Raw genomic sequence first — 72,089 nt, forward strand, 5'->3', positions numbered from 1 at the left:
CTTCCCTTCTCAAGGTCCGCAAAATATCCTCAGGTTACTGGGACTGTCAGGAATTGTTCTTCCTTACTATACTATAAGGCTGTGAAGCCTGTAAGACAGGTAACAGGCCATTTTTTCCCCAAGTGACTTTATTGGCTCCAGGAAGTAAGCTATAGTTTCTCAAAATAATCTGGTTGTATCTGACTCAATGCATGTTCTCAAATATGACATTCCAGTCAAGGTCTTAATAAAATGGACATTTCCAATTGTGTTCCTATTGTAAGGAGAACAGATTCTTATTAAATTTATGCAAATAATGACATTTATATGAAAATAAGAGTGCTAAATAAGAGTTTCTGCATTCTAAAGGGATCAGGTGGGAAGAAAAAAATTTCAGTTCTCTTTACAAAGTTATCATTTACCAAATATTTGTAAGTTATAGATAGCTTAAGAAAAAAGAGAAAAAGAGTTTCTTTAAATTTAGAAATCAAAACATTAGTCAATAATGTTTCAAACAAAAAGTCATAAAAATTATAATTATCCTCATTGATCCATTGAATCCAATTTAATTAATTTCTGTTTTGCTTGATCTTGAGTCAGTCGTTTTATGAATCAGTTTCTTCATTAGAGTATTGGACGTTCTTACCCAGTTCAGTGGTATGGTGTTAATGCTATCCAAATCCTCTACTTGTCAGAGCCTTTCCCATCCATTCTTTTTGAGGATGAGCACTTTTGTCTGTAGTTGATGGCAATAGCTTTCAGGAAAGCATCAGAATAAAACAGTAACTGTTTGTGGATGACAAAAGAGTTAAAAATGGCCATGGATAAAGATCTGGTGAGAGTTAATTATAACTTAACAAGGAAATTTGGTTATTTCCATGATATACAACATTTAAAGGTAATATTTGAAATTATGACTGATTATATGAATAAGGACAAATTTATACAAATTTTATACTATTCCTGGAGCACATATTAATACACTTAGAATCATACAAATATAACCTAAAGAAGGTTTAGCATCACTTTTTATTTTGAAAACATTCCTGTGCATTTAACATATCAAATAAGCTTAACTAGTGTAATAACTCTCTTTTCATAAGGAGAGAGAACAAATTCTTTTGAGATTACCCAGGAACCTTCTGGAAAATCCCAAAGTTAGTTCAAGATCAAAAAGACTTCATTTATAATTTGGTTTTGGGACGTTGTCTAAAATGTAACAAGGTTTAAAACACTTGATTCAATATGACCACAGGTTACGGTGCAAAAATACTAAGTTATCCATTTAATCAAAGTGATGATTAAAAGATTTCAAAGGCAAATACAAGGTTACATAGTTGTAAGAGGAACTTAATTTTTTTTAATAGAGAAGACTCAGTTTCTTAAGTAATCAAAGACCTGATAATGACATGAAATACAGGAAATTATTTTGGTTAGAACAAAATCTTTGTTTCCTAAATGAATTACTCAACAAATGAAGAAAAATTGTGTAAGCAAGTGCCAATTTTTGGTTGGTACATACATACACATACCAAAAATCTACAGATATGTACAAACAGAGGTCTTGTATCTTTCATTTAAAACTTTTAGCCATGTGTCAGGTATAATAATACAAAACTCCCTAGTTTATAAGAGAATAGCTGGAATACAAATTGTGTTTCTGGAAGATGGAATAAGTTAAGGTTACCCACCAAGATGGCTAAAACGTTTTACTAAAATTTGTGGAGAAAACTTTTAAGATTTTTCATTTGCCCAGTTTGTTTCCAAATCACTCCATTTTCCCCCTTCTAGTGAGTCATCTCCTTTAAGTTTGCATTTCAAAGAGATGACTCTTGGGTCCCAGAGAAGACAGGGTCGAAATTATACATCTCAAAGGCAACAGAAAGGATGTAACTCTTCTCCAAGAAGGAGTGTTGGGGCACATTTGTGTATTATCAGCAATCTAGGGTAATTTAGTTTATCCCTTTTTCCTTAAGTACAGGCCAGTTCTTTTTCAAATGTGCAGATCTTTTACAATATCTGTGAGCATTCTGAGATTAATAGAGGAGGTTTGGGGATTGGTAAGAAAGACAGGTAGGCTTTGAATTGTTTCTAGAGGCACATTTCTGTTCCTGTAAAGACTCTATTTGTAAACAAGGAAAGTTGTTTTTAGTTCCTGAAAGAATTGGATCTACAACCAGAATGGTATCAAAGGGCTGACCCACCCATCCAACTATATTATCTTCAGTTTGCTTCTTTATATCAGGAGATTTCCAGCTAAGATGGAAATCAAAAGATCTCTATGCTCTAGATTTAGAGCTGTGTGTCTTGCTTGGTAATGTTTTAAAAAATTGTTCCACAAATTATTGAAGACGTTTCTTTCCCTTTGAGTACATAGTTCCATTTTAGCTTATGAGAAAATACCTTTTAGAAAATAGTTCCAGAGCGATTTCAACAGGATGGTAGAGTAGGAGATCCTGGCACTCACTCCCCCACAGAAAACAACTGGACAGTTATCCATTGGGCTAAGTGATTAGAGAAACATGGGCTTGAATCAAGCTCTGCAATTCACTAACTGTATAACTTTGGGTAAATCACTAATTCATTGTGAGTGTCAAATTCAATATTTTTAAAAGGGACATGATGATACCTGTCTGGTAGGGTCACTCCAGTGATTAAATGGGATTATGTATGTAGTGTTCCTAATAAATGCTTCAACATTATGAGTAATAAATGGTGATTATACCTATTGTTGTTTGTCCCAGACTTGAAGAGTCTACATTCAAAACCATTTCTGTTGTTTTTAAACAATTTCTCTCGTATCACATAGTACAGGGTTTACATATAGTTTGCCAGATGACTGAATCAATCCCCGAATCAATGTCCTTACCCTGTAACTTTTGGTTGAGCACTTCTATAATATTTTGAGGGCATTTTAAATACAGCCACAGTCTCTCACTCAGAAATAACAGTTACAGGGCTTCCCTGGTGGCGCAGTGGTTGAGAGTCCGCCTGCCGATGCAGGGTACACGGGTTCGTGCCACGGTCCGGGAAGATCCCACATGCCACGGAGCGGCTGAGCCCGTGAGCCATAGCCGCTGAGCCTGCACGTCCGGAGCCTGTGCTCCACAACGGGAGAGGCCACAACAGTGAGAGGCCCGCGTACCACAAAAAAAAAAAAAAAAGAAAAACAGTTACAAATGAAGGACTCCATGACTCTAACATTTACCTCCAGGATTTGCCTCTTTCCAACAATATCGTAGCTAGTAGTTCCGGGGGAACACAAAGGATTTACTTCTGTGAACTTAAGTTATCGTGAGAAAAATATGAATTGCAGGTGAATGAGGCCCTACCAAAATGAGGAGAAAACTTGTACTTCCTCTTTTATTTATTTATTTTTTTAAATTGAAGTATAGTTGATTTACACTGTTGTGTTAATACTTCCCCTTTTAAAATACTAGTCCTTTCTATGCTTCAGCCATAGATACTGAGGTAATTTTCACTTGAAGAAGGGAAGTTATGGAGCATATCCATATTTTCAGACTGTCAGCAGATGGCAAGAGCATGTGCTGGGATTCCCTAGGCTGGCAGTTTGCACTTTCCGGACCCTGCCAGAGAACAACCATCCAATACTTAATATTCAACCATCAAAGGTATTTCTTAGTTTCTGTTTATGAAACTCAATAGCTGCAAAGATTCCTCTTTTAATGCCTCTGACTCATTTTCATCTTTCCTGATATCTGACCACACCTGAGCTTTTAAGCCGACTTGCCACAAAATGAGTGTTACCAACTTGACAAAGTTTTATTCCGGCTTTGTTACTAGGGCCCTTTAGGCTGTGAAGGACTCTTTAAAGCGTGGATTTGTTTGTAACAGATGTAGACACTTGACTTGTTTATAGAAAGGAATCTGTGTAAGCTTGCCAGGGAGCACATGAGGTTGTCTCTGAATGTATGAGCAGTGTCATCATTGTCCTTGAAGGAGAACACCTGCTGTGGTGCCATCACCAATTAGCTCTTCTCTCCCCCCCCCCCACCCCCCGCCTTCTCCCTCTCCAGGAGGCTTACTCTTCAGTTCCTTGTGTTCTGAAGCTTCACAGGATTCTTTTCTGTGGGGAATTATGTGAATCAGAATACTACGTGGCTTTTCTAAAATGTCTGTGGCTCCTTGGTTACACAGAATATGTGGTTTTCTCTGGCACACTCTATTCAACCAAAGGATGTGATTTTAAAAGAAGTTTGACTGAGGATTTTACAAGTCACTTGTTAAATAGTAAAATGATGTGACTGATTAGATCGTTTTTATCATTGAACATTGAAATTCACCATCCCCATCTTTAATCTACTGAAAAAAATTGATTGCAAAGTGGTGATAGACAGAATAGTTTGTTTCCCCAAAGCAGGCCTTGTTAAGTATCGTGATCTTTTCCTGACCCAGAGTTCCCAAGGCCTAATATGGAGATTGCAGACAAACAAAACAGCTGGTCACATATGCGTTTTGCTTCGTCCATACTGTGTTAGTCTATATAGTGTTTTAATTTTTATTTATTTATACACATTTAAAAACAGGAAATTTCACATAACAGTCCACATAAATGGCTTTTTTGAACAAGAAAAATATAAGATCTGGTACGTTGGGCCTGCATTCGTGCATACCAATATTTGGCTGGGACTGAGTAATAGCCTTTAAGAGGCATGCACTCTCCATTCTTCCACCATCTTCATCACTTTTTGTTGTATCACCAAATCTAAAGCTTAGTGTTGATTGCCATTTATCATATTAAATATGGCCTTTAAATGTGCAACCCTTGGTATGTCTTGAGGTGCCTTTTTATGTATCCTGTATCTAACTTTCAAACGATAAATTTATAGATTTGTGGATCTTTGAATGAAGAAAATATATGGCATCAGTATAGCCATATGTATTAGTTTCCTATTGTGGCTGTAAGAAATTAGTACAAAAAAAAAGAAATTAGTACAAACTTAATGATTTTAAACAGCACACATTTATTCTCATAGTTCTGGAGGTCATATACCTTAAATGAATCTTACAGGTAAAAACCAAGGTGTGGATAGAGCTGATTCATTCTCCCAACCAAGATCATAGCCTTCAAGGCTCTGAAGGGAGAATCTATTTCCTTGCCTTTTGCATCTTCTATAGTGTGTTCCTTGGCTTATGGTATATCCCTCATGTCACTCCAATCTCTAGATTCTGTTATCACATCTTCTACTCTGACTTTAATCCTCTTACCTCCCTTTTATAAAGATCCTTGTGATCACATTGAGACCATCAGGATAATTCAGGATAACTTCTCCATGTCAAGATACTTAATCATATCTGTAAAGTTTCTTTTGCCATGTAAGGTAACTTATTCGCAGGTTCTGGGGATTAGGATATGGACACCTTTGGGGAGCCATCATTCAGCAAACGACACCGTGTCATCACTCAGGCCAACCATTCATGGAGATAAAGTTATTAGTGGGGGGCGTTTACTTCAGCAAAGCCTTTTCAACTTAAAAGTAAGTCCTTAATGAAGAAATAGTCAGAATTCAGGCAGAGATAGGCAGCTATCTGTAGACATCCAGCCAAAAAATCTTAGAAGCTTATTGTGTTCAGAGAATTTGCAACTTAAAAATTATTCAAAATGATAAATTTATTAGAATCTTTACCTTATCGATCATGAGAAAATTATAAGCTTTGTCAATATTTTGGGCACACAGATGTCTCTAGTAATTTTCATTCAGCAAGATATTTTCAGGACAATCATAGATCCTCTAATCTGTAAATGCAGCAATGAAAGATGATTTTTTAAACAAAAATTATGCTTAAAAACAAGCCAACCATTCCTGTGGATCAGAAATTGAAAATAAATACACAATTGTAAGCTAAGGCTAAAATTATGGTCTACTGAGCTTTGCAACTGGAAGCAGGTAGAGGTGGCCCAGAGATCAATTACTGTGGAGGACAAAAATATTGCTGGTAGGACTACAGAAAGTTTCATTGAGTGAAATCAGGGACCTGAAGTGGTATTCTCCCTATGATGAAAAGAACCCGAAAAAAAGTCTGTTACTGTTGTTCCATTACTGTTATAAAAGCCACTGGGTAGTAGCTTTTATAAAGTTTAATAACTGGAGTGGTGGGTGTAAGTAGGAAAAGTCACAGAAAAAAGGACCTGAACTAGACAACTACAAGCTTAGTGACTGTGTCTTACCTGGATTCCACAGAAGACATCAACAGGCAGAGTGCTGATTTTTTTAAAATTAGGGAGTACAATCTTAGGAGCAGAAGTAAAAGAAAAATAAGACTAGAAGGTAAAAAAAAAAGTAAAATTTAATGCAGCATAATTGGAGATGTTGCAGGTTGGGTTCCATACCACTGCAAGAAAATATTGCAAAAAAGTGAGTCATTCAAATTTTTTGGTTTCCCAGTGCATATAAAAGTTAAATTTACACTACATTATAGTCTATCAAGTGTGTAATAGCATTATGTCTAATAAACAGTGTACATACCTTAATTTTAAAAGTATTTTATTGCTAAAAACTGCTAACCATTATCTGAGCCTTCAGCAAGTCATAGTAGGAACATTAAAGATTACTGATCACAGATCACCATAACAAATACAATAATCATAAAAAAATTGATATATTGTGAGAATTCCAAAATGTGACATGGAGATACCACAAAGTGAGCAAATACTGTTGGAAAAATGGTGCCAATAGACTTGCTTGACACAGGGTAGCCACAAACCTTCAATTTGTAAAAAACACAATAACTGTAAAGTGCAATAAAGTGAAGCACAATAAAAAGATGTATGTCTGTGTCAGGATGAGGTACCAAGCCTGCCACCACTTGATACTAAATTCAACTAGTTTCTCAATCATACAGAACCTTCTTGCAAGAGACCAAATAATTGCTCCTTAGGAAAATCTATCTTGGGAAGAAACTGAAAAGAATTACATGCCAGCTTCTGTCTCCTATTGGTTAAAGTTTTACCCCTGAGGTTTTAATTCCAACACTTTGGTGGAGCATGTGCTAATATGTTTCTGTGTCAAGAATCCTAAGCAAAGAAAATGAAGGATCTAGTGCATAATGAGGTGAGGAATATTCAGGCAGTTCTCACTTGAATTTGGTTACTCACTGGCAGCTTGGACTAGAATGAATGGCCAAAGACCCTGAAGACAAATGAGGCTAAGAGAATCTGAAAAGTCAGATGAAAACTGTTCGACACATATTGGAATTGTTATACCTTGTGTATCACCATAGCTTCATGAGTCCCAAGTCATTACTGTAAGATGTCACTCTGAGGGAGGGAAAAAGCAAAAAAATATTCCACTCAAGTTGACCCTTCTAAATAAAATGTCAAAATATAGGAGAACAGATAACACTAAGAAAGAAATACAACTACTCAAAAGTTGAGAAATAAATTTATAGAAAACAAAGTTCAAATAATTGAGCAAATTCAAATTATACCAAGTAATATGTTTAATATCATCTAAGATGGGTTAAACTATAACTCACTATATGTTTTATACAGCCAGCGAACTAAAGATGATTTATACGTTTTTAAATGTTTGAAAAAAATCAAAATAAAAATAATATTTTGTGACACTTATATGAATTTCAAATTTTAGTGCCTTCAAATAAAGTTTTAATTGAGACATAACCAAAATTTTTTACCTATTATATATAATTGCTTTCACATTATAAAGGTAGAGTTAAATATTTGCAGTAGAGAACATATCCCTTTAAGCCTCACATATTTATTATTTGGTCCTTTACAAAAAAAAAAAAGTTTGCTAACTCCCAGATCTAAGACATAAAGGAAGAAATAAAATACAAAAACAAAAAATTAAGTTATTAAATAAAAGCATGCAATTATGAATCATAAACAATGTACATAAAAAATAATTGGAACCTCAATAAAGGAAATATATAGTAATTTCTTTTTAATGTTAATTTAAAATTTTTTAAATTTGATTTGTTTTTTAATTGAAATATAGTTGATTTACACTATTATATTAGTTTCACGTGTGCAGCATTGTGATTCAGAATTTTTGCAGATTATACTCCATTAAAATTTATTATAAGATAATGGCTATAATTCACTGTGCTATACAATATATACTTGTTGTTTATCTAGTTTGTACATTACTAGTTTATATCTCTTAAGCCCATACCCCTAATTGGCCCCTCCCCCATTCCCTCTCCCCTTTGGTAACCACTTGTTTGTTTTCTATATTTGTGAGTCTGTTTCTGTTTTGCATATTAAGTCTTTTGTATTATTTTTTTAGATTCCACATATATGTGATATCAAACAGTATTTGTCTTTCTCCATCTGACCTACTTGACTAAGCATAGTATTCTCTAGGTCTACCCACCTTGCTGCAAATGGCAGAGTTTTATTCCTTTTTATGACTGAGTAATATTCCATTGTATATATACCACATCTTCTTTATATATTCATCTATTGATAGGCACTTTGGTTGCTTCCATTATATTGCTATTGTACATAGTGCTGTTAGGATCATTGTGGTGCGTTATCTTTTTGAGTTAGTGTTTTTGTATTTTCTGGATATATATCCAGGAGCAGAATTGCTGGATTATATGGTAGTACTACTTTTCATTTTTTGAGGACTTTCCATACTGTTTTCCATAGCAGCTGCACCAATTTAAATTCCCACCAACAATGTACAAGGTTTCCCATTTCTCCACATCCTCACCAACATTTCTTATTTGTAGACTTTTTAATGTTAGCTATCCTGACAGGTGTGAGATGATACATCTCATTGTTTTGGTGTGCATTTCTCTGAAAATTAGGGATGTTGAGCATCATTTCACGTGCCTATTAGCTATCTGTATGTTTTCTTTGGAGAAGTGTCTATTTAGGTCTTCTGCCCACTTTTTGATTGGGTTGTTTGATTTTTTGTTATTGAGCTTTATGAGCTGTTTGTATATTTTGGAAATTAATCCCTTGTTGGTTGCATCATTTGCGAATATTTTCTCTCATTCTGTAGGTTGTCTTTTCATTTTGATGGTGTTTTCCTTCGCTGTGAAAAAGCTTATAAGTTTAATTAGGTCCCATTTATTTATTTTTGCTTTTATTTCTTTTGTCTTGGGTGACTGATCCAAGAAAATATTGTTACAGTTTATGTCAAAGAGTGTTCTGCCTATGTTCTCTCCTAGGAGTTTTATGGTTTCAGGTCTTAACATTTAGGTCTTTAAACAATTCTGAATTTATTTTTGTGTATGGTGTGAGGGAGTGTTCTCATTTCATTCTTTTACATGTGACTGTCCAGTTTTCCCAGCACCACTTGTTGAAGAGACTATCTTTTCTCCATTGTATATTCTTGCCTCCTTTGTTGCAGATTAAGTGACCATAGGTATGTGGGTTTATTTCTGGACTCTATTCTGTTCCATTGATCTAGGTGTCTGTTTTTGTGCTAATAACAAGCTGTTTTGATTACTATAGCTTTGTAGTATAGTCTGAAGTCTGGGCAGGTGATACCTTCAGCTTTGTTCTTTTTTCTCAAAATGCCTTGGGCAATTCAGCATCTTTTTTGAATCCATATGAATTTTACAATTATTTGTCCTAGTTCTGTGAAAAACATCATGGGTGTTTTGATAGGGATTGCATTAAATCTATGGATTGCATTAAATCTATGGATTGCTTTGGGTAGTATGGCCTTTTTTTTTTCCTTAGATTCCATATATATGTGTTAGCATACGGTATTTGTTTTTCTCTTTCTGACTTACTTCACTCTGTATGACAGACTCTAGGTCCAGCCACCTCACTACAAATAACTCAATTTCTACAAATAACTACAAATGTATCAATTTACATTCCCACCAACAGTGCAAGAGGGTTCCCTTTTCTCCACACCCCCTCCAGCCATTTTAACTACATTATTTTTTCCAATCCAAGATCATGGGATATATTTTCTTCCTTTGTATCATCTTCAGTTTCCTTCATCAGTGTTCTATAGTTTTCAGAGTATAGTTCTTTCACTTCCTTGGTTTACTTTATTCCTGTATATTTTATTTTGTTATAAGATTTTAAATGGGATTTTTTAAACTTTCTGTTTCTGATAGTGATTAACTATTATAGAAAACAACAGATTTCTGTATATTAATGTTGTATCCTGTAACTTTGCTTAATTCATGTATTACTTCTAATAGTTTCTGGGTGGAGAGTTTTGTTTTTTCTCTATAAAGTATATGTAATCTGCAAATAGTGACAGTTTTACTTTTTTCCTTCCAATTTGGATTCCTTTTATTTATTTTTCTTTTCTAATTGTTGTGGCTAGGACTTCAAATACTGTGCTAAATGGAAGTGACAAGAATAGGCATTTTTGTCTTGTTCCTAAATTTAGAGGAAAGGCTTTCAGCTTTTCACCATTGAGAATGATGTTAGCTGTGGGTATGTCATGAAAGGCCTTTATTTTGTTGAGATATTTTCTCTCTATACCCACTTTGATGAGAGGTTTTTATCATGAATAGATTTTGAATTTTGTCACATGCTTTTTCTGCATCTATTGAGATGATCAAGTGAATTTATCATTCCTTTTGTTAATATGGTTTATCATATTAATTTGTGAATGTTGAACCATCCTTGTGTCCCTGGAATAAATCCCACTTGATCAGGGTGTATGATCCTTTTATATATTGTTGGATTTGGTTTGCTAATATTTTGTTGAGGATTTTTACATATATATTCATCAAAGCTATTGGCCTGTAATTTCCTTTTTTGTGGTGTCTGTGTCTGGTTTTGGTATTAAGGTAATGGTGGCCTAGTAGAATGAATTTGGCAGTATTCTGTCCTCTTCAGTTTTTTAGAATAGTTTGAGAAGGATAGATATTCGTTCTTTTCAAAATATTTTGCAGAATTCCTATGTGAAGCTGTCCAGTCCTGGAATTTTGTTTGCTGGTAGTTTTTCTTTTTAAGTTGCAAATTCAGTTTCATTGTTACTAGCGATCAGTCTGTTCAAATTGTCTGTTTCTTCTTGATCTGGGCTTTGCAGGTTGTATGTTTCTTGAAATTTGTCCATTTTTTCTATGTTGTCAGATTTGTTGGCGTGTAACTGTTCATAGTATTCTCTTATTATTTTTCTGTATATCTGTGTTATGGATTGTTATTTCTCCTTTTTTCTTTCTTTCTTTTTTTAAAATTTGTGTCCTGTCTACTTCTTGGTGAGCCTGGCTAAAGGATTTTCAATTTTGTTTATCTTTTTAAAAAAACCCAATCTTGGTTTCTTTGATCTTTTCTGTTGTGTGTTTTTTTTAAATCTCTATTTTATTTATTTCCTCTCTGATCTTTATTATTTCTTTCCTTTTGCTGACTTTGGGCTTTATTTGTTCTTTCTAATTCCTTCAGATTGTAGGTTAGGTTGTTTATTTGAGATTTTTCTTATTTCTTAGTTTTCTTTTGCAGCCTTTAGAATTCTCTATTTTTACTTTTTCCTTTTAATTATGATATGTCTTGGTGTGGGTCTGTTTGGGTTCGTTCAGCTTGTTTGGGACCCTCTGTGCTTCCTGTACCTACATATCTGTTTCCTTATTTAGGTTTGGAAAGTAGTCAGCCATGATTTCTTCAAAAGCATTTTCAATCCCCTTCTCTCTCTTCTTCTGGAACCCCTATAATGTGAATGTTGGAACACTTAATGTTATATCAGAGATCTTTTAAATTGCTTTCATTTTTTAAAACTTGTTTTTCTTTCTGCTGTTCTAATTGGATTGTTTCTACTGTTCTGTCTTCCAAATCACTTATGCATTTTTCTGTATTACTTAGTCTGCTGCTCATTTCTTCTAGTGTGCTTCTCATTTCAGCTATTGATTTCTCCATTTCTGATTGGGTCTTTTTCATACTTTCTAGTTCCTTGTTAAAATGTTCGCTGTGTACATCAATGCTGTTTCCTCATTCAGTTAACATTTCTATTACCAATGTTTTGAACACTTTATGTGGCAGATTGTTTTTATTTATTCATTTATTTTTTAACATCTTTATTGGAGTATAATTGCTTTATATTGTTGTGTTAGCTTCTGCTGTATAACAAAGTGAATCAGCTATACGTATACATATATCCCCATATACCCTCCCTCTTACATCTCCCTCACCCTCCCTATCCCACCCCTCTAGGTGGTCACAAAGCACCAAACTGATCTCCCTGTGCTATGTGGCTGCTTCCCACTAGCTATATATTTTACATTTGGTAGTGTATATATGTCCATGCCACTCTCTCACTTCGTCCCAGCTTACCATTGCCCCTCCCCGTGTCCTCAAGTCCATTCTCTACCTCTGTGTCTTTATTCCTGTCCTGCTGCTAGGTTCTTCAGAACAATGTTTTTAGATTCCATATATATGTGTTAGCATATGGTATTTGTTTTTCTCTTTCTGACTTACTTCACTCTGTATGACAGACTCTAGGTCCAGCCATCTCACTACAAATAACTCAATTTCACTTCTTTTTATGGCTGAGTAATATTCCATTGTATATATGTGCCACATCTTCTTTATCCATTCATCTGTTGATGGACACTTAGGTTGCTTCCGTGTCCTGGCTATTGTAAATAGAGCTGCAATGAACATTGTGGTACGTGACTCTTTTTGAGTTATGGTTTTCTCAGGGTATATGCCCAGTAGTGGGATTGCTGGGTCGTATGGTAGTTCTATTTGTAGTTTTTTAAGGAACCTCCATACTGTTCTCCATAGTGGCTGTATCCATTTACATTCCCACCAACAGTGCAAGAGGATTTCCCTTTTCTCCACACCCTCTCCAGCATTTCCTGTTTGTAGATTTTCTGATGATGCCCATTCTGACTGGTGTGAGGTGATACCTCATTGTAGTTTTGATTTCTCTAATGATTAATGATGTTGAGCATCTTTTCATGTGTTTGTTGGCAATCTGTATATCTTTGGAGAAATGTCTATTTAGGTCTTCTGCCCATTTTTGGTTTGGGTTGTTTGTTTTTTTGATATCGAGCTGCATGAGCTGCTTGTAAATTCTGGAGATTAATCCTTTGTCAGTTGCTTCATTTGAAAATATTTTCTCCTGTTCTGAGGGTTGTCTTTTTGTCTTGTTTATGGTTTCCTTTGCTGTGCAAAAGCTTTCAAGTTTCATTTGTCTCTCACAGCTGATCACTGTCCTCAGCCTCTGTTGCTTCTGCCCTGTTGTGGATTCACTCCACAGGACAGGCGGGGCCCTTGTGGTTTCTCTTCATGTATTGAGGGGTGAGCTGTGGTGGACTGGCCACTGTCAGAGGTCTGAGCAGTTTCTGAAGTCCTGCTTGATTAAGCACCAACAATGGCCACTGCCACCCCACTTGGACTCTAACTCGGAACCAGTCACCTTTGCATTCCTTGGTGACTCTTTTTCCAGGTTATGGCTGACCCAGATCCAGTGCTGTATTGTGGTGTGGAATGAGTGGGGGCTGGAGCATTCACTCAGCTTGGGCTAGGGCACGTGGTGAGATGCTTGGGGGGAACCTGGCAGCTGCTCTCTCAACCTTGCCACATGGTGAGCCAGGGTGTGTGGGCTCCTCAGGAGCAGAGCCCTGGCTTTCCCAGCCTTCTATTTGTCCCAGAAGTTTTCCAACCAGCCACAGGGCTTGTCGGCCCCATTAGGAGCCCAGGACTGGGATGCTGAGTCTGTGGCTTCACTCGCTCACTCCCCATGGCAGCTGTCCACCCATGTAGCCTCTCTTTTCCTCTGAGTCCCATCCCAGGAGCACAGGTCCCAACCTGATCGCTTTTCTTCCCTTCCTACACAATTACATATGGATTTTTCCAACAGTCTTGACTGTATAGGAGTCTTTCTGCCAGTTTCCAGTTATTTTTCAGTGAGACTTGTTCCACCTGTAAATGTATTTTTGATGTGTTTGTGGGAGGAGGTGAGCTCCATGTGTTCTTACTCTGCCATCTTGAGTGGCCAGCCTTCTACGGTCATTAAAAAAACAATAAATGGAACTAGCTGTATACTTGACAAAGGTGAAAAAATAATTTATGAATTGGAAACTAGTACTCGGGAATTAGAACACATGGCAGAGAAAAAAATGAAAATATGGGAGAAGATCACTTTGAAAGAAATCATGAGCTTGTAGAAAATTCAGAAGAATCAACAAAAAACTCCTGGAATTAATTAGCAATTATAGCAAGGTTGCAGGATATCTGGTTAATAATCCAAAGTAACTAGTTTTCATATATTCCAGCAATGAAAAATGGAATTTGAAATTAAAAACACAATACGAGTTACATTAGCACCCCAAAAGGAAATACTTAAGTATAAATCTAACAGAAATGTATACAATACCTATATGAGGAAAACTACCAGTCTCTGATGAACAGAATCAAAGAACTAAAATAATGGGGAGAGACTGCATTTTAATGGATAGGAAGATTCAATAAGGTAAAGATGTCAGGTCTTCCCAACTTGATGTATGCAACGTAATCCCAAAGTCAAGTTATTTTGTGGATACATACAAACTCATTCTAATGTTTATATGGAAAAGCAAAAGACCCACCATAGTAAACACAATATTGAAGGAGAATAACAAAGGTGGAAGACTGACACTACCTGACCTCAAGTCTTACTATAAAGCTACAGGAATCAAGACAGTGTGGTATTGGTGAAATAATAGAAAAATGGTTCAATGGAACAGAATAGAGAGCCCAGACATAGACACATTTGATGAAATAACAAAGGCAATGCAGTGGAGCAAAGATATCCTTTTCAACAAATGGTGCTGGAACAGCTGTACATCCACATGTAATATAAGGAATCCAGACAGAGACCTTACACCCTTCATAAACATTAGATCAAAATGGATCATACACTTAAATTGAAAACAAAATATCAAACTCCTGAAAAAAACATAGGATAAAACCTATATAAGTATGTTGATGACTTTTCTAGGTACAACACCGAAGGCATGATCTATGAAAGAAATGATTGATAAGCTGGACATCATTAAAATTAAAAACTTTTGCTCTGTGAAAGACAAGTCAAAAGAATGAGAAAGAAAGCCACAGACTAGGAGAAAATAATTGCAAATGATACATCTGATAAAGGACTGTCACTTAAACAAAAAAACCTCTAAAAGCTCAATGATAAGATAACAAACAACCCATTTTTAAAAATGGGCCAGGGCTTCCCTGGTGGTGCAGTGGTTGAGTGTCTGCCTGCTGATGCAGGGGACACGGGTTCCTGCCCCGGTTCAGGAAGATCCCACATGCTGCGGAGCGGCTGGGCCCATGAGCCATGGCTGCTGAGCCTGCACGTCCGGAGCCTGTGCTCCGCAATGGGAGAGGCCACAAACAGCGAGAGGCCCGAGTACCGCAAAAAAAAAAAAAAAAAAAGGGCCAAATATCTTAAAAGACACCTCACCAGACAAGATATACAGATGGCAAATAAGCATATGTGGAGATGTTCCACATCATAGGTCATCACAAAAATACAAATTAAAACAACCATTACACACCTATGAGAATGGACAAAATCCAGATGGCCAACACCAAATTCTGGCAAGGATGTGGACTGACAGGAATTCTCATTCATTGCTGCTAGGAATGCAAAATGATAGAGTCACTTTGAAGACAGTTTTGTAGTTTCTTACAAAACTAAACATACTTTTACCATAAAATCCAGCAATCATGTTATTGGTATTTACCCATAGGAGTTGAAAACATATGTCTACACAGAAACCTTCACATGGATATTTACAGCAGCTTTGTTGATGATTGTCAAAACATGGAAGCAACCAAGATGTCCTTCAGTAGGTGAATGAATAATAAACTCTCACACATCTAGACAATGGAATATTATTCAGCCCTAAAGAGAAATGAGGTTTTAAGCCATGAAAAGATACAGGAACCTTTATTGTGTATTACTACATGAAACAAACAAATTTGAAAAGTTTACATACTATATCATTCCAACTATATGACATTCTGGAAAAGGCAGAAATATGGAGACAGTAAAAAGATCCATTATTGCCATGGGTTAAGAGGTTGTGATGGATAAACAGGTGGAGCACAGAAGGTTCTTAGAGCAGTGAAGCTACCTTGTATGATACTATAATGGCCGATACATGCCATTATACATTTGTCTGAACCCATAGAATTTACAACACCAATAGAGGTTCCTAAGGTTAACTTTGGGTGATTATCAGGTTTCAATGTATGTTCATCAGTTGTAACAAATATACCACTCTGTCAGACCTGTGGGACACCATCAAATTTACTAATATTCAAATTATGGGAGTCCAAGAAGGAGAGGAGAAGAGACCAAGGGGCAGAAAGAATTTTTGAAAAAATCTTTTAAAAGTTTGATAAATTTGATAAAATACAGAAATCTACAAATTTGGCAAAATGCCTAAACTTATACATCCTAAACCTCACCCTTATCCTGGTTTCTCTTCCTTTTCTTATAAAGACATCAGTCAGGTTGGATTAGGACCCCACCCTTCTGACCTCATTTAACCTTAATTACATTTTTAAAGTCACAGTGCCCAAATACAGTCGTATGGGGTGGGAGTTAGGGCTTGAATATATGAGTTTTGAGGGAACACAATTCAGTCCATAATAGTTGTGTAGCCCAAGAACACAATTACAAAATTATAGATTGTTATATCTGATCTATTCTCTTATTACATTTGTGTCACTTATTTCTTTTCTTGAATAATTAGCCAAAGTTCCGGAAAACATTTAAGTATAGTCAGCCCTCTGTATCTGTAGGTTCCACATCTGTGGATTCAACCAACCATGGATCAGAAATATTAAAAAAAAATTCCAGAAAGTTTCAAGAAGCAAAACTTGAATTTGCCCCATACTGGCATCTATTTACATAGCGTTTACATTGTATTTACAACTATTTACATAGCATTCAATTCATTAAATTTATGTGTGACTTAATGTACACAAGAGGATGTGCTTAGGTTATATGCAAATATTATGCCAATTTATATAAGGGACTTGCGCATCCATGGGTTTTGGTGTCTGCAGGAGTCCTGGAGCTAATCCCTCCTGGATACTGAGGGATGAGTGTAATAATAATGTTAATAGTCCTCCTGCCTAATTCTGGTCTTTAGTACAAAGCAATTCTAGTCCTTCACCATTAAGTATGATATATACATATGTATATAACTATGTATTATTTACGTCTGCATATATATGTGTGTATATAAGTACAAATATATAATCAAAATATATATCTATTACTATTTTACTATTTACTAGACATATTCTTCCTTTTATCTGCTTGCCTGCCTCCTTCCTGCCTGCCTTCCTTCCTCTCTTTCTCTTTTTTTTCATTCTACTCATGAATGAAGTTTAGCTCTTATTGAATGACTCTTTAGAATTTACTGAAATAAGTGTGCTTTTCCATTCTTTATCCTTAACATGGTGAATTAATCTATTTTCCAACATTGAGCCATTTTTATATCACTATAATGCAAAGAAAATCAGTTGGTTTTGGTGAATTATTACTTCACTACAATTTTTGAATTATATTTGCTTTTATTCATGATTTCTGCATCAATATGCATATTGCAGATTAGTCTCTCCTTTTAATTCTATATTTTATAGATATGGATAAAAATGAAAATATAATTTGGACGCTTTTCTTATTTTTCTCTGTTCTCTTAAAGTTTAATTGCATTGGGATTTTCTGCCTCTTAAAACTTTGACAGAATTCACTCATGGAATCTATTGGCACTTAAAATGTTGCAAGGGCAATGTGTTAGCTCTTAGAAAACCATAGCAGACTGGTTAATATAGATACAATTGAAAGGTGTGAAAACCTTCTTCAGTTGATAATTTTTAATAGAATACACTTTCCAACAAAAGCCATCCGTTTTACTCTGGTTTCCAAATTTCCACGTGTTGTGTTTGTGGTATGATGGTCATCATAGTTAGTTATTTATTGTTGATTTTAATTTCATATTTTATTTACTCAAGTCATTTATTCATTCAAAAAGTAAATATTGAGGAGTGACTAAAATGGGATGATTTCTGTCAATTTATTTTGTTCCTTTAATTGAACCATATTTTCTTATTTCTCTGTATGGCTTATGATTTTTCTTGAAAATTGGATATTTGATTATTTTAATGGATAACTCTGGAAATCAAATCCCCCCCTTCCCCAGCGTTTACTCTTTTGTTTTGATTGTTGAAAGCAGTAGTTCATTTGTTTTGTGACTTTTCCAAACTATTTTGCAAAACTATTTCTTGTTGTATGTGAACTCTGAAGTCTCTTCCTTTAGCTCCTATTCAGCTAATCTTCTGACAGAAATTTCCTTGAATGGCAGGAGATTAAACAAATAATACATCACAATTTAAAACAAAAAAGTAAGGAGACAAAAAGAAGAAGAAACAACCTCTTCCAGTCTTTGTGCTGTGTGCACTCTTTTAGCACTTACCTAGGCTTGCTCTGGGCCTATGGATCCGCACAAGATGAAAGCTTAAGGCCTTCTCAGGTCTTTTCTGAGTGTGCGTAGTATCTGAGCATGTATGTGGCTTTCTCAATTTCCTGTTGTACACTGCTGCTTTTGATTGTTCTAATTTCCCAAAGAGTCTCACCCCATCTTCTCCTCCATGCCTTGAATGGTCTGTATTATGTATTCACCAATAATCCCTTGTTCCAAGCATCCGGAGGCCTATAGTTCACCTTGAAGTTTTCGTGGGCAGTGCTCACTGCTTTTCCTGTCTGAGTTCTGAGGTTGGCAAAACAGAGTCAAGCACTTCACATCAATCTTTCAGGTATCCCTCAGATAGGTTAGAATAGATACACAGAATAATTTGCAAGTTAAGTCTGCTTTGCTGGCTCAATTCTAGGGAGGGAATGGAGAACCAGGCTGGTGGAGCTTCAAGACCAAAATCACTGCCATGCCAGGGAAGGGGTGGGGAAAGGGCAAGTGAAAATTTCACAAAATTTCTTTCCATTTTAAAGATGGCTTTTTCTTGATTGGGCATTTACCTGGTGGCAGTAAAACTTTGTTTTCCAGAACTCTGGCAAAGTTGCTTCAGATAGTTTATATTTTACTCCATGTGGTCCACCTTTAAATCTCATATGTCATACAAACCAAAATGTTCACTATTACTGGGCTTCCCTGGTGGTGCAGTGGTTGAGAATCTGCCTGCTGATGCAGGGGACACAGGTTCGTGCCCCAGTCCAGGAAGATCCCACATGCCGCGGAGCGGCTGGGCCCATGAGCCATGGCCGCTGAGCCTGCGCGTCCAGAGCCTGTGCTCCGCAATGGGAGAGGCCACGGCAGTGAGAGGCCCACGTACCACAAAAAAAAATATATATATATATTGTTCACTATTACTAATACTTCCACTGCGCTCTATACACTTTACTGTTTCAGGCTTTTAAAAACTTTCCTCTGGCTGTGTTCTCTGCAATACCATACCCAAGGTCTCTTCTCCACATGTTCAGATCCTCTTCAACCCTTAATTTATGTACATCGGAAAGGGAGAATAAGACTAGAGTAAAAGGTAGAAAATGATAAGTCCTATCTTATCTTACCTGATAAATGGTATGCTCTGTAAAAATTTGTCTTCTCAAATTTCCCCCTGAAACTGGTACAGAATAGCATCCAGAAGTTGCTTATTGAGTGGATTAACAAATGCCTCAGTTTAGACCACTGAAACGTAATTTAGAGTGAAATCACCTCTCTCCCCTTTTCCTCATATCATGTTTAAAACTGAGAGGATCACTCCTACATGCTGGCGTAAATATAAAACTTCTCCCTGTCATCTTATGCAGTGTGATGTAGTGTTTAAGAACACAGACTTGGAAGTCAAACAACATTATTATAATAGTTACTAGCTGTAAGACCTTGGATTTAACCTGTTTTTCATTTTAGTTTTCTCATCTATAAAACTGGGGTACAGATATTCTGCATGTCATGGGGTAGTTATAAGGCCTCACAAAATGTTGAAATGTGTCAGCTTTATTTCTGAAGTTTGCCCCGTTCTAGAACCTTAGATACAAAGAATATCCAGACTGGAATGGTCCTTTGAAGGGATAGAGATTTTTTTGTGGCATTCCAATAGAGACCATGACAACCTTTCTATCACACCTAGGAATTCCATTTCTCTCCCAGCTTGAAGTTGATTGCTCTGCTTTGCTATAACCATCCTCCCATGAACTGAGTCTCCCCCAAGGCTGCTGTTCACAATTTTTTCTATACTCAGCATTTTCACTGTTTGTTTTAGAAATGCCACTAATTAACAAGCACTACTAATTTAAGCTCATAATCATGACTTGTCCTTTAGTGATACAAAGAGGCTCCGTAAGTTTTCACTGAGCAGTGAACAGTGCATATGTTTTGTCACATATTAAGCCCACACTTAATACTATAAAATATTCTATTTTTTGAAAAAATTTACCTGAAGCTGCATCGGTAGCACTAATGGTATCTTTACTAGGGAAGGAGCTAATATTATTAAACATATTTTAATATATTTATATATAATGTATATTTCTTCATGCTTCTTCATGCTTCCCTCCACTTATGCTTCCATGAGAGATGTAATTATTCCAAGAATAAAACAGGAAATTAAGTGAGTGCTAATAGGCAGGATGGTGAAAGGGCCGTTTTCTAACAAATTATTAACACATCCTTCTGATCCCAAATTTCTTAATTATATATGGAGGTGGGAAAGGGGGTAGCCTTGAGCATCAAATCTCAAAATATTGGAAAAATTAATCCTCCTAAAAACTAAAGTAAATTCCAGACAAATAAAAATCAGACCAAATAAGCAGATGCCTATAATACACCAAAATGGAAGAGGTTATATTGTACAACGTCCAAAAGGGAAACAATCTCAATTTACCTGAACCTATTTATGAATGTTATTTAATTGGTCAGTAAAGGAAGATGGGCGTTTTCCCTACATTAAGATTGACATTTGCATGACTCCCAAGTGTGCCCTGTTCAAAGAAATAATCTTGGATTAGATGTGATATAGGACTAGCTCAGGGTAAAATTTCTGAAGTCCACATGTCAGAAACTAACAAGTCACTCCCAAATTCTGTGCATCCAATTAATTAAAATCCTTTAATTCTGCCTCCTGAATATTTTTTTCCTTTTTTATCCCTTTATATACATTCCCAGAGCCAATTCTTTAGACCAGGTCAACACCATCTCTTTTTTGAAGCTTTGCAATACCCATTCCTGCCTGTAGTATAACCCTCACCAATTAATACCCCATAGTGCTAATGGAGTGATCTTCCTGAAACACAAATATTATTTTCTTTTACATAAAACTCCTCATCATATCCCTATTACCTCCTCTAGAAAACCTCCCCTTCTTTCTCATGACCCCCACCTACTGTCCCCATAGCATAATGTTTGACCCTAGTATTGTTCTTAGAAAAGTGAATGGGAGATTATAATAGACTGATTTCCTTGAATGGACAAATTATATCATTATTTCTTCCCCAGTGCCCAGTTCATTTTCTAGCACATATGAGAAGTTTCTTTTGAATGATTAAATGGAGTCTTTCTAAGATCTGGACTGGAGACTAGGATAAATGAAGCTTTGGGATTTATACAGATAGCTGCCATAAATCTCTTAAATGTCACTTTATTAATAACAATAGCTATAATTTGTTGACTACATACCATATATTAGGCTCTGGTGTTAGAAAACAAACAAAACACTTCCATTGAGGCTATGTCTTTACAATGTCAATACACTCAATGAAAAGGCTAAAAAAGCAATCGTTCTGCTTCATCTTTGGTCCACACAGTTCCATATAACTATTTGTAATCATATGATTTGGGGAACAAATTGATTTACTCTGGTCTGCCTTGTTATCCAGCTTACTTTGCACTAAAATAATATTCTTTATTTAGCTTGTTTTTAAAATCATGTTTAGTGTTTGAGGCATGGAGGAGGGGTGTGGGTGAAGTATCAAAGAGGATATGCAGAGTCTCACTGAGATAATTTCAATACTTTCCCTCTTGGTATGTCTTGAATTAGGTGTGGAAGAAATTGTTGGGTTTCTTTGTAACTGTTTAGATGAGAATATTTGGAAGGCAACATGATATCAATCCTTGTAATACAATACAGGTGCAATGGCCTGCAGGAAGCCTATTCAATTCTACCAGCCTATTTCTCCTGGAAATCATGTTATTTTGCCAGTTGGCACAGTGTAGAAAGTAATAGCCAGTTCATATTTACTAGCTTTTAAGAAATGTTCCAATTGCTATTGTAGTGCTAAAGCATTTACTTTTGTCACAAACAGAAATCTCAACCCTCTTCCCATTGCATTACGTTCTCTAGCTTTGCAGTTTTGGGTGATATGGGGCCATAATTTGCAGTGGATTATTGTTATTATTGGGACGAAGAGTAATTTTCAGAACACTTTCTTACAAAGTTGTGGGTTCAAAAGCAAATTCCTTTCTTATGTATATATCAACTTAATAGCTACTTGAAAAAATTGTCTTTGACATTTGAGAGAAGCAAATTGACTACATGTGAGTTGTTAAATATAGTTTAATAACTATAAATGCTATAAATATAGTTTGCATTACCATTAAGTTTAACATATCCAATTGAGTTCTAGAATCTCTTTTCTCTAATCAGATGGTATAAATATAAATAGTTCAATTGGTAATAATTATTATCACCATCACTACCATTATCACTATATATTGAAATGGCTACTAGATGCTTTGAATACAATATCAAATTTAAATATCTTGTTTAGTGATATGCAGAAAGCTAGAAGGATTTTTTTTAACATCTTTATTGGGGTATAATTGCTTTACAATGGTGTGCTAGTTTCTGCCTTATAACAGAGTGAATCAGCCACACATACACATAGCTCCCATATCTCTTCCCTCCTGCATCTTCCTCCCTCCCACCCTCCCTATCCCACCCCTCCAGGCGGTCACAAAGCACTGAGCTGATATCCCTGTGCTATGTGGCTGCTTCCTACTAGCTATCTACCTTACGTTTGGTAGTGTAGAAGGATTTTTTAAATCACAATAATTTATGTTGAGAGGTTTCCCCTAAGAGGTGGCCAAGTGTCTCCTTGAAAATATGGCTTTTTTTTAGCCAATTTCTGTTACCCAACATTTTTGCAGCTATGATTGATAGACAGCCATGGTCACCTTATCTTTGATAAAGGAGGCAAGACTATATATACAGTGGAGGAAAGACAGCCTCTGCAATAAGTGGTGCTGGGAAAACTGGACAGCTACATGTAAAAGAATGAAATTAGAACACTCCCTAACACCATACACAAAAATAAACTCAAAATGGATTAGAGACCTAAATGTAAGGCCAGACACTATTAAAATCTTAGAGGAAAACACAGGCAGAACACTCCATGACATAAATCACAGCAAGATACTTTTTGACCCACCTCCTAGAGATATGGAAACAAAAACAAAAATAAACAAATGAGACCTAATGAAACTTCAAAGCTTTTGCACAGCAAAGGAAACCATAAACAAGACCAAAAGACAACCCTCAGAATGGGAGAAAATATTTGCAAATGAAGCAACTGGCAAAAGATTAATCTCCAAAATTTACAAGCAGCTCATGCAGCTCCATATCTAAAAAACAAACAACACAATCCAAAATTGGGCAGAAGACCTAAACTGACATTTCTCCAAAGGAGATATACAGATTGCCAACAAACACATGAAAGAATGCTCAACATCATTATCATTAGAGAAATGCAAATCAAAACTACAATGCAATATCATCTCACAGCGGTCAGAATGGCCATCATCAAAAAATCTAGAAACAATAAATGCTGGAGAGGGTGTGGAGAAAAGGGAACACTCTTGCACTGCTGGTGGGAATGTAAATTGATACAGCCACTATGGAGAACAGTATGGAGGTTCCTTAGAAAACTAAAAATAGAAATACCCTATGACCCAGCAATCCCACTACTGGGCATATACCCTGAGAAAACCATAATTCAAAAAGTGTCATGTACCACAATGTTCATTGCAACTTTATTTACAATAGCCAGGACATGGAAGCAACCTAAGTGTCCATCGACAGATGAATGGATAAAGAAGACGTGGCACATATATACAGTGGAGTATTACTCAGCCATAAAAAGATATGAAATTGAGTTATTTGTAGTGAAGTGGATGGACCTAGAGTCTGTCATACAGAGTGAAGTAAGTCAGAAAGAGAAAACCAAATACCATATGCTAACACATGTATATGGAATCTAAAAAAAAAATGGTCATGAAGAACCTAGGGACAAGATGGGAATAAAGACACAGACCTACTAGAGAATGGACTTGAGGATATTGGGAGGGGGAATGGTAAGCTGGGACAAAGTGGGAGAGTGGCATGGACATATATACACTACCAAACGTAAAATAGATAGCTAGTGGGAAGCAGCCGCATAGCACAAGGAGATCAGCTCAGTGCTTTGTGACCACCTAGAGGGGTGGGATAGGGAGGGTGGGAGGGAGGGAGATGCAAGAGGGAAGAGATATGGGAATATATGTATATGTATAACTGATTCACTTTGTTATAAAGCAGAAATTAACACACCATTGTAAAGCAATTATACTCCAATAGAGATGTTAGAAAACTTCATATGTAGAACTTGTTTTATGGCAGGAATCATCTTAAGTTCTAATTGCTTAATGACTGCTGGTGAGTCATTAAGTTTGGATTGAAGTCCAAGTTCTAATTGCTTAATGACTGCTGGTGAGTGAACTGCTTTCTTCTACGAACTGGTAAGAAAGGGATGCCAGGAGGAGGTCTGCCTGAAGACTTTTTTTTAAAGATTTATCAAACTTACTCTCAAGTAACTCAATTTAGTTAGGGGGATGGATACACAATTAACTATAAGACAGCATACAAAAATCTATGACAACATACTCAAATTGGAGTTCTGGCTAACTTTGTTCACTGCTCTTGCCCTTCCCCATTTTTAACTTGATCATGGTAGGAAGTAAATGCTGTAAGAAAAGGAACACTTAAGTAAACAATAGTATATGAAAAATAAACTTCAGAAAAAGGGTTACTCCAGGAATTCATATATTTGGCAAAGGACTCAGATCAAAAATATATGAAGAACTTTTATAAGTCAGTAAGGTGACAAACAGTCAAATTGGAAATTGGCAAACAGTTTGAGCAGATACTTCACAAAGGAGTCATATAAATGATAAATAAGCTCATTAAAAGATGCTCACCATCATTCATAAAGAGGGAAATGTAAATTAATGCCACAATATGATACCAATGCACTTTCACTCAAATGGCTAACATTTAAAAGACAGACTGAAAATAGCAAGTATTGGCAAGGATATGGAACTCTCATGCATTACTGATAGCAGTGTAAAAGGATATAACAATTTTTGAAAGCAGTTTGGCAGTTCCTTTAGAGTTAAGCATATACTTACTATATGATGGAGAATTCTACTCCTAGGTATTTACCTACGAGAAATGAAAGTGTATGTCCACACTGACTTATCTGCAGATGTTCATAGCAGATTTATTCATAACAGTCAAAAATGGGAAACAAAATAAGTGATCATCAACAGATAAACAAATTTTAACAAATCTTTACAATGGAATAGTAAATAAAGAAAGAAATAAAAAGGGAATGAGAGGAATTAAGGAAAGGAACATAGTAAACAAGAGTATGTAAAAAATATACTTCAAAAAAAGAACTACACGAGTAAACTGAAGAATATTTATATAAAAATACTTTGTCATTAAACAGAACATGGACACTAATAGGTAAATATTATATGTGTGTGAGTGTATATATACACACATATATACATAAAGTCAGAGTAGTGATGTAAAAAACAGAAAGGCATGAAAAGTGATCATCCATTTCTCATGATAAACATGAAGAAAACAATTAACTATCAAAAATAAAAGCTATATTAGGTACATCAAGAATTACAGTATATTCTGCTACAAAGAGATTCACTGATACAGTTAAAAGACCTGAGAAAATCAGGCAGATTTGAGAGAAAGACAAGATCAAAGCAATTTGACATGTCTGAAGTACACATAAGTTATATACCTGAGAAAACAAGATATAAAAACATTCACATATGTGGTAGAAGAAAAATTTAGACTTCATTTTCCAGATCAAATGGTAATGTTTTACAGTAAAAAAGTGATGAAGGTCAGTTTCAGCTCTGTCATGTAGAGCTAAGAAATCTTCACTCTAATTCTTACAGCAAGAAAAAAGCTGAACAAACTTAAACTACTTTTCTTAGACCCATCAGAGAACCAAAGTCACAGGAAAAACTGCCATCCAAAAATTTGAGAAATAGGCAAATACAGAGATCAGTCAACCTGGAAAAGAGGCTGCTAGAGTCATAATCTGGTGGGAAAACTAAGGTGGTAATTTTGAGAAATAGCTGAAGGCTGAGTGTAGACTAACTTGAGAGTGAGAAACTTCTCAGGGCTCAGTCCTAAGGGTGCCCCTACATTCTGTGGGTTTTATTTCTAGGCATTCCGCTGGGCTCCACTGGGTTCTGGGTCTAAGAAAAATCCCTTCACATTTCAGGCAAGGGCAGGGGAAAAGTAACCATTTTGAAATATACCAAGAGTGTTCTACATAAAAAAGACCAACTCTTCAAGGAAAAAATCTTTATCGGAGCCTTATCTGACCCATGGGAAGAGCAGTTAGCTAATTCCAGCCCCCTGGAGCCTTCCTGTTTTACATAAGGGGAGAAAAAAATGGCTAAGAAATACTTCAAAAGGTCACCTTCCAAGAACTCCAGCCCACTAAAAGACTGATATTTGATACTAAAGTTATAGAATGATTCTCCTCCTTCACACCTTACCAACATATTTACAGGGCTCTAGTATAATAACAGTGGGTTACAATGGAAAGAACTGAAAGCCACAGAACCTGTTTAAAGAGGGATTCATGCAGAGACCCAAAGACTAGAGGAGAGAGAAAAACAAGGACTCTAGGGAATTTAAGACCTCTGGCACTTACAACTAGAGAAAACATTAAACATAGCCAAACTCCTAGCCAGCTTGACATAGAACCTCACACAAAAGGTCCTTTACCTCAGTTCCTATTACCCAATGCATCACATCTGGCTTTCACCAAAAATATAAGGCATGTGAAAGGCAAGGGAAAAAAAACCCCACCAGTTTACAGAAACAAAAAAAGCAAGTCTCAGACTCTTATATAAGAAACACTTTTTTGAATCATCAGACAGATAATTTAAAATAATTATGATTAACTTGTTAGGGGCTCTAGTGGAAGAACAAAACAATATGCAAGATTAGATGAGTAATGAAAGAAGAGAAATGGGAACTCTAAGAAAGTATCAAAAGGAAATAGTAGAAATCAAAACCACAGTAACAAAAATGAAGAATGTCTTTGTTGGGCTCATGAATAGAATGGACAACAGAGGAACCAATCAGTAAGCTTAAAGATTTGTCAGTAGAAACTTTCTAAACTGAAATGCAAAAAGAAGACAGGATGAAAATAAATAACAGAATATTCAATTACTGTGGGACAATTGAAAATGTGTAACATATGCATAATTTGAATAAAAGAAGGAGAGAGAAGGAAGAAATAATGGACCACAAGAAATATTTGAAATAATAATGGCTAAGAATTTTCCAAAATTAATGACAGACATCAAACCTTAGATCCAGGAAACTCAGAGAACACCAAGCAGGTTGAAAACCAAAAAAAAAAAAAAAAAAAAAATTTTACAGCTAGGCATATCACATTCAAACGTAAAAAAAAAAAAGAAAGAAAATCTTGAAAGAAGCCACAATGGGTGGGGGTGCCACGTTAACTATACAAGAACAAGGACATGAATTACAGCAGATTTCTCATCAGAAGCCATGCAACAAAGAGTGGAGAAAATACTTAAAGTGTTGAAATGAAAGTCCCATCAATATAGAATTCTATATCCAGCAAAATTTCCTTCAGAAGTGAAGGAGAAATAAAGACTTCACACACACACACACACACACGCACACACACACACACACACACCCTCTGAAGGAATACATTGCCAGTAGATCTGCTGTGCAAGAAATATTAAAAGAAATTCTCCAGAAAGATGGAAAAGGATATATATATATATAGTTCAGAAATTTGGATTTACATACAGAAAGGAAGAGTATCAGAGAGGGAATAAATGAATGTGAAGTAAAATATTTTACTTTTTATTCTTAATTGATCTAAATGGTAATTCTTTACCTAAAGCAATAATAGTAATAATGTATTGAGAGATTACTGCATATGGGAAGGTGAAATGAATGGCAGCCATGTAATAAGGGAGGGGAAGGAGGAATTGGGAATATTCTGTTATAAGGTTTCTGCACTACATGTGAAAACTATATAGTGTTATTTGTAAGTAAACTTATGTTACTATCAATGATATATTTGACCTCAACAGCACCACAAATCAACTTGATCTAATTGACATTTATAAAACACCCCATCCAACAACAGTGAATACATATTCCTCTCAAGCTCATATGACACATTCACAAAAATAGACCATATCAGAGGCCATAAAAACACCTTAACATTTTACAAATTTTTAAAAATTCTTATTGAATATAGTTGGTTTACAATGTTGTGTTAGTTTCAGAAAATGCCTTAACATTTAAAACAATAGAAATCATAAAAGTATGTTCTCAAACCACAATGCAATAAACTAGAAATCAATAAGAGAAATATACCTGGAAAGTCCCCAAATACTTAGAAGTTATGCAACACATTTCTAAATAACAAGTAGGTCAAAGAAGTTCCAAGAGAAAAAACTGTTTTGAAATAAATGAAAAGAGAAACCAATAACAACTGAAGAGGTTGAATATGTAATAAAAAAAACCCAAAACTCCCAAACAAGGAAAATCATAAGATCAGATGGTCTCACTGGTGAATTTAATCCAAAATTTAAAGAATTGACACCAGTTTTTTTCAAACTCTTCCAAAAAACTAAAAGCAGGGAATATTTCCTGAGTCATTCTATGAGGACAGTAATTCCCTGATAGCAAAGCCAGACAAACACTTCACAAGTAATGAAAACTACAGACCAAAATCTCATGAACACTGATGCAAAAATCCTCAACTAAATACTAATACAATGAGTCCAGCAACATATTAAAATTATTATATACCATGACCAAGTGTGATTTATCCCAGGAATGCAAGTGTGCTTCAATATATGAAAATGAATCAACATGATATTACTACTTTAATAAAGAAAAAACATTATCATCTCAAAGGATGCAGTAGAGACATTTGACAAGATCCAACATCTTTTCATGATTAAAAAAAATACTGCTAACTAGGAATAGAAGGTAACTACCTCAGCATGATAGGATATTTATGAAAGATCCACAGCTAACACCATAGTCAGTGGTATAAGACTGAAAGCTTTTCCTTTTAAATAAGGAACAAGGAAAGGATGGTCACTCCCGCCACTTCTATTTAAAATTGCACTGGTAGTTCCAACCAGAGTAGGCAGGGAAAAATCTCTAATGTGCAAAAGAAGGGGTAAAACTATCCCCATTTGGAGATAATATTATCATTCATATATTTGTTTTCTAGAGAATTCACAAAAAATAGAATAAGTGAATACAGCAAAGCTGCAAGATATGACATCATGCAAAAATCAGTAGTATTTCTATGCACTAGCAATGAACAATCTAAAACAGAAACTAAGAAAACTTTGTTTAAAATAGCATCAGAAGAATAAAATAATTAACAATAAGTTTAACCAAGGACGTTGCTATGGTCTGAATATTTGTATTCCCCCCAACACACACAAAACTCATATGTTGAAATCCTAACTCTGCATGGTGATGGTATTAGAGAGTGGTGCCTTTGGAGGTGATTAGTTTTAGTTCATGAGGAATGAAAGAGGCCTGAGAGAGTTGCCTTGCCCCTTCTGCCATGTGAGAACACAGTGTAAAGACAGCCATCTATGAGGAAGCAGGTCTCATCAGACAGCAAATCTGCTTGCACCATGATATCGGATTTCCTAGCCTCCAGAACTGTGAGAAACGGTGGTTAGTTATAAGCTACCCAGTCCTTGGTACTTCTGGCATAGCAGCCTGAACAGACTAAGACAGAGGAAAAAGACACTGAAAACTACCAAACATTGCTGAAATAAATTTTAAAAGACTTCAATAAATAGAAACACATTCTGTGTCCATAGATCGAAAGACTTAATATTGTGAACATGACAGTACTCCCCAAAGTGATCTACAGAATCAGTGAAATTCCTCTCAAAATCCCAATGACTTTTTTTTCAGAAATAGAAAAGCAGATCTCAAAATTCATATGGAAGTGCCAGGGATGCTGTAGCCAAAACAATATTAATAAAAAATACAATGTTGGAGGACTCACATTTTCTGATTTCAAAATTTAATACAAAACTACAGTAAGCAAAACAGTGTGAAATTGGCATAAGAATAAAAATATAGACCAATGGAATAAACTTACATTCCAGAAATAAATCTATACATCTATTGTCAATTGATTTTTGACAGGGATGCCAGAACATTCAATGGGGAAGGGAAAGTCTCTTCAACAAATGGTACTGAGAGAACTGAATATGCAAAAGAATGAAATTGAATCCTTATCTCACACCATATACAAAAATTAAATCAAAATGGATCAAAGACCTGAATATGAGTTAAAACTATTCAACTCTTAGAAAAAAACATGTAGGTAAATATTCATGACCTTATACTTGGTAATGTATTCTTAAATAGGACACCAAAATCTCAAGTAACAAAAGAAGAAATAGACTTCATTGAAATAAAAAACTTTTGTGCACCAAAGAATACTATTAAGAAAAGACAACTTACAGAATGGGAGATAATATTTGCATACAAATATCTGACACGATTCTAGTTCAAGAACATAGAAAGAACTCTTAAAACAACAATAAAAAGTCAAGTAACCCCATTTAAAAATTATAAAAGGACATGAATAGACATTCTCCGAAGATATACAAATGACCAACAAACACATTAACTAACGTTCAACATTATTAGCCCTTAAGAAAATGCAAATAAAACTATGAGATGCCACTTCATATCCACTTATTTGGCTATAGTATAGTAATTAAAAAGGAAAATAAGTGACACTGAGGAATGAAGAAATCATTGCCTTTACATGTTGCTGGTGAAATGGTAGTCACTGAGAAAAACAGTTTGGTGTTTTCTCAAAAAGCTAAATGTAGAATTACCATAAGGCCCAGCAATTCCACTTCTAGATATACACCAAGAGATTTGAAAACAAGTATTCAAACAAATATATGTATATGTATGTTCAGAACAGCACTATTCACAATCGTCAAAAGGTGGAAACAACCCAAATGTCCTTCAACTGGTGAATGGGTAAACAAAGTGTGGTACACTCAAACAATGGATTATCATTCAGCTGTAAAAAGGAATGAAGTACAAGTATATGCTATAACACTGATGAATCTGAGAAACATGCTAAGTAACAAAAAAGACACAAAAGTTAATATTGTCTAATCCCATATACATAGAATATCCAAATCATGCAAATCTATAGAAAGAGAAAACAGATTATTGATTGCCAATGGCTGAGGGAGGAGGGAATGAGAAGTGACTGCTTATTGGGTATGGGTTTTGTTTTGGAAGTGATGAAAATATCTCTGAACTAATTAGAGGTAATGGTTTTACAACATTTTGAATATGCTAAAATGTCACTCACAGCACTTTATCCTTCAAATGGTTAATTTTGTGTTATGTAAACTTCACCTCACTAAAAAAGTGTATAAGTTGGGCTTTAGTAAAATTAAAAACTTCTGCTCTCCAAATGACTGCTAAGTGAATGAAAGACAAGCCACAGACTGGTAGAAAATATCGAATGCTGGCTATGATATACTGCAGTAGGAACTGTCATTCATTGCTGGTGGGAATACAAAATATTCCCACCAGAACCTTGGAAGAGGTGCCACCTTGGAAGATAGTTCAGTAGTTTCTCAAAATATTAAGCATAGCCCTAACATATAACCCAGCAATCCTGCTCCTAGAGACTATCAACTGATTTGAACACTTACTCCTACATAAAAACTTACATGTGAATATTTATAGCAGTTTTATTTATAATCACCAAAAACCTGAAGCAACCAAGATTATATCAATAGGTGAATGGTACGTTCACACAATGGAATGTTATGGAGGATTAAAAAGAAATAAGTTGTTTGGTACTGATTACTTATCTGGCCTTGGGCAAGTGACTTCAATGAGCTTTGGCTCTTCTCATCTGGAAAATGGGGATAATAAACTCATGATGTTGATGTTAGGATTAAGTGAGATAATATAAGTTAAGTGTTTAGCACATTACATGGCACATTGTAAATGCTCAATAAACATTAACAATTATTATTAATATTATTGTTATCATTATTAAAGCAGTCAAAAATACCAAAACTTTTCTTCATGCAACAGAAAGATACTTATTGTGCATTTACTCTGTATCAAACTTTGCTAAGTACTGGTAATTGAGAATTGGCACATCTATTGACTATAGATGGTGATTTCTGTTTCCTGACCTTACTTCTTTAAAGAAAAAACTTAACTGTGCATCATTCACTTAAACAGATCAACCCATTTCCATATTAAAAAATTTTAAGGCTGATATATTTTAGTGATGCTTAATTAAGAACTATGGTAGCAACAAATAAAGAAATTCAAGTACAATTTTTTTTTTTTTTTTTTTTTTTTTTTTTTTTTTTTTTTTTGCGATATGCGGGCCTCTCACTGCTGTGGCCTCTCCCGTTGTGGAGCACAGGCTCCGGACGCGCAGGCTCAGCGGCCATGGCTCACGGGCCCAGCCGCTGCCGCGGCATGTGGGATCTTCCCGGACCGGGACACGAACCCATGTCCCCTGCATCGGCAGGCGGACTCCCAACCACTGCGCCACCAGGGAAGCCCTCAAGTACAATTTAACTGAAAAAAAATGAGATAAACTATCAAGCCCCCAAAACACATAGATAAACTTTAAATGTATATTGCTAAGTAAAAGAAGCCATTCTGAAAAGCCTACATACTGTATGGTTTCAATTACATGATATTCTGGGAAAAGCAAAGCTATAGGGACAGTAAAAAAATCAGTATTTGGAGGTGGTTCAAGGTGGCAGCATAGAAAGAGCTTGAACTTGCCTCCTCCCATGGACACAACAAATACACACCTTAATATGGATCAGTTCCCTGTAAAAAGAACCTGAGAACCAGCTGAACACCTGCTCCACAACAAAGAATAAAAATGACTACATTGAGATGGGTAGGAGAGGCAGAAAAATGCTCTCACCAAAAATTCTACCCCCAGTAAGGCAGTACACAATAGAGAGGTATCTTACCAGGCAGGCACTTCTGCCAGAGGAGAGAGGGGTTGGCACCCCACATTAGGCACCCCGGCCCCTGGGATCTATACCAGAGATATGAGACCCCAAAACGCTTGGCTTAAAAAACCAATGAAGCTGACATCCAAGGGTCCCAAAGTGCTATAGGAAACTGAGACTCCCCTCGTAAAGGGCTCACATGCAGTCTCATTCACCCTGAGATCCAGTGAAATAACAGCAGTTTGAAAAGTGCCAAGACTATATGTGAAGGAGTCATTTGTGAATCTAAAAGCATCAATTGGAGGGGTGGGAGGTGGTGGAAACACTCCCACAGATGGAGGCACTGGCAAACACCATTGTTTCACTTCTCACCTAACCTGCTAGGACAGGTGAGGGAGCTGGGGCACAAGGTTGAGCATGAGTTATTATAGCATTACCCCTCTGCATTGCTGAAGCCAGAGAGCTCTGGCAGCCGCAGCACTTCCTGGCTTCCTGCTGTGGCAGGTGGGTGCCAACTGTTGCAGCATTCTCCTACTAGCTAAAGTCTGCGAGTTTGGGCAGCTGCAACACCCCTCCACTCACTGACTAGGACTGGTGAATGTGAGCAGTCACTGCATTATCCCTCTCCCAGCCTAAAGTCGACTCAATACTCCCCTGCCTCCTGGTTGGGGCTGGCAAGCATGAACAGTCATGGTATTCTCCTATTCCTAGCCTAAAGACAACACACACACATAGACAAGGCACTCTCATTTTGCATTGCTGAAGCCCATGGATGCAGTCAGTCAGGTAATCTTCTTGCTGCATTCCTGAAGGAAGAGAGCAAGCCCCACCTCCCACACTCCCCAGCCACCTAGCTAAAATCAGTAGGCATACACAGTCTACACAGGGAACACCCCTTGATTTCCTGGCCCCGATGGCCAAGGGGGCTGGCATTTCTGAGCTCCATGGGACTGTAGCAATGGAAAGGACAGTTCTTGGCAGGCCACTACCCCCAAGATACTGCATGGACAGTAGACTGAAACACAGCCCCAGTCTTCTTGTGAAAAAGGCCTATTTACATAGCCTGGAGCTTCACCCTGACAGACAGGTTTCAGGTTTCCTGCACATCTAGAGACTAAGGAGGCACTCCCAGGGAACGTAAGCAGGGATACGCCATCCTCACACACCCCTTAGCCTTGCTACAGCTCAGTGAGGCTCCCCAGAAAGGAGATTATACACGTGTCAGGAGCCCGAACTTTAGCAACTGTCACCCAGGGGACCCCTCCAGTTCTCCTGGTCTAGAGGTCAGCAGGGATTAGGATTGTGGCCCCACAGGAATGTATGTGTATTCATACTTTAAAAGCTGCTGCCTAAGGTTCTAGCATCCTAAAACTACATGCCAAATGAGATTCCTCCTCTTGAAACACTGACAGGCATCAGCACACACTCAATGGCAGGGGCATATCACAAATAAGTTAGGCAGAACCCTGCACAGAGCCTGAATGGGCAGACGCCACAGCCCCTCCCGCTTCTCACAACAGCCAAGCCATAATCAGCCTGGGCAGGCACCCTGAGGCCCACCCATCCCATGTAGAGACCTAGCCATGACTCCTCATGTGGCAGCTGAGCCACAAGTGGGCTAGGCAAGAACCCTGATCCCTGCCCTCTCCATGCAGTGGCCACTGCCCTATCAAAGCCAGCAGGCACACGCAGCCCACATGAGGGATATCCATAGAATGCCTGGTTCTGGTAGGGGAGATTGTGCTTTGGACCACACAGAATGGCTCCTACACAAGACCACTCCTTCAAGTCTGAGGAGGGTAGCTGTTTGGCGCTGTGTGTGTGTGTGTATAGAAATCTCTCTCTCTCTCTCTCCCTCTATATATATATAGAGGGAGAGAGAGAGAGGGAGAGGGAGAGAGAGAGAGAGAAGCAAACTGAGTATACAAAGGAATATGTTCCAAACCAAAGAACAAGGCAAATCCCTAGAAAAAGATGTTAATGAATGGAGATAAGCAACCTGCCTGATAAAGATTTCAAAGTGTTGGTCATAAAAGTGCTAACTAATATCAGGAGAAAAATGGAAGAACACAGCAAGAACTTCAACAAAGAGATGAAAAAATATAAGTACCGAACAGAATCATAACTGAACTTAAAAATACACTAGAGGGGTTCAACAGCAGAATGGATGAAATAGAAGCACCAATCAATGAGCTGGAAGACAAAGCATTGGAAAACACCCAGATAAAGCAGCAAAATGAAAAAAAGAGTTAAAATAAGTTAGGATATCTTAAGGGTCATCTGGAACGACATCAAAAGGAGTAACATTCACTTTTTAGGGGTCCTGAGGAAGGGAAAGGGCCAGAAAAATTATTGGAAGAAATCATGGCTGAAAACTCCCCTAATCTGGGGAAGGAAAGAGACATACAGGTCCAGGAAGCCCAGAGAGTTCCAAATAAGATGAACCAGGCTTCCCTGGTGGCACAGTGGTTGAGAGTCCGCCTGCCGATGCAGGGGACACGGGTTCATGCCCCGGTCTGGGAAGATCCCACATGCTGTGGAGCAGCTGGGCCTGTGAGCCATGGCCGCTGAACCTGTGCATCCGGAGCCTGTGCTCCGCAGCGGGAGAGGCCACAACAGTGAGAGGCCCGCGTACCGCAAAAAAACCAAAAAACAAACAAATAAGATGAACCTAAAGAGAAACACACCAAGTCATATTATTATTAAAATGATAAAAGTTAAGGATAAAGAGAGAATATTAAAAGCAGTAAGAGAAAAGCAAGTTATTATGTACAAGGGAAGCCCCATAAGGCTATGAGCAGATTTTTCAGCAGAAACTTTACAAGCCAGGAAGTGACATGACATATTCAAAGTGCTGAAAGGAAAAACATACCAACCAAGAATTCTCTACCTGGCAAAGTTATCATTCAGAATTGTAGGACCATTAAGAGTTTTACAGATAAGCAAAAGCTAAAGGGGTTCATCACCACTAAACCAGCCTTATGAGAAATGTTAAAGGGACTTCTGTAAGCTAAAAAGAAAAGGCACTAATTAATAATAAGAAAACATATGAAAATAAAAATCTCACTGGAAAAGATAATAAATGTAGTGGGTTAATCACTTATAAAGCAAGTACAAACGGCAAAAGACAAAAGTTGTAAAATTAATTAAAAATACAATTATTAGATGAAAGAAACATAAAATGTGAAATGTGTCATCAAAAATATAAAACAAGGAAGAGTAAAAATATAAAGCTTCAGAATGCATTCAAATTAAGTTATTACTGACTTAACAGAGATTGTTAAATACATAGGAGTCCATATGTGAGTCCCATGGTAACCACAAAGAAAATGTATAATAAGGGCTTCCCTGGTGGCGCAGTGGTTGAGAGTCTGCCTGCCAATGCAGGGGACACGGGTTCGAGCTCTGGTCTGGGAGGATCCCACATGCCGCGGAGCGACTGGGCCCGTGAGCCACAATTACTGAGCCTGCGCGTCCGGAGCCTGTGCTCCGCAACGGGAGAGGCCACGACAGTGAGAGGCCCGCGCACCGCGATGAAGAGTGGCCCCCGCTTGCCACAACTAGAGAAAACCCTCGTACAGAAATGAAGACCCAACACAGCCATAAATAAATTAAAAAAAAAAAAAATTAAAAAAAAAAATGTATAATAAATACACAAAAGGAAATAGAAAGGAATCTAAACATAACAATAAAGAAAACAGTCAAACCACCAGGGAAGAGAGAAAGAGAAGAAGAAAGGGATGGACAGGAACTACAAAAACAGCCAGAAAACAGTTAACAAAATGGCAATAAGTACATACCTATCAATGATTATTTTAAATGTAAATTGACTAAACTTTCTAATCAAAAGACATAGAGTGGCTGAATGGATTTTTAAAAAATACCCTTTTATAATATATGCTTTTTAGAAGAGACTCATTTCATACCTAAAGATACACACAGACTGAAAGTGAGGGAATGAAATATATGTTATGCAAATGGAAATGAAAAGAAACCTGTTGTATGGAGCAGCAATACTTATATCAGACAAAATAGACTTTAAAACAAAGACTGTAACAAAAGAGAAGAAGAGCATTACATAATGATAATGGAGTCAATCCAACAAGAGGCTCTAACATTTGTAAACATTTATGTACCTAACATAGGAGCAACTACGTATATAAAGCAAATAAAAATAAAGGGAGAAATAGACAGCAGTACAACAATAGTAGGGGACTTTAATACCTCACTTACATCAATGAAATAGATCACCCAGACAGAATACCCACAAGGAAACACTGGTCTTAAATGACACATTAGGCCAGACATACTTTATAGATGTACACAGAACATTCCACCAAAAGCAGCAGAATACACATTCTTTTCAAGTGCAAATGGAGTGTTCTCCAAAATAGATTACATATAAGACCACTGAAGAAGTCCCAATAAATTTAAGATTGAAATAATATCAAGCATCTTTTATGACCACAATGGTGTGAAACTAGAAATTAATTACAAGAAGATAACTAGAAAAATCACAAATACATAAGAGAATGAACAACAAGCTATTAGACAACTAATGGGTCAACAAAGAAATCAAAGAGAAAACAAGAAAATACCTGAGGGGCTTCCCTGGTGGTGCAATGGTTGAGAGTCCGCCTGCCGATGCAGGGGGCACGCCCCGGTCTGGGAAGATCCCACATGCTGCGGAGAGGCTGGGCCCGTGAGCCATGGCCACTGAGCCTGCGCATCTGGAGCCTGTGCTCTGCAACGGGAGAGGCCACAACAGTGAGAGGCCCGTGTACTGCAAAAAAAAAAAAAAAAAAACCTTGAGACAAAACAAAATGGAAACACAATATTCCAAAATTGATGGGACACAGCAAGACAGTTCTAAAAGGAAAGTTCATAGCAATACAGGCTTATCTCAAGACAATTTTACATCTTTCCTTCCAGTTTGGATGCCTTTTATATTTCTTCTTGACTAATTGCTGTGGCAAGAATTGCTACTACTATGTTGAGTAAAAGTGGCAAGAGTGGGCATCCTTGTCTTGTTCCTGATTTTAGAGGAAAAGCATTCAGCTTTACTCAAATAAACAATCTAACTTTACATTTCAGGCAACTATAAAAGAAGAACAATGCTCAACATTAGTTGAAGAAAGGAAATAATAAAGATCAGAGTGAAAATAAATGAAATAGAGATGGCAAAAATTAGAAAAGATCGATGAAACTTCTTTGAAAAAATAAACAAAATTGATAAACCTTTAGCCAAACTCATTAAGAAAAAGTGAGAGACTCCAAATAAATAAAATCATAAATGAGAGAGGATGAAATTAGAACTGATACCACATAAATACAAAGGATCATACAAAAAACTATGGGCCTTCTCTAGTGGCACAGTGGTTGAGAGTCTGCCTGCCAATGCAGGGGACCCGGGTTCGTGCCCCAGCCTGGGAGGATCCCGCGTGCTGTGGAGCGGCTGGGCCCGTGAGCTGTGGCTGCTGAGCCTGTGCGTCCGGAGCCTGTGCTCTGTGGTGGGAGAGGCCACAGCAGTGAGAGGCCCACGTACTGCAAAAAAAAAAAAAAAAAAAAAAAGAACAATTATATGCCAAGTTAGAGAACCTATAAGAAATGGATAAATTCCTAGAAACATACAGTCTTCTGAAACTGAATCATGAAGAAATATAAAATCTATGTTCATCATAGCATTTTTTACAATAACCAAGATATGGAAGCAACCTAAGTGTCTCATAGATAAATGAATGAATACAATGGAATATTACTCAATAAAAAAGGATGAAATCTTGCCAATTTGCAACAACATGGATGGACCTAGAGCGTATTATGCTAAGTGAAATATGTCACACAGAGATAGACAAATACCATATGATTTAACTTATGTGTGGAAGCTAAAAAAACAAATGGACAAACAAAACAAAACAGAAACAGACTCATAGATACAGAGAACAAACTAGTGGTTACCAGAGGGGAGGGGGAAGGAGGGATGGGCAAAATATGTGAAGGGGACTAAGAGGTACAAAATTCCAGCTATAAAATAAATGTCATAAGAATGTAATTTATAGCCTAGGGAATATAGTCAATAATATTGTAATAACTCTGTATGGTGACAGATGGTAACTAGACTTATCATGGTGATCATTTCATAATTATAAAAATATTGAATCACTGTGCTGAACACCTTAAACTACTATAATATTTTAGGTCAATTATAATTCAATTAAAAATCAGTGCTTACTAGGGAATGGGAGGGAAGGTTTAATAGGTAAAGCATGGGGGATTTTTATGGTGGTGGAATTATTTCATATGATACTTTAATTATGTATATGTCATATTATGTGTATGTCAAAACCTATAGAACTTCATAGCACAAATAGTTAACCTTAGTGTATAGCAATTTAAAAATATATTTAGAAAGTTGGGGGATATCAGCATAAAAGGCACACTGTGACAGATATCTAACTGTATTATAAGTGTTTGAAACAACCTCACTGAAGAGTTTTGGAGGATAGGCACTGCCCTAAGTAACTTTGGAAATGAGTCTAAAAGGAAATTCACTCCACTCTAGTTGGTAAAGTTCTTTCCCATGGGGGTACAGGTTAACAGTTTTCATACTGCTTTACAATATACTGTCCTTGAATAACTTAAAACACGAGTTACATGTGCTGTGAGCCGGTTTTTCACTGTTAGAGTGGGACTTTACATATTGGTGAGAGTAGGAAGCTAGAATGATACATGTGGTAATGGATTAGAGTTGGAGACATCAGTGTGAACTCATGTGCAGCTTAATATACACACAGAAGGCTACATACAGAAACATTTATAGATATGGGTAGATGCACAGGTTAATACACACATATACTTTCTTGCTCTGTCATCTGAGATATCCTAGAAGAAATGGTGCCCAAGTAGGAGCAAACACACCTAGTGCCCAGGTGTTGGTTTATAATACCATTCTCCAATAAAAGGAACCAGGGCTTTGTGGAGAAGTAGCTGATCCTAGGACTATTATAAGTAGTACACAAAATGAATCTAGGACATCCTGTAGTGTCATAAAGTAAGTAGATTCTCAAAAAGGAAATGCCCACTTTGATGGGAGTATGTCAAAGGGACACAAGAGCCAATTTAAATTGCTCTCAAGGGCCAAAGTTGGAAAATATTTGAGCAACAAAAGAGTAGTTAGTATAGGGTGTGCATAATGACTTCCTTACAAAAAGTACAATATGGAAAGAGAAATGAGTCACTGTACAGTAAAGGAGTCTGGCAAAATACCTCTGCCAGTTTATCAAAATCACATCAACAGTGACAAATTATGTTAATAGTAGGTACCCTTGATATGATGCAATGAAAATGACACTGTACTTCTGTAGTCTTCCTTGCAAGAAGACATGACCACAGTCTAATCATGGGAAACACATCACACAAATTCTAATTGAGGGACATTCTACAAAATACCTGACCAACACTCCTCAAAACTATCAAGGTCTTCAAAAACAAGGAAATTCTGAAAATTTGTCATAGCCAAGAGAAGCCAAACGAGACATGATGACTAAACTTAATGTGGCATCCTGAATAAGGTCCTGAAACAGAAAAAAAGCATTACGTAAATACTAAAGGAATCTGAATAAAGTATGGACTTTAGTTAATAATAATATATTTATATATAATATTAAGTAAATACAAGTAATGTAGCTCATTAATTATACAAATGTACCACAATAAGGCAAGTTGTTAATAATAGAGGAAATTGTTATGGGGTACATGGTATCTCCTTGTACAATCTTCTCAGTTTTTCTGTAATCTAAAACTGTTCTAAATGTAAAGCCTATTTGAAAATGTGAAGGCTGATTAAAACTTACACATTTTCTTCATAATTTACTGAAGCTTAAATATAAAGCAAGTATCCTCATATGTATCCAAGCATAATAAAAGTCACCTGAACTTCAGGCTGGCTTCAGAACTTCACAGAAAAACCCAGTGCCAAAATAAAACTACAATGGAATGGGAAGGTGGAGAGAGCTAAGATATATGACTCAAGAACCTTATACCTTGTAATGAGGTGGATGGACCTAGAGTCTGTCATACAGGGTGAAGTAAGTCAGAAAGAGAAAAACAAATACCATATGCTAACACATATATATGGAATCTAAAAAATAAAAATTGTTCTGAAGAACCTAGGGTCAGGACAGGAATAAAGATGCAGACATAGAGAATGGACTTGAGGACACAGGGAGGGGGAAGGGTAAGCTGGGAGGAAGTGAGAGAGTGGCATGGACATATATACACTACCAAATGTAAAATAGCTAGTGGGAAGCAGCCGCATAGCACAGGGAGATCAGCTCAGTGCTTTGTGACCACCTAGAAGGGTGGGATAGGGAGGGTGGGAGGGAGACGCAAGAGGGAGGGCATATGGGGATATATGTATACATATCGTTGGTTCACTTTGTTATACAGTAGAAACTAACACACCATTGTAAAGCAGTTATACTCCAATAAAGATGTTAAAAAGAAGAACGTTATACCTAACCAAGCTACTGTTCTATTATGAAAACTTTGACAAAAGATATTGTCAATGTTAAAAAATTGAGAATTCACAGTACACACACGCATGTTTTGAAATATTTTCTACAACTAGTCAGTGGATCAAATTTTAAAAGTCGGCTCTTGTAAAGGTGGAGATCTGGGTATGAAAGAACCTGCAGGAATCACTGAGGAAAATAATTATAGATTTAAGGTCAAGTACTGTGTGGATATTGTTATTAAAGGAGAGAACATAAAATTATAGTAATTGGCAATGTAAGTGTATAATGCATATAACAAAAATTAAGAGGTTAATAAAGAAAAGATGGAACGTATTTGAAATTGTAATTTCCCTTACCTCTTTTAATTGAAGTATAGCTGATTTGCAATATTGTGTTATTTTCAGGTGTATAGCAAAGTGATTCAGTTATTTTTTCATATTATATTCCATTATAGGTTACTACAAGATATTGAATATAATTCCCTGTGCTATAAAGTAAATCCTTGTTGCTTATCTATTTTATGTATAGTAGTTTGTATCTGTTAATCTCATACTCCTAATTTGTCCCTCCCTCCCTTCCTCTACCCTTTGTAACCATAAGTTTGTTTTCTATGTCTGTGAGTCTGTTTCTGTTTTGTATGTAGATTCATTTGTATTATTTTTAGATTCCACATATGTGATATCATATAGTATTTGTCTCTGACTTACTTCACTAAGTGTAATATTTTCTAGGTTTATCCATGTTGCTGCAAATGGCAATATTTCATTCTGTTTTGTGGCTAATATTCTAGTGTGTGTGTGTGAATGTGTGTGTGTGTGTGTGTGTGTGTGTGTGGCACATCTTAAGCCAATTGTCTATTGATGGGCACCTGGGTTGTTTCCATGTCTTGGCTGTTGTAAATAGTGCTGTTATGAACATTGGGGTGCATGTATCTTTTCAAATTAGATTTTCATTTTTCCATATATCCCTTACCTTTCACAGCTAGAGGTTAGTTTTATGACAGTTATTTTGTTTTGTTCACATATGCCTGAAACAGTACCTAAAATAATACATGTTTCATAGTAAGCACTCAATAAATATTTATTGAATGAATAACAGAGAATCAATAAATATCATCTAAAGCTGGCAAATCAATAAATAGAGGTCGACAAGTATTATTTAAATTTTCAAGGATATAGTCCTTTCAGATTATCAGTGGGGAAAAAAAATACAAACCTCAATGCATAAGGAAGTACATTAAGTGTGGTATTACTAGCAGAGATGATTTTAATAGCATTTCAGTGATATACAGAGTATATTACACAATAAAGTTCTAGCATACATCTTTATGCAACAAAATAATTTAGCATTAAAGTACATAAAGAAAAATCTGAAACAGAAAGAAATAGCCACAGCTGTTCACTGCTCTTCATTCCTAGGTCATGCCCCTTCCCTGCTCCCCACAGCTTTACTGAGATACAATTTGACATATAACTTTGTGTAACTTTAAGGTGTACAATGTATTGATTTGATACACTAATAGATGACAGTATGATTACCACCATAGTGTTAGCTAACATTCTATCATATCACATAATTACCATTTCTGTAGCAAGAACATTTAAGATCTATTCTCTTAGTTACTTTCAAGTATATAATACAGTATTGTTGTATCATGTTGTGCATTAGATCCCCAGAACTTACTCATCTTCTAACTAGAGGTTGGTACCCTTTGACCAACATCTCCCCATTTCCTCCAACCCCCGTCCTCAGCCCCTGGTAACCACCATTCTACTCTCTGTCTATGAGTTAGGCTTTTATAGATTTCACATATAAGGAATATCATACAATATTTGTCTTTCTCTATTTTATTTCACTTAGCATAATGTCCTCAAGGACCATTCATGTTGTCCCATAAGGTACAATTTCCTTCTTTCTCACTGCTGAATTTACATATATATATCACAACTTCTTTATCTGTTGAGAGATACACAGGTTGTTTCCATATCTTGGCCCTTGAACAACACAGGAGTTAATCCACATATAACATAGTGGACCTTCTGTATCTGTGGTTCCTTCACATCCATGGATTCAACCAGCCCTGGACCATGCAGTACTGTAGTATTTACTGTTGAAAAATATCCATGTGTAAGTGGTCCTGTGCAGTTAATATACACATTGTTCAAGGGCCGACTATATTTACTTATTATCATTGGTGATATATTAGAAGCTTTCCCATTAAAATAAGAAATGAGAAATCTACTTACTAGCACTGTATCAGTTGGATAGGTTTTGGAAATACTAGCCAGGTAATTAGACTAAAATAAATCATACTGGAAAATGAATGATGAAAATAAAATTATCATTATTTATAAATGATAGGATTGTATCTTTTGAAAATGAAAGAGAATCAATTGAAAAATTATTGGAAACCAGAAAATTCAGTAAGGTGACTGGCCATAAAATTAATACATAAAAGTCAATTATCTCTTCTATAAATAAATAAAAAGTAGTTTGAAAAGATTATGGAAGGAAGCATCTCACTTACAGTAGCACAACATCAACAAAGTCTATGTATATATTTAACATGGAATGTCCATGGCTGATAAGAAAAATGATAAAACCTTACTACATTACATGAAAAAGCTACTTTGTTCTTGTCTAAAAAGATGGTCTATTCCAAATATTTAGTCTTTTTAATTTTTAAATCTAATATGATCCTATTAACATATTAGTAAGATTTTTCATTTTTCACTGTGTTTTACTCATGGCAAAATGAGTCTAAAATTATCTTGAAAAATAAATGTGAAAATAATGAGGATAGAAAAGAGGAGTAATGAGGCAAGATGAACTCTATTATATACCAGTTAGGTTATATTCAAAGAACAGGTCAAACAACAGAAAAGAATAGAGAAGCCAGAAACAGATCCATGGGGATTCAGTGTATTCTAAATAAGTAGGAAAAACATGGATTATTCAATAAATTTTGTTGGGACAATTGACTGACTAGCTATTTGGGAAAAAATAATGAATCTCTTTGTAGCAGAATATACTGTAATTCTTGATGTATCTAATACAGCTTTTATTTTTGAGATAGAAATTCAAGTCCAAAATGCTTAAGACCCTAAATTAAATTATTTTTCTCTTGCTAGTTAAAAGTTCAAATTAAAATTGTCTCCAATTTTTTACCCTCTAAATCTCAGACAGAGAGCACATCAGTACCTGGGTAGAGTTAGCATTCCTTTGGCAGCTTCAACCTGGGCCCTCAGTGGAATGAATGTAATTCCTTCAGATCCTCACTTCCTTCATTGCCAAGTCTTTCATGAGCTTTGATTTTTAAATAATTCCAAGAGTTCACACGATTATCAGAGTGCCAACCACAAATGTGCCAAATTAATTTTTTTAAAAAGCCCGTCCTCTGTTCATGTTTAAGGTAATTATCAGTATGTATGTTCCTATTACCACTTTCTTAATTGTTACGGGTTTGTTTTTCTACGTCCTTTTCTTCTCTTGTGTTTCCCTCTTAGAGAAGTTCCTTTCGCATTTGTTGTAGAACTGGTTTGGTGGTGCTGAATTCTCTTAGCTTTTGCTTGTCTATAAAGCTTTTGATTTCTCCATCGAATCTGAATGAGATCCTTGCCAGGTAGAGTAATCTTGGTTGTAGGCTCTTCCCTTTCATCACTTTAAATACATTGTGCCACTCCCTTGTGGCTTGTAGAGATTCAGCTGAGAAATCAGCTGTTAACCTTATGGGAATTCCCTTGTATGTTATTTGTTGGTTTTCCTTTGTTGCTTTTAATAATTTTTCTTTGTCTTTAATTTTTGTCAATTTGATTACTATGTGTCTCGGCTTGTTTCTTCTTGGGTTTATCCTGCCTGGGACTATGTGAGCTTCTTGGACCTGGGTGTCTATTTCCTTTCCCATGTTAGGGAAGTTTTCAGTTATAATCTCTTCAAATATCTCATGTCCTCTCTCTCTCTTCTCCTTCTGGGACCCCTATAATGCAAATGTTGGTGCGTTTAATGTTGTCCCAGAGGTCTCTTAGGCTGTCTTCATTTCGTTTCATTCTTTTTTCCTTATTCTGTTCCTTGGCAGTGATTTCCACCATTCTGTGTTCCAGGTCACCTATCTGTTCTTCTGCCTCAGTTATTCTGCTATTGATTCCTTCTAGTGTATTTTTCATTTCAGTTATTGTATTGTTCATCTCTGTTTGTTTGTTCTTTAATTCTTCTAGGTCTTTGGTAAACACTTCTTGCATCTTCTCTATCTTTGCCTCCATTCCTTTTCCGAGGTTCTGGATCATCTTCACTATCATTATTCTGAATTCTTTTCTGGAAGGTTGCCTATCTCCACTTCATTTAATTGTTTTTCTGGGGTTCTATCTTGTTCCTTCATCTTGTACATAGTCCTCTGCCTTTTCATTTTGTCTATCTTTCTGTGTATGTGGTTTTTTCCCCACAGGCTGCAGGATTGTAGTTCTTCTTGCTTCTGCTCTCTGCCCTCAGGACATGATACATCTTCAGTGGAGTCAATCACCATTTGTTGTGTGACATTCTAGGGCAATTTTCAGAAGCCCAGAAGTAGTCAATGAGAAAACAGACATGTTGACTAAGGCTCTTAGAACTAATCCATCTAGGCAGATACTATAGGAGGAAAAAGAAATTCAAGCTGCTGGTGAGAGTGCTCTTTAAGAAGCTTATCATAAGTATTTAGGTAATATAGGGAGTTATGGGAAGGAGGGGTTACAGAAGATTGAAATTTTGATGAAATAAAAAACTAGGCTATTTAAGGTACAAGAGTAGGAGAGGCTGAATGGTAGAAGTATGTGATGAGAGAGAAATTTCATTGTTAACTATTATAGAGGTAAAATAGTTACAGGTGATGACAATTTCTAGTGATTTTCATTGTTAGTGAATTGCAGAAATAGAATGTGGAAGATGGTCAAGGAAGTATAAGGGAGTCATGGACATGCCTTCTATTTTTCAGTTGAAATGTCATAGGGTTACTGTAGTAATGAAGAAATGTATAACTGTAAAACTGATGCCAACATGTTCAAAGACTGTGGGAGAATGACTTGAAAATGAAATTGGACAGGAAGAGGGTAGTTTAATAGGCTTCAAAGGAGTATGAGATATTGAACAAAGGTCTGGAAAATAGTAAAGGGGAATCAAGGGTATTCCAACTCATTTCCTGGACCTTAGTATATGTCCACTCTGGGAGGATGAGGATATATCAGTTGATAGGGTTATATGGGAATCATTCTCCATGAAGGAGAACCAGGTTCCAGTCAAGGAAAAAAAAATGATGGATAGAGAAAGTAGTCCAGAAAAAAATTGAATATATAAACATGCCTCTTTAAAACAATTAGGTTAGAGGTTAGGGGTATGACATTACTTTATTAGTATAGTTAGAAGTCCTGTATATGCCTTAAATTACATTTATTTTGAAGAACATACTAGTTCACTAAATAAGAGGCTTTTCTCCTCAAATTAGTCCAATTTATTGAGACCCCAAGGCACTGATCTTTCCTGTCATTCATTTAGTAGCCACGTAGTATAACACAACAAATTAAATTGACTGAAGCTTGAATCCAATTTTCTCACCAATAGATTTGGAAATAAGAAACTCATCCAACTCCAATTAAAACTCATTCAGATCACATGGCTTCAACATGAGTTGGAATCATACATTCTTAAATTCTATTAATCACCTTCATTATGTAACATATTATTCAGCACCTGTAAACTTAGGCACCTTAGAGATAATTAGCAAAATGTACAATTTGGATCCAATTTTCTTCTTTTTCTTTAAAGGAGGTAATAGAAGCAAAAAAACTATGAAATACACAATAGATTTAGGCTAACATATAACATCATCATTAGTATTAGTATTTTTCTTATCAAATAATGTAAAGTAAAAGACTATTGAACTGTATGTCAATATGTCTGGCTTATACCCCCTCCCACCTTGTCTTCTTTGGGCCTGTCCCTTCACCTATATAGAGTTTAGCTTTCTCATCTATCAAATATAGAGGATAATCTGAATCATCTCTAAATGACTTTCCAGCTTGAAATTGCGCTGGCTCCTCTCACTTTGCTCTTCTTTTTGCTCAAATATAAGGAAAAACACAGAGCAGCCATTGTATTAGTCAGGGTTCTCCAGAAAAACAGGACCAATAATAGTTAATATTTATATATTACATATTATATATCATATATTTGCCTATCATAATTTTTCATATTTATATATTTTCTGTATATAAATATGTGTATATATTTATGATATAAAATACAAATATATATATAAAATGATATTTATTATAAGGAGTTGGTTCATGAGACTGTGGAGGCTGAGAAAAGTCTCACAATCTGCTCTCTGCAAGCCAGAGTCCCAGGAAAGTGAGTGCTGTAAATTCCAATCCTAGTCCTAAGGGTTGAAAACCAGCAGTGCTGATGATATAAATCCCAGTCCAAGGGCAGGAAAAGACTGATATCTCAGCTCATGCAGTCAGTCAGGAAGAGAGAATTCAACCTTCCTCTACCTTTTTGTTCTATTCAGGCCCTCAGTGGATTGGATAGTGCCCACCTACATTGGGGAGGGCAATGTGCTTTACTCTGTTCCCCAATTCAAATCCTAATCTCTTCCAAAAACACCCTATAGGCATACCTAGAAACAGTATTTAACCAGATATGTGAGTATCCCTTTGCTCAGTCAAGTTGACACAAAAAGTTAGCCATCACAGTTCTATCCCTTGTCAACTTGGCATTCATGCACACCTCCTTAAACCATACTTAATCTCCATATAAGTAACAAGGTCATAATTCTAACATTATACAACTCTCCTGCATACAATAAAAAATGCACTAACCGCTTCCCCAGAATAGGAGGTAAAGTCCTTGAGTGATGTTTACTCTTCTCTTCAATATCCCATAACTTAAATATTGTGATGTAAAATTAACAATACTATGATATAAAGTTAATGATACATCTTATGTTACATGATAAAGGAGGAAGAAAGAAAACAAAGATATTTGATACACACACACACAAATATATCCATAACAAAATAAAATAAGGAAGAATACTCATTACAATTACAGTCCTTGTTTCTGTAACTGGTCTCATGATCATAGCTGGTATTTATAACTACCTTTTCCACTACTCATTCTATGTTCCCTTTGTTTTCAGGAAGAACTTCAGCTGATTATGGTTCTTTACCTGTTGTGGTGACCCAAACCCTTATTCCTGAAAGGTCTGGGATGTTAGTGGTCTATCCCAATGGATGTTAGTGCCTGGATTGAGTTGTAGTTTTCCACTGACCTTAATCACAAGGCATGGTGATATTAAGAGACACCCTAAGGGATCTTATGTGTTCCACACATTCTTCTTTACCTCTATTGTGGAGTAGTAATCCAGTTTCCCCTTGGTAGTTGAGATCCATCACCCAAGCCAGCACAGTAACTCCCTTCTTTGCCTGTTGATTCAGAGGCATGAGGAGCCCAAAGTGGCTGTGTGACAGCCTTAACTTCCAGTTTAATAGAATCATTGTTGTGTCTCCTGGTGGAAGGATTTTTCCCTCTATAACTAAGACCTCTAGGCCAGCAGAGCAAAGAGTCACAAAAACAGGAAGCAAAAATATTGCTAATGGGTTACTAGGGGTAATAGTGAGTGACGCCATTCCCATTTCTACCCCTTGATTCCTGGACCCATTAATCCTGTCAGAGAAACAGCACAACATACTGACCATTCATTTAGAGCATATACAGCCTTCTGGAGAACCTTGTCCCAGCCCTCCGAGGTATTGCAACCTAGCTGGCACTGTAACTGAATCTTCAAAAGGTCATTCCACGATTCTGTCAAGCCAGCTGCTTTGGATCATGGGGAACATGATAAGACCATTGAATTCCATGAATATGGGCCTGTTGCCACACTTCTTTTGCTATGAAGTGAGTTCCTTGATCAGAAGCAATGCTGTGCAGAATACTATGACAGTGGATAAGGCATTCTGTAAATCCATGGATGGTAGTTTTGGCAGAAGTATTGCTGGCAAGGAAGGAAAATCTCCATATTCAGAGTATCTCTGCCAGTAAGAACAAAATGCTGTCCGTTCCATGATGGAAGCACTGCAATGTAATCAGCCTGCCACCAGATAGCTAGCTAATCACCCTGGGAAATGGTGCCATATCAGGAACTCAGTGTTGGTCTCTGTTGCAGGCAGATTGGACACTCACTGGTGGCCATAGCCAGGTTATCCTTGGTGAGTGAAAGTGCATGTTGCTGAGCCTATGTATAATCTTAATCCTTTCCACCTTGGACACTTAATTCATGAGGCCATTGGACAAGGGCAGGGGTGATTGAGGAGAGAGGCTGACTGGCATGTACAGAATGGGTCATCCTATCCACTTGATTATTAAAATTCTTCTCTGCTGAGGTCAGCCTTTTGTGAGCATTCACATTGGACAAAAGTCTCATCACATGTTTTGTCTATTCAGAGGGGTTTGTCCATATACCTCTTCCCCAAATTTCTTTGTTATCAATTTTCCAGTCTTCTCCCAAGTTCCTGAACATCCAGTGTAACCATTGGCCACAACCCATGAATTGGTATATAATTCCATATTTGGCCATTTCTCTTTCCAAGCAAAGTGTAAAACCAGGTGGTCTTCTTGAAGTTCCACCCACTGGGAGGATTTACCTTCACCACTGTCCTTTAGGGATGTCCCAGAAAGAGGCTGTAGTGCTATAGCTGCCCACTTTGGATGGTGCCTGTATATCCTATAGAACCACCTGTAAACCTGAGACTTCACTTTCTCTGTCAGCAAATCATAGGAAACTCCATAGATGTGGGCTGGGAGAGACAAGGCAGTGTGGCAGGAGTGGGGACCATGGGCATTTGGATACTTCTTCATGTAACCTACTTGTGTCTTCATGGCCTGCTTGGGCTTGATTGTGTACATACCACTTCCATTTGACGATAGAGTACTGCTGTGCACACCCAACTTTATAGCTTTGTGAGTCAGATAACATGGAATTCGTGATGGGTAGCTCAGGTTGCATGGTAACTTGATGGCGCATAGTTAAGTGTTCAGTCTTACTAAGGCCCAGTGGCAGGCCAAGAGCTGTTTCTCAAAAGGAAAGTAATTATCTGCTGAGGATGGCAGGGCTTTGCTCCAAAATCCTAAGGGCTGATGCTTTACATATAGGGGCCTGTCAAAGGCTCCAGATAGCATCCTTATCTGCCATTGATACTTCAAGTACCATTGGATTGGCAGGGTCATATGGCCCAAGTGGCAGAGCAGCTTGCACGACAACCTGGACCTGTTACAGAGCCTTCTCTTGTTCTGGGCCCCACTTAAAAAATAGCAGCTTTTCAGGTTATGTGGTAAATGGTCCAGAGCAACACACCCAAATGAAGAATATGTTGCCTCCAAAATCCAAAGCAGCCTAGTAGGTGTTGTGCCTCCTTTTTGGTTTTAGGAAGAGCCAGATACAACAACTTATCCTTCATCTTAGAAAGGATATCTCAACATGCCCCATGCCACTGGACCCCTAAAAATTTCACTGAGGTAGAAAGCCTCTGAAATTTTTTTATGATTTACTCTTACACCCAAATATCTTACAAATAAGTCTAGAGTAGTTGTTACTTCTCACTCAATAGGTCTAATCAACAAAATATCACTAATGGAATGGACCAGTATGATATCTTTTGGAAGGGAAAGATGATCAAGATCTCTACAAACTAAATTATGACATAGGGTTGGAGAGTTGATATACCCCTGAGGTAGGATAGTGACAGTGTACTGCTGGCCTTTACAGCTGAAGGGAAGCTGCTTCGGGTGAGTCTTATTGATAGGGATGGAGAAAACCGGATCAATAGCTATATACCAGGTACCAGGGAATGTGTTAATTTGCTCAGACAATGAAACCATATCTGGTACAGCATCTGAAATTGAAGTCCGCATCTGGTTAAGCTTATCCACTGTCATTTTTCAAGATTGATCTGTCTTCTGCATAGGACAAATAGGTGAGTTGAATGGAGATATGGTGGGAACCACCACCTTCAAGGCCCCAGTGCTGTCACTAATCTTTTAGATCCCTCTAGGAATTTTTTTTTCTACTATTTTCCTTGGTAGGGACAGTCTAGTGGCTTCCACTTGATTTCTACTACCATAATAGCCCTCACTCCACAGTTCAAGGAACCATTGTGGGGATTCTGTCAGCTTCTAAGTATATATATTACAATTATGGATTCCAGAACTGGGGAAATAACCACAAGATGGTTCAGGGACCCATTGGGCCCATTGTGAGATGGACCTAAGCTAAAACTCCACTGATCATCTGACCTCCATAAACACCTCCTCTGGTGGAACATAGTGATATTTTATGTCTTCTGGAATTAGTTCAGAGTCAGTAGTCCAGTAGTTCCTGAAAGATCTGATTATTTCCTTTTCCCTAATTCACAGTTACCCTGCTAAAAGGGGTAGGTCCCTTTGGGGAAGGCTGGGGAAAAGATTAGCAGTATACATTTTTTGATAGTGTATCAGAGTCCTTCTTCATTGGGACCCAGACTCCCCTCCATTCATGGGGGTTTCTGGGCCTATAAACTCTCTCAAGTCTAGGAATCGATTGAGGGGCTGTGACTCTGCTTTTGTGATTCAGTTTAGACTTTTTCCACTTGACCTAGAACTTTTCTGCTTATACAGATCAAGTAAGAATTTACTAGGCTTCCTATTTCTTTTACTTCTAGGAATAGCACGATTAGCCAACTTCATAGGTCTGTATGACTCAGACTATTCTGATTGCTGCTTTGACTCTGCTGTCCATTATGGTAACCATGCTCTCCTTGCCTGTGGCTGTTGAATGCCACCACTTTACCCCTGCCAACTGCGATCCAATTACTCCCATTGCATTTAGGTTTCCCAATTCAGTGGCTGCAGTTCCCACTGTAAGTTTTGGCCTATAGAGAAGAGCAGTCACAGAGCTCTTCTCATCTTCTGAGGGATGCTCAGGCTTCCTTCATAAGTTTGCTTCTGGCAGCATTGGTTAAAGGTATGTCTTCTGGACCCTCCAGAAGTAGATCTTAAATAATTAATCCATTCTAACATTGCAACGTTAGATCTTAACTAATTAAGATGAAACTGGGTACCCTGATGAAACTGGATACACTGAGCCTGTAAATCCTGATGAGTCTTCTTTGCCAGTGAAAGAGATCTCCCCACTCTCAGTGGATGTGGTCTGTAGATCTTAAATAGTTAATCCATTCTAACATTCCAATCTCCCTAAGCCTTTGAATCCCTTTTTCTATTTTAAACCAAGGTAGGTCCAACATTTTCACTTCCCTCACTGTGGGCCATCTCTTCATCCATGTTTCAGCCAACCATCCAAACCTTTAGAGCCCTTTCTAACTTCCCAATCTGGAAGATTAAATGCAAAATTTCTTCTTAATGAGCTCACGTGAATAAATTCAGCCTGATCCAACTTTATGTTCCTTCCACCGTTATTGAAGCCGAATCCAGCCTCTATACCCTGACACCAAATTAAATCTTGGAGACAGAGTTTTGGATGAAGTAGAAAAGAATAGCTTTATTGCTTTGCCAGGCAAAGGGGGTCACAGCAGGCTAATGCCCTCAAAACGGTGTGTCCCAACCCCGGGGTGGGAGGGGTGGTTTGTGAGGAGTTTTATAGTCAGGGGGCAGGATTGCTGATAAGGATCAGGGTGTGTGCAGGGCCCGCATTCCTTCAATCCAGAGATCATCTGGTGTCAGGTGATGATGGGCGAACTGTGACCTTCTCTGGAATGAAAAGTGCTTCATCAAGTAGTTAACATCTTCCATTTGGTGGGGGTTTTAGTTCTGCAGAAGAGGGGGAACCAGACCCTGCCCCAAGGCTGCGCTATTGTTTCTTGACTGCTCCTCCCTTGTCTCTGCATCCCCTCCCTTCCCTCATTAGCAACTGTTTGAACCTGCCCTTTGGAATCCAGGGAAGAGGACACAGAAAGACTTTTGTGCCCAGGAGCCCCACAGCGTCCTGCTAGGTTTCATTATCTCACACCCTCTGTGTCCATCCCCACACATTTCCCTGGGTTTTGTTTGTATAAATCAGAAAACTCAAGTAGTTCTGTTGGAGTGTATTGTACCTCCTCATGGGTGACACTTTGTACCTGAGCTTTAGGGGCCTCCTGAGACTTGAGTATAGTTGTAGGTCTAGAAGCAAAGAAGGATGGTGGGGGTGGGTTCTGAGGAGAATCAGCATTGTTTATGTGACAGCTGCCTCAGGGAAAGCCATTACACTTTCTTCAGGTGGTGCAGGGTTAATTCCCTCAGACAGGAGTGGAAAGGCCAATAAGACTGGGGGTAGAGAGGCTGAACCACTGCCGGTAGGGATGCTGCTGCCCCTGGGGGTGGAGAGGCTGCTTCTGCTGGGGGTTGGGAAGCTACTTCTGCTACGGTGGGGAGACCACATCCACTGAGAGTGGGGAGATCTCTTTCACTGGCAAAGAAGACTCATCAGGATTTAGAGGCTCAGGGTACCCAGTTTCATCAGGGTCTTCTCACATGTCCCCATCCCAACTTACAGGAGCCCATTCTTTCTCAATGACTGCCCTCAATTTAACAATAGATACCCTAAGAGGCTGAGAGTTCAACTTGAGTTCTAATTCAGCCAGTTTCCTTATGAGATTCTGCATTTGATTTTCAGCAGTCTCAGCCCTGTTGGCTGTAGGCGTTAAGCCTCTCCTTCAGGGCATGAATAGAAACTTTAGGTCATTTATGTGACACTAGAGCTAGGAATATGAATCCCAGAGCTCATCCTTTTCTTTCACCGTTTTGTCCAGTGACATTAGGAGCAACTGGCCAATCGCATTATGTTTGTTAGTTTTCCAAAAATGTTTGAAAGTATCATATACAGAGTCACCCAGCTCCTTCCTTCTTTCTTTCTTTCTTTCTTTTTCCCTTCCCTCCCCTCCCCTCCCCTTCCCTTCCCTTATTTTTTTTGCGGTACACAGGCCTCTCACTGTTGTGGCCTCTCCCGTTGTGGAGCAGGACACACAGGCTCAGCGGCCATGGCTCCCAGGCCTAGCCGGTCCGTGGCATGTGGGATCTTCCTGGACCGGGGCAGGAACCCACGTCCCCTGCATCGGGAGGTGGACTCCCAACCACTGCGCCACCAGGGAAGCCCCGTTGCTTCTTATAAATGGCTGATTGGCAGTATCCAATGCAGATATTTTGCATATCCCTATTGCCACATTATGCCATGCATTATCAGTGCTCTCTTTACTACTGAAAATAATCATTAGAGGCTTTAAGTCTAACCAGATTAGAGATCTACTTTTAGAAATCCCAGAACCGATTCAGAAAACTCATTCTTAAAATTCTGTTCCTATAGAACCACTCTTGGTACCAAAAATCTGTATTAGCCAGGGTGTTCCAGAGGAAGGATGTGTGTGTGTGTGTGTGTGTGTGTGTGTGTGTGTGTGTGTGTATGTATGTATTCAGATATGTTGGCATCCCTTGGTCCATTCAAGTTGACACATAAAATTAACCATGACAACCAAGCACGAATATATCAGAAGAATTACTCTTAATCCTTTATTTTAAAAGCATTTATCTCTTTAATTGAAAAGGACTATCAGTTTCAAATGCTCTTAGATTTTGATCATGTGAAGCCAAATCTATGGATATAAATGGAATTTCTGATTTGAATTGTGTTGTTTTGTCTTCATGTGTGATATCATGTAGCTATGATCTTTATCATATTTCTGGAAATGTAATCCATACTCAGGAGTCTTGTAATAAAATACCTTTTTTGGTGCAACCAAATGAGAAACTTCTTTTAGGGTATTTTAGCAATAAAATAGTGATGCTTGGTATTAAGGCTCTGCTAGGAATGCAAGGACCTTGTGAATCCTCAAACAAATATGGAATGTTCTTTGGTCTATATTTACTGTTCCTCATATCTTCCAGAGATTTCTCATCGTTAAAACTAATAAGTTACAAAGCAGATTTTAAAACTGCTTCACAGATCCCTAGTGATTCCTCATAGGTGTCTCATTCACTTAATCATTTACTCATTCAAAAATACTACTTGAATGTCTGCAGTGTACCAGACACTATGTTAAGTGCAATGTGCCAGGTGAACAAGCAGATGAAGAGAGAAAGTCCGATCATGAGGAAAGAAAGTTGTATATCTACCATTGCTTCAACCAGATCAGGTCTGCTTTAGCTATTTTATATTTTGGATTTCCACAAAAGATTTCCATGACCAAACAAACATGAATATTACTAGTGTGGTTAATAATAAAGTACCAGGGTATCCATTCCCTTATCATCTCAGTTAGCTAAAATTTAACTGGATTTAGATACATCCTCTGCCTGTGGTGAAGTTACATTGCTTTGGATTCTTCATGTGCTGTATCACATTATAAATTCTCAGTGTCTTCCAAAGTGTCTGAATTTCTATGGCTACCAAATTGAGGAATGATTTAAAATAAGGCAATGCATTCTGTCTCTGGTACTCAGGAAGGGTCACAGACCTGTGAACAGTTTCCTATTCATTATCATGAACCTCATATTTATTTCTAAATATCATAAGCAGTAAAAGAGAGAGAGAGAGAGAGAGAATAGCTCCAAAAAGCCTGTGAAGATGACTAATTCTAATTAAATTTTCAGTCGATTTTTTGGGTTTCCTGTGAGTCTCTGCTTTCATATCTGAGCATATATGGCTGACTGCCCTAACTGGGTATTGACAGTGTTGTTGTTATTATATCATTAAAGTACTTCCTTTTTTTTAAACAGCTTGATTGGAGTATAATTGCTTCACAAATGTGTGTTAGTTTCTGCTTTATAACAAAGTGAATCATCTATACATATACATATATCCCCATATCACCTCCTTCTTGCGTCTCCCTCCCACCCACCGTATCCCACCCCTCTAGGTGGTCACAAAGCACTGAGTTGATCTCCTGTGTTATGTGGCTACTTCACACTAGCTATCTATTTTACATTTGGTATTATATATAAGTCCATGCCACTCTCTCACTTCATCCCATCTTACCCTTTCCCCGCCCAGTGTCCTCAAGTCCATTCTCTACGTCAGCATCTTTACTCCTGTCCTGCCCCTACATTCTTCATAACCTTTTTTTTTAGATTCCATATATAAATGTTAGCATAAAGTATTTGTTTTTCTCTTTCTGACTTACTTCACTCTGTATGACAGATCTTAGGCCCATCCACGTCACTACAAATAACTTGTGTTTCTTTTTATGGCTGAGTAATATTCCATTGTATATATGTGCCACATCTTCTTTATCCATTCATCTGTTGGTGGACAGTTAGGTTGCTTCCATGTCCTGGCTATTGTAAATAGAGCTGCAATGAACATTTTGGTACATGACTCTTTTTGAATTATGGTTTCCTCAGGGTATATGCCCAGTAGTGGGATTGCTGTGTCATATGGTAGTTCTAGTTTTAGATTTTTAAGGAATCTCCATACTGTTCTCCATAGTGGCTGTATGAATTAACATTCCTACCAACAGTGCAAGAGGGTTCCCTTTTCTTCACACCCTCTACAGCATTATTGATTGTAAATTTTTTGATGATGGCCATTCTGACTGGTGTGAGGTGATACCTCATTATAGTTTTGATTTGCGTTTCTCTAATGATTAGTGATGTTGAGCATCCTTTCATGTGTTTGCTGGCAAACTGTATATCCTTGGAGAAATGTCTAGTTTGATCTTCTGCCCATTTTTGTATTGGGTTGTTTGTGTTTTTGATACTGAGCTGCATGAGCTGCCTGTATATTTTGGAGATTAATCCTTTGTCAGCTGCTTCATTTGCAAATATTTTCTCCCATTCTGAGGGTTGTCTTCTCCTCTTGTTTATGGTTTCCTTTGCTGTGCAACAGCTTTTAAGTTTCATTAGGTCCCATTTCTTTATTTTTGGTTTTATTTCCAGTACTCTAGGAGGTGGGTCAAAAAGGATCTTGCTGTGGTTTATGTCATAGAGTGTTCTGCCTATGTTTTCCTCTAAGAGTTTTATAGTCTCTGGCCTTACATTTAGGTCTTTAATCCATCTTAAGTTGATTTTCATGTATGGTGTTAGGGAGTGTTCTAATTTCATTCTTTTACATGTAGCTGTCCAGTTTTCCCAGCACCACTTATTGAAGAGGCTGTCTTTTCTCCATTGTATATTCTTGCCTCCTTTATCAAAAATAAAGTGACCATATGTGCCTGGGTTTATCTCTGGGCTTTCTATCCTGTTCCATTGATCTATATTTCTGTTTTTGTGCCAGTACCATACTGTCTTGATTACTGTAGCTTTTGTAGTATAGTCTGAAGTCAGAGAGCCTATTTCCACCAGCTCCAGTTTTCTTTCTCAAGATTGCTTTGGCTATTCTGGGTCTTCTGTGTTTCCATACAAATTACGAAATTTTTAGTTCTAGTTCTGTGAAAAATGCCATTGGTAGTTTAATAGGGTTTGCACTGAATCTGTAGATTGTTTGGGTAGTAGAGTCATTTTTACAATGTTGATTCTTCCAATCCAAGAACATGGTATAGCTCTCCATTTGTTTGTATCATCTTTAATTTCTTTCATCAGTGTCTTATAATTTTCTGCATACAGGTCTTTTGCCTCCTTAGGTAAGTTTATTCCTAGGTATTTTATTCTTTTTGTTGTAATGGTAAATGAGAGTGTTTCCTTAATTTCTCTTTCACAGTTTTCATCATTAGTCTATGGGAATGCAAGAGATTTCTGTGCATTAATTTTGTATCCTGCTACTTTACCAAATTCATTAATTAGTCATAGTAGTTTTCTGGTAGCCTTTTTAGGATTCTCTATGTATAGTATCATGTCATCTGCAAACAGTGACAGCTTTATTTCTTCTTTTCTGACTTGGATTCTTTTATTTCTTTTTCTTCTGTGATTGCTGTGGCTAAAACTTCCAAAACTATGTTTAATAATACTGGTGAGAGTGGGCAACCTTGTCTTGTTCCTGATCTTAGTGGAAATGCTTTCAGTTTTTCACCATTGAGAATGATGTTGGCTGTGGGTTTGTCATATATGCCCTTTATTATGTTGAGGAAATTTCCCTCTCTGCCTACTTTCTGGAGGGTTTTTATCATAAATGGGTGTTGAATTTTGTAGAAACCTTTTTCTGCATCTGTTGAGATGATCCTATGGTTTTTATTGTTCAATTTGTTAATAAGGTGTATCGCATTGATTGATTTGTGTATATTGAAGAATCCTTGCATTCTTGGGATAAACCCACTTGATCATGGTGTATGATCCTTTTAATGTGCTGTTGGATTCTGTTTGCTAGTATTTTGTTGAGGATTTTTGCATCTGTGTTCATCAGTGATATTGGTTTGTAATTTATTTTCTTTGTGACATCTTTGGTTTTGGTATCTGGGTGATGGTGGCCTCGTAGAATGAGTTTGGGAGTGTTCTTCTCTCTGCTATATTTTGGAAGAGTTTGAGAAGGATAGGTGTTAGCTCTTCTCTAAATGTTTGATAGAATTCACCTGTGAAGCCATCTGGTCCTGGGCTTTTGTTTGTTGGAAGATTTTTAATCACAGTTTCAATTTCAGTGCTTGTGACTGGTCTGTTTATATTTTCTATTTCTCCCTGGTTCAGTCTCAGAAGGTTTTGCTTTTCTAAGACTTTGTCAGTTTCTTCCAGATTGTCCATTTTATGGGCATCGAGTTGCTTTTAGTAATCTCTCATGATACTTTGTATTTCTGCAGTGTCACTTGTTACTTATCCTTTTTCATTTCTAATTCTATTGATTTGACTCTTCTCCCTTTTTTTCTTGATGAGTCTGGCTAATGGTTTATCAATTTTGTTTATCTTCTCAAAGGCCAGCTTTTAGTTTTATTGATCTTTGCTATTATTCCCTTCATTTCCTTCTCATTTATTTCTAATCTGAACTTTATGATTTCTTTCCTTCTGCTTACTTTGGGGGATTTTTGTTCTTTCTTTAATTGCTTTAGCTGTAAGGTTAGGTTGTTTATTTGAGGTGTTTCTTGTTTCTTGATAGGATTGTATTGCTATAAAATTCCCTGTTATGACTGCTTTTGCTGCATCCCATAGGTTTTGGGTCATCATGTTTCCATTGTCATTTGTTTCTAGGTATTTTTTTATTTCCTCTTTGATTTCTTCAGTGATCTCTTGGTTATTAAGTAGTGTAATGTTTAGCCTCCAAGTGTTTGTATTTTTTAAGTGTTTTTTTCTGTAATTTATATGTAGTCTCATGGCATTGTGGTCAGAAAAGATACTTGAAACGATTTCAATTTTCTTAAATTTACCAAGGCTTGATTTGTGACTCAAGATATGATATATCCTGGAAAATGTTCCACTAGCACTTGAGAAGGAAGTGTATTCTGTTGTTTTTGGATGGAATGTCCTATAAATATCTAAGTCCATCTTGTTTAATCTGTTATTTAAAGGTTGTGTTTCCTAAGTTACTTTCATTTTGGATGATCTGTCCATTGGTGAAAGTGGGGTGTTACACTCCCCTACTATTATTGGGTTACTATCAATTTCCCATTTTGTGGCTGTTAGCATTTGCCTTATGTATTGAGGTGCTCCTATATTCGGTGCATAAGTATTTACAATTGTTATACCTTCTTCTTGGATTGATCCCTTGATCATTATGTAGTGTCCTTGTTTGTCTCTTGTAATAGTCTTTATTTTAAAGTCTATTTTGTCTGATATGAGAATTGCTACTCCAGCTTTCTTTTGATTTCCATTTGCATGGAATACCTTTATCCAACCCCTCGCTTTCAGTCTGTATGTGTCCCTAGGCCTGAAGTGGGTCTATTGTAGACAGTGTATATACGGTTCTTGTTTTCCTATCCATTCAGCCAGTCTGTGTCTTTTGGTTGGAGCATTTAATCCATTTATATTTAAGGTAATTATCGATATGTATGTTCCTTGTACCATTTTCTTAATTGTTTTTGATTTGTTATTGTAGGTCTTTTCCTTCTCTTGTGTTTCCTGCCTAGAGAAGTTCCTTTAGCTTTTGTTGTAAAGCTGGTTTGGTGGTGCTGAATTCTCTTAGCTTTTGCTTGTCTGTAAACGTTTTAATTTCTCTGTCAAATCTGAATGAGATCCTTGCTGGGTAGAGTAATCTTGATTGTAAGTTTTTCCCGTTCATCACTTTGGAAATGTCCTGCCACTCCCTTCTGGCTTGAAGAGTTTCTGGTGAAAGATCAGGTGTTAACCTTATGGGGATTCCCTTGTATGTTATTTGTTGTTTTTCCCTTCCTGCTTTTAACATTTTTTCTTTGTATTTAATTTTTGATAGTTTGATTAATGTGTGTCTTGGCATGTTTCTCCTCAGATTTATCCTGTATGGGAATCTCTGCACTTCCTGGGCTTGATTAACTCTTTTCTTTCCCATATTAGGGAAGTTTTCAACTGTAATCTCTTCAAATATTTTCTCAGTCCCTTTATTTTTCTCTTCTTCCCCTGGGACTCCTATAATTCAAATGTTGGTTTTTTTAATGTTATCCCACAGATCTCTGAGATTGTCCTCAATCCTTTTTTTTTTTTTTTTTTTTTTTTTTTTTTTGCGGTACGTGGGCCTCTCACTGTTTTGGCCTCTCCTGTTGTGGAGCACAGGCTCCGGACCCGAAGGCTCAGCGGCCATGGCTCACAGGCCCAGCCGCTCCGCGGCATGTGGGATCTTCCTGGACCGGGGCATGAACCTGTGTCCCCTGTATCGCGGACTCTCAACCACTGCACCACCAGAGAAGCCCATGTTCTCAATTCTTTTTATTCTTTTTCCTTTATTCTGCTCTGCAGTCATTATTTGCACTACTTTTATCTTCTAGGTCACTTATCCATTTATCTGTCTCAGTTTTCTTCTATTGATTCCTTCTAGAGAATTTTTAATTTCATTTATTGTGTTGTTCATCATTGTTTGTTTGCTCTTTGGTTCTTCTAGGTCCTTGTTAAACATTTCTTATATTTTCTCCATTCTATTTCCACGATTTTGGATCATCTTTACTATCATTACTCTGAGTTCTTTTTCAGGTAGACTGCCACTTTCCTCTTCATTTGTTTGGTCTGGTGGGTTTTTACCTTGCTCCTTCATCTGCTGTGTGTTTCTCTGTCTTCTCATTTTGCTTACGTTACTGTGTTTGGGGTCTCCTTTTCGCAGGCTGCAGGTTTGTAGTTCCCGTTGTTTTTGGTGTCTGCCCCCAGTGGCTAAGGTTGGTTCAGTGAGTTGTGTAGGCTTTCTGGTGGAGGGGACTAGTGCCCATGTTCTGGTGGATGAGGCTGGATCTTGTCTTTCTGGTGGGCAGACCACATCTGGTGGTGTGTTTTGGGGTGTCTGTGACCTTATTTGCTGTACACGGGCCTCTCACTGTTTTGAGAGGCAGCCTCTCTGATAATGGGTGGGGTTTCTTCCTGTCTTGCTAGTTGTTTGGCATAGGGTGTCCAGCACTGTAACTTGCTGGTCGTTTTGTGGAGCTGGGTCCTTGCGTTGAGATGGAGATCTCTGCAAGAGCTTTCACCATTTGATATTATGTGGAGCCAGGAGGTCTCTGGTGGACCAATGTTCTGAACTCACCCACCTCAGAGGCTGAAGCCTGATACCCAGCCGGAGCACCTTGTCCCTGTCAGCCACATGGCTCAGAAGAAATGGGAGAAAAAAGAAAGAAACAAACAAAAAAATAAAATTATTAAAATAAAAAATAAAATTATTAAAAATGTAAATAGAAAAAGTAATAAAAGAACAATAAAAAAGAAAGAAGGGAGCAACCAAACCATAAAAAGATTCACCAATGATAACAAGTGCTAAAAACTATACAAGAAAAAAAAAAAACAAAGTATAACCAGACAGACAGAAACCTACAACAAATGGTAAAAGCAAAGCTATACAGACAAAATCACACAAAAAGAAGCATACACATAGACACTCAGAAAAAGAGAAAAATGAAAAGTATATATATCATTGCTCCCAAAGTCCGCCACCTCAATTTTGGGATGATTCATTGTCTATTCAGGTATTCCACAGATGCAGGGTACATCAAGTTGATTTTGGAGATTTAATCTGCTGCTCCTGAGGCTGCTGGGAGAGATTTCCCTGTCTCTTCTTTGTTCACACAGCTCCTGGGGTTCAGCTTTGGATTTGGCCCCGCCTCTGCGTGTAGTCGCCTGAGGGCATTTGTTCTTTGCTCAGACAGGACGGGGTTAAGTAGCAGCTGATTAAGGGGCTCTGGCTCACTCAGGCTGGGGAGAGGGAGGGGTACAGAATGTGGGGCAAGCCTGTGGTAGCAGAGGCTGGCATAACATTGCAACAGCCTGAGGTGTGCCGTGTGTTCTCCCGGGGAAGTTGTCCCTGGATCACGGGACCCTGGCAGTGGTGGGCTGCACAGGCTCACAGGAGGTGAGGTGTGGATAGTGACATTTGCTTGCACACATGCTTCTTGTTAGCTGCAGCAGCAGCCTTAGCGTTTCATGCCCATTTCTGGGGTCCACACTGGTAGCCATGGCTCGCGCCCTTCTCTGGAGCTCGTTTAGATGGGGCTCTGAATCCCCTCTCCTTGCGCACCCTGAAACAGTGGTCTCTTGCCTCTTAGGCAGTTCCATACTTTTCCCGGAATCCCTTGCAGCTAGCTGTGGTGCACTAGCCCCCTTCAGGCTGTGTTCATGCAGCCAACCCCAGTCCTCTCCCTGGGATCTGACCTCGGAAGCCCGAGCCTCACCTCCCAGCCCCCACCTGCCCTGGCTGGTGAACAGACAAGCTTCTCAGGATGGTGAGTGCTGGTCGCATGGATCCTCTGTGCGGGAATATCTCCACTTTGCCCTCTCCACCCGTGTTGCTGCGTGCATCCTCTTTGCCGGAATATCTCCACTTTGCCCTCTGCACCCCTGTTGCTGCACTCTCCTCCATGGCTCCGGAGCTTCTCCCCGCTACCCCCCCATCTCCACCAGTGAAGCAGCTTCCTAGTGTGTGGAAACTTTTCCTCCTTCACAGCTCCCTCCCAGTGGTGCAGGTACCATCCCTATTCTCTTGTCTCTGTTTTTTCTTTTGCCGTACCCAGATATGTGGGGAGTTTCTTGCCTTTTGGGAGGTCTGAGGTCTTCTGCCAGCATTCAGTAGGTGTTCTGTAGGAGTTGTTCCACATACAGATGTATTTCTGATGTATTCGTGGGGAGGAAGCTGATCTCCACGTCTTACTCTTTTGCCATCTTGAAGGTCTCTAGTACTTCCTTTTTATGGTTAGTTGACTAAGTACTTAATTGGTGCTTAAATATGAGCATTATCTTTCTTGACTTTTCTAAATTTCTAGTCATTCATTTATACATTTGTGGCAACTTTGATAAAGAAGGATGCTTGAATTTTTTCTTTGCTAAAAGTGTAAGATTTTAATAGATAAGGAGAAAAATTCTGAACTAGCAAGGAAGACAAAAAGATATTCAAAGCATCCAAATCCATCAATGACCTCCAAACAGGTATAAATGGTGAAACACACACACACACACACACACACACACACACACAAACACACAAAACCCTGTTGTATCCACCAGGAGCAAAATACTTAAAATCATGAGACATAAGATTTCTGTAGAACCAAGATAGAGTTAGTAGAATTTTTTTCACCTCTAAATAAACCCAAATGGCCATGAACTTTTAGAAATATTTTTTTAAATGTACTTTTATGTCACCCATAGTCTGTCTCTTCAAGGTCATCAAAATTGAAAGAGACCTTGTCAGCGGGAAGAGTTCAGAATGTATGGCATAGTCTTTCTAGAAATGCTCAAGTGGAGTTTGCCTTCTGAAAAGTATACATGCAGGGGCTTCATCAGCAGAGGACTCACGAATATCTGAACTGCCACCAGAAACAATTTAGCACAGTTTTGCAGATTCTTTACTTAGGTTAGACTGCTAAATCGCTTAAAAGCGTTTACAACACACCACCTCTTCCCCACTCTCAGAGCACAAGGATTGCGTGTTCCTCTCTTTTAGGTTGTGAAGTGCCCAAAGTGCAGACCATGGGCCTGCTGCTGGGACTCAATCCCCATCACTGGAGAAAATGAACTATTTTTCCAATTTTCTTTTCCTGAATGCAGCAAAATTTTTCTTAAAGCACAAAAGAGTAAATATTTTAAGCTAAATATTTTATGTAGTGGGCTACAAGACCACTGGCACAACTACTCTACCATTGTAGCACTAAAACAGCCATAGACAATATGTAAAGCATTGACTGTGGTTTATTCTGATAAAATGTTATTTGCAAAAGCAGACAGCTGGCCAGATTTGGTTCACAGGGTGTAGTTTGAAGTTCTCTTGGCTATTCTATACAGTTAGCGATCTTGGCATAATTCCAGCCCTTCATTATTTTCTAATTGATTATTCATGGTTTTCAATTTCTCTCTCTCCCTCTCCCTCCCCTCCCTCCCTCTCTCTCTCTCTCTCCTCCTCCCACTCCTCTCCCTCTGTCTTCCTCTCTGTGTCTCGGTTTCTTCCTCCTTCTCTCCTCACCTTCTACCTGTCTCGCTCTCAGCTCTCGTGCCTAATCTTCCTCCTGTGATATGACTTTTTTTATTCAGTTGCACTAGCTCATTTTCTGCAAAGATTCTGTCTCCCACCATTTCCTTTTCTTTTTCACCCTGCGTTCTTCATCAAGCATAGTTCAGTACGTTAGTCATTGAAACAGGGAAGTAGTCCTCTCACACCAACCACAGCTGAGTATCTCACAATCAGAAGCCTCATTTGCTTTAAATTATGCAGAGACCGTGGTTCTTTGATTGCTGGTGATACTGTGTATGGAAGAAGTAAGGAGCAGTAATGAGGACTGGGTTGGGGGCAAGGAGGCTTGATTTCTAGAGGTATGCCTGTGTACCACCTATATAACTTAGTTTGAGTGTCTTATCATTTGCCCCAGGGTCAGAATGAGAGTTACTTGACATTAAAGTGGTGAAGCAAGCCACTGTGAAGTGTGATATGTTGACCACTGCAAGGCCAGGTACAGACTATTACCCTAGTCTGTTCATTTCTTATCACCAGCTGTAAAAAGAAAAAAGATTGAACATATGCCCTCTTTAACCATTAATATTAAAAAAATTTTTTCCTCCCACAAGTTAATTAAAATGTGCTCTTTTTTTTTTGTGGCACGCAGGCTTCAGTAGTTGTGGGACATGGGCTCAGTAGTTGTGGCTCATGGGTTTAGTAGTTGTGGCTTGTGGGCTCTAGAGCACAGGCTCAGTAGTTGTGGCGCACGGGCTTAGTTGCTCCTCGGCATGTGGGATCTTCCCGGACCAGGGCTTGAACCTGTGTCCCCTGCATTGGCAGGCCACTGTGCCACCAGGGAAGTCCCAAAATGTGCTTTTATAAGGACTTTGATTGAGTCAGTAGCAACTTAGCAGAAAGCAGGGTTCTAAGGAAATAAGACTGAGGACAGAAAACAAATGATAGGGAAGGAAAATCCAGAGTGTAAAGCAATGTCTAGAATGACCTGGTAAAACTGTGGGAGGCTTCAGGCAGTCAAAGCTCAGAATGAGGACTCTGAGTACCTAAAGGAATAGAATAAGTCAATAGATCATTCTCTATCACAGAATTGCCTGGGGTAGGTTATACAGTGATGTTTTAAATATGAGAAATAAGGAAAGAGTGTTGGTATGTATAACTTCAGTTTGAAAACTGATAATCAAGATTGGCTCATCTATAGCCTAGTTATAACTAGAATATCTGTTGAATGGCATAAGGACAGCTACAAACCCTCCTATAAAAAAGTCCTGTTATGTGCAAGGCCCTATGTCAAGTCTCAAGGCACACAGATAAAAAAAGACTTTCTCTCCATAAGGTTCTTAACTGTTTACCTACTTCTCTCCCAATAGATTATTAAAACAATGTGATAAGTGCTACAATATGAATAGGTACAGTATGCTACATGAGCACATAGGAGGGGCCCCTAACTCTCATTTATAGTCAAATAATGCTTCCTCCAATAAGTTACACTTGACATGAGATTTGAATAAAATATGTTTCAGATTGAGGAAGTAGCAAGTTGACAAGGCCTAAAGTTGAGAGAAGCATAGCACATTCTTGGAACTGAAAAGTTCAGTTCAGCTGGAAAGATAGCACTGGCTACAGACAGCAGTGAGGCACGAGTGTGCTGAAGTAACTGTGTGTGCAGGGGAAGCCAGGAATGTCAGCAGTTGTGGTGTGAACATTGACCCTGACTGATATGCCAAAAAAACAAAAAATTGAGTCCCAATGCCATCCCAGAAACCTCAAGAAATCCTCCATGGGATGGCCACATAGCCAAGTGGAAGCAATGAGCCAGTCTAATTTGGGCATAAATGTCAATGTGACTTCATTTGCACTGTTATGCTTATGAGGCCTGGGGACATTCAGTTTACATAAGATTGAATTCCAGCCAGGGCATTAGGACATTTGTGGGTTACAAAAAATTCCCTCACTACTATTTGCCTATTTATGGTCGAGGATTAAAAATATAATTAACCACTGTGGAAAAGGGACACCAAGATTGTGTTTGGCTACCAGTTGGTGAAGGAGATCTATCAAGCCCTCCAGCAAGAACAGTCCAGCTAAAGGCCTTTGCACAGAATTTGTATTGCTATACAACATGTTTCAGGCCTTAGTGATTCCTGGAGCTGATAGCTGATAGTAGCTTCCTCTTGTAGCTTGTGTCCATGTACGTACAGAATAAACTGCTGTCCATAATTTCAGACATTCTGATTATTATAGAATCTGGCATCTATTACATTTTTCAAAGAATAAAGTATACTTAATACCAAAACTAGATTGAATTTCTTGGTCTTTTTACCTGACTCCATTTTTTTTCATGCAGTTGCCCTAATGTGGGTTCTTCAGGCCACTTGTTTCATTTGAATTGGCTTGAGAAACAACCAGTTAAGCAACAGGTTTTATCATTGTTGTTGTTGTTTGCTTGTTCCTTATTGTAGAACTTCTTAGAGGCTTAAATATGCCAACATGAATTCTGTATCTACACAAGATGTCTATATTATACATCATCTGTTCCCCACATGACCTTGAAACTTCTGCAAGAGTAGAGATTATGTCTGTTGTTCATTGCTACATCCCCATATCCAATGCCTTGCCTGGCACCTATTAGGCACTTTAAATACTTGTAAAATGAACAACAATATTAAGGGTTGATGTTCCATGGAAAATACTTCTCAAATATATTAAGCAAATCTTTCTGTCAAATGCCAGCTAGCTAGTTATATCATGTTTATATTTTGCATCCAATCTATAAATCAGTACTACCATTTTGGTAAAATGTATATTGATAGCATATACACAGATGCCAAAAAAATAGTAAGATGCAACAATAAGCATTGAGACAAGAGGAAAATTTCAGAGAAATGTTAGGTGAGAATCCTATGTAAATGGACTACTTCAGCTAAACACTGACTCTGTAATTTTTATTCTGCTTCTAAAATATTTCAGTTGTTATGTGGACATAGCTACGTAGTCAAAAAATACTGTATGATGATTAAAGAATGGTTGTTTTCCAAAAACGCCCTTGGGATATTGAGAAAGTAAAGTATGGTTGGTTGGTTGCTTTAGATTTTAGTAGCTTCTCAAAAATAAATAAGTAAATAAGGTCTCCTTGGAATGAAGATATTTTATAAATAAATGGTATATATATTCTGGATATCCATGCGTTCTGGGTGACAGATGCTGAGTTCAGAAACCTCTTGTCACTTTTTATTGGGAGCACCATCTTGCAATGCACAATAATATGTCCTCGTATGATTAGAAGAATCACTGCCAGTTACTGATGTGAACAGACAGCAACTGCTAATCCCAAAGCCCAGTTGTTTAGATGATGAAATGAAAACCCCTTAATTAAACCCCATAGCCAATTTATAATCACCCATGCATAGGGCATTCCTAAAATTTTTTCTATAAGCGTGGAATAAGTCCTCGGCATCTGGCCTTCTGTGATTATTCAGTTTAGGAACTCTACCACCATGAGTGAAATGAATGTACCCTATTCTTCTTTGCAGACTAGGGGAAGCAAGTAGAGGAAATGATTCCAATTTTTTTTCTCCAACTATTAATCTTGAGTAGCCCTTAGCACCATATAAAATGTTCTGTATGTTCTGCTGGGAAATTAATGAATTTAGTTTCTTTTATTTTCTTCCCTGTAAATATTCAGAGATTCAAATATTTGTATTTGTTTGCTTGTTTCTTTAAGTAATGCAGGCTAGGAAAGAGAAAGTAAAATAATAGCCGTAAGAATTGAAAAGATGAAGTTGACGTTTGTGCTGAGCTAAGACATTATAGCTGAATGTGAAATGAAAGATTTCCTGGTCCATAGAGAATACATGGGTTTCAGCTGGAATGCCAATTCTGATTTTCTGTAGTTGCCCTAAAAACTATGTTGAGCAAGATCTTGGGGTGGTCTTTTATTGTTTGTTTTTTTTGTTTGGAGTATAATTGCTTTACAATGGTGTGTTAGTTTCTGCTTTATAACAAAGTGAATCAGTTATACATATACATATATCCCCATATCTCCTCCCTCTCGCGTCTCCCTCCCTCCCACCCTTCCTATCCCACCCCTCTAGGTGGTCACAAAGCACCGAGCTGATCTCCCTGTGCTATGCAGCTGCTTCCCACTAGCTATCTATTTTACGTTTGGTAGTGTATATATGTCCATGCCACTCTCTCGCTTTGTCACAGTTTACCCTTCCCCCTCCTCATATCCTCAAGTCCATTCTCTAGTAGGTCTGTGTCTTTATTCCTGTCTTACCCCTAGGTTCTTCATGACATTTTTTTCTTAAATTCCATAAGTATGTGTTAGCATACGGTATTTGTCTTTCTCTTTCTGACTTACTTCACTCTGTATGACAGACTCTAGGTCAATCCACCTCATTACAAATAGCTCAATTTCGTTTCTTTTTATGGCAGAGTAATATTCCATTTTATGTATGTGCCACATCTTCTTTATCCATTCATCCGATGATGGACACTTACGTTATTTCCATTTCTGGGCTATTGTAAATAGAGCTGCAATGAACATTTTGGTACATGACTCTTTTTGAATTATGCTTTTCTCAGGGTATATGCCCAGTAGTAGGATTATTGGGTCATATGGTAGTTCTATTTGTAGTTTTTTAAGGAAACTCCATACTGTTCTCCATAGTAGCTGTACCAATTCATATTCCCACCAACAGTGCAAGAGGGTTCCCTTTTCTCCACACCCTCTCCAGCATTTATTCTTTCTAGATTTTTTGAAGATGGCCATTCTGACTGGTGTGAGATGATATCTCATTGTAGTTTTGATTTGCATTTCTCTAATGATTAATGATGTTGAGCATTCTTTCATGTGTTTGTTGGCAGTCTGTATATCTTCTTTGGAGAAATGTCTATTCAGGTCTTCTACCCATTTTTGGATTGGGTTGTTTGTTTTTTTGTTATTGAGCTGCATGAGCTGCTTATAAATTTTGGAGATTAATCCTTTGTCAGTTGCTTCATTTGCAAATATTTTCTCCCCTTCTGAGGGTTGTCTTTTGGTCTTCTTTATGGTTTCCTTTGCTGTGCAGAAGCTTTGAAGTTTCATTAGATCTCATTTGTTTATTTTTGTTTTTATTTCCATTTCTCTAGGAGGTGGGTCAAAAAGAATCTTAATGTGATTTATGTCATAGAGTGTTCTGCCTATGTTTTCGTCTAAGAGTTTGATACTTTCTGGCCTTACATTTAAGTCTTTAATCCATTTTGAGCTTATTTTTGTGTATGGTGTTAGGGAGTGATCTAATCCCATACTTTTACATGTACCTGTCCAGTTTTCCCAGCACCACTTATTGAAGAGGCTATCCTTTCTCCACTGTACATTCCTGCCTCCTTTACCAAAGATAAGGTGACCATATGAGCGTGGGTTTATCTCTGGGCTTTCTATCCTGTTCCACTGATCTAGCTCTCTGTTTTTGTACCAGTACCATACTGTATTGATTACTGTAGCTTTGTAGTATAGTCTGAAGTCAGGGAGCCTGATTCCTCCAACTCCATTTTTCGTTTTCAAGATTGCTTTGGCTATTTGGGGTCCTTTGTGTTTCCATACAAATTGTGAAATTTTTTGTTCTAGTTCTGTGAAAAATGCCAGTGGTAGTTTGATAGGGATTGCATTGAATCTGTAGATTGCTTTGGTTAGTAGAGCCATTTTCACAATGTTGATTCTTCCCATCCAAGAACATGGTATATCTCTCCATCTATTTGTATCATCTTGAATTTCTTTCATCAGTGTCTTATAATTTTCTGCATACAGGTCTTTTGTCTCCTTAGGTAGTTTTATTCCTAGATATTTTATTCTTTTTGTTGCAGTGGTAAATGGGAGTGTTTTCTTGATTTCACTTTCAGATTTTTCATCATTAGTGTATAGGAATGCCAGAGATTTCTGTGCATTAATATTGTATCCTGCTACTTTACCAAATTCATTGATTAGCTCTAGTAGTTTTCTGGTAGCATCTTTAGGATTCTCTATGTATAGTATCATGTCATCTGCAAACAGTGACAGCTTTACTTCTTCTTTTCTGATTTGGATTCCTTTTATTTCCTTTTCTTCTCTGATTGCTGTGGCTAAAACTTCCAAAACTATGTTGAATAAGAGTGGTGAGAGTGGGCAACCTTGTCTTGTTCCTGGTCTTAGTGGAAGTGCTTTCAGTTTTTCACCATTGAGGACAATGTTGGCTGTGGGTTTGTCATATATGGCCTTTATTATGTTGAGGAAAGTTCCCTCTGTGCCTACTTTCTGCAGGGTTTTTATCATAAATGGGTGTTGAATTTTGTCAAAAGCTCTCTCTGCATCTATTGAGTTGATCATATGGTTTTTCTCCTTCAATTTGTTAATATGGTGTATCACGTTGATTGATTTGCGTATATTGAAGAATCCTTGCATTCCTGGAATAAACCCCACTTGATCGTGGTGTATGATCCTTTTATTGTGCTGTTGGATTCTGTTTGCTAGTATTTTGTTGAGGATTTTTGCATCTATGTTCATCAGTGATATTGGCCTGTAGTTTTCTTTCTTTGTGACATCCTTCTCTGGTTTTGGTATCAGGGTGATGGTGGCCTCGTAAAATGAGTTTGGGAGTGTTCCTCTCTCTGCTATATTTTGGAAGAGTTTGAGAAGAAGAGGTGTTAGCTCTTCTCTAAATGTTTGATAGAATTCACCTGTGAAGCCCTCTGGTCCTGGGCTTTTGTTTGTTGGAAGATTTTTAATCACAGCTTCAATTTCAGTGCTTGTGATTGGTCTGTTCATATTTTCTATTTCTTCCTGGTTCAGTCTTGGCAGGTTGTGCATTTCTAAGAATTTGTCTATT

At 37.6% G+C, this 72,089-nt stretch overlaps 1 pseudogene; it reads right to left on the reverse strand.

Annotated features, from left to right (window-relative positions):
• Positions 1 to 48,863: 48,863 nt before the first annotated feature.
• Positions 48,864 to 54,451, reverse strand: LOC116747176 (annotated as a pseudogene).
• Positions 54,452 to 72,089: the final 17,638 nt, after the last annotated feature.

Source organism: Phocoena sinus, chromosome X, assembly GCF_008692025.1.
Source record: "Phocoena sinus isolate mPhoSin1 chromosome X, mPhoSin1.pri, whole genome shotgun sequence".
NCBI lineage: Eukaryota > Metazoa > Chordata > Mammalia > Artiodactyla > Phocoenidae > Phocoena > Phocoena sinus.